The sequence below is a fragment of the Diplotaxodon limnothrissa genome, linkage group LG16 (assembly GCF_057381915.1).
Source record: "Diplotaxodon limnothrissa isolate DT_005_m linkage group LG16, D_limnothrissa_male_GT1.1, whole genome shotgun sequence".
NCBI lineage: Eukaryota > Metazoa > Chordata > Actinopteri > Cichliformes > Cichlidae > Diplotaxodon > Diplotaxodon limnothrissa.
Genome location: NC_140611.1, coordinates 32186711 through 32258642, shown reverse-complemented (window position 1 = coordinate 32258642; position 71932 = coordinate 32186711). Strand labels below are relative to the sequence as shown.

General features: G+C 41.8%; 2 protein-coding genes across 3 annotated transcripts; both read left to right on the top strand.

The window, feature by feature from the left end:
* Nucleotides 1-18674: 18674 nt before the first annotated feature.
* On the top strand, nt 18675-31749 carry LOC146616487 (arginine and glutamate-rich protein 1-A-like). Of its 2 annotated transcripts, XM_085374780.1 has the most exons (4): nt 18675-19196; nt 25086-25311; nt 28874-28957; nt 30466-31749. In XM_085374780.1, the coding sequence occupies exons 1-4, from the start codon at nt 18865-18867 to the stop codon at nt 30628-30630; spliced, it is 807 nt and encodes a 268-aa protein (XP_085230906.1). In that variant the 5' UTR covers nt 18675-18864; the 3' UTR covers nt 30631-31749. The 2 variants fall into 2 exon arrangements, with proteins under 2 accessions (XP_085230906.1, XP_085230905.1); XM_085374779.1 differs by lacking the exons at nt 28874-28957; nt 30466-31749 and having other exon boundaries at nt 25086-27075.
* A 5031-nt stretch (nt 31750-36780) lies between these two features.
* Nucleotides 36781-60225, top strand: efnb2a (ephrin-B2a). Its single transcript, XM_085373885.1, has 6 exons — nt 36781-36877; nt 37062-37616; nt 48438-48721; nt 55389-55481; nt 56683-56790; nt 58487-60225. Exons 2-6 carry the CDS (start codon nt 37504-37506, stop codon nt 58894-58896), a joined length of 1008 nt encoding a protein of 335 aa, XP_085230011.1. The 5' UTR covers nt 36781-36877; nt 37062-37503; the 3' UTR covers nt 58897-60225.
* The last annotated feature ends 11707 nt before the right edge of the window (nt 60226-71932 follow it).

The window sequence follows — 71932 nt, the reverse complement described above, 5'->3', positions numbered from 1 at the left end:
AATATTTTTCACAGTAAATTAAAATTTGGTAATTAGATATGACTGATGGTAATAAGCTTTAGCATATTTAAGGTAAATTTTAGTGGTGGTAACTACAACCGGTTATGTAATAGCTTGAGTTATATGTTTAGTTAGGTCACTCAAAGTTGTTACACAACATTTAAGTTAGCTTATCAGGAAATCGTAAAAGAGAAAAGGTTCTTATCTAGCTAAAAATGTTGTTTTATCATATCTAATGCAGTGTTACTAGCATGCTAGTAGTGGATTAATAGACCATAGCTAACTGAACCGCCCCTTTGTTTTCATTATTCAGGTTATACTTGATTAACTTTAGCTTAAATTTTAGTCAGTGTAGGTTAAACCAGCTTTCTGCTAACTAACATCAGTGTAAATATGACTTTAGTTACAATTAGCCTTTTGCTAATTTAGCCAACACTTGAAACATAAGTTATAACATCCATATTTTCCTCCATCTGCTAACAGGTAGCCCCCCTGTAAAACAAATGTCTAGCATAACATTTTTATAGCATCATGAAGGCTATCATTTGGATCAAAGTGATTAATATACAAACAGTTAACCAAATATATTGTGTCCTCTATTGTTTGTAGTTTCTGTGTCTTAATTTATCTGTATATCTCATACCTGTTCATAGACATCATTTCAAATTATTAAAGAGGAGTTCATTTATTATATTTATGTGCTAAACAAGTCAAGTCCATTTTCTCACCAAACTTTCATCAGCTGGGTCAGTGGTTTTTGTGATAAACTTGTGCTGCGTGGTAATACCTTTTAGCGTGGTTTTTCCGCGTGCAGGTTTTTTTTTTAAACACAAGCTGTGATGGCTGCTTTTGTCTCTTAAGCTCAAATGAAAGCAGAGGTCTTACAACTCCTCCTCCTCACTGACTGATTTTCCTGTCATCTGGTGTTTTCGAGGTTCATTTTAGACTAATGTTATAATAGCAGTAAATGTGAACGCACTGCAGAAAATACAGGGAGTACAGGGTTCGAGAAGAAGCCTGCAGGGGCGTCGTGAACAGGTTTTATTACCAGGCAGCACCTTTAAAGTGTTAATGAGAGAGAGCTTGTTAACTCTTGATTTACCCCAGGTCGGGGCAGATATGTTCTGTCTCCTGGAGGCTGTGGGTGGCACGCATTCCCCAGAGGCCGAGCAGCTAACCTGGGACAGGAAAGTGGCCGAAGGGTCAGCGATAGGTCGCATACCCTGCCATGCAACACGGATACTGACAAGCCGAGTTTAAAAAGGCATAACAGGTCTGAACGCACAAAGCCAGCAGCTGAAGTTTTGTTCTGTGTTGTAGAACTTTGTGAGGACTTCCTGATTGTAAAGGATGGCACTGCAGGGAAATGAAAGACAGAGACAGCTGTCCAATGCCTGGCATGCTGTTCCCACCTATCAGGAGGCTACCTCGGGTCACGGAGGAAACAGAGAGACGACAGTCACACAGTCCAGATGGTGAAAGTGTATTTACAGTAGCACTGCCTGGCATCCAGAGCGCCTGGAGACTCTCAGCCAGCTAATTAGATAACTTACAGTTTGTGTTTGCCAAGAGTGTTCAACGAAAGGAGCCAAATGTGCATTTTTGATCAAGGGCATGTAGTTAGTGTATATTTGATTAAGTTTTAAAGTGATAAATGGCCATATTTGCTGCAGGGAACGCTGGTATTTTTCAACATTATGCCGGTGCAGAGGAAGGATAATTGCAGGGCTGTCAGTGAGCTTGTGCACCTCTATCTGTGCATGGCGTATGGGTCACTTCTGCTGCATTCAATGGTATTTACAGTTTTTACCGAATGCCTAAACACTAACTGTGAATCCTGTAGCACAATTTCTAAAACTAGTCAGACTTATAGCAAAACCACTCACTGAGTGTGCAAAACTAAAAGCACAAAAACTGCTTTGCACTCAGTTTGCAATTTTGTAACACACACTTTGCAAGACTGTAGGCACAATTCACTGCACAACACTCAATTTCCAAATTTCCAACACACTCCTAGCAAAAGTATACACATGTATGGCTATCATTAACACTAATTTGCCAACTGTCTGGCACACTTTCACATGTGAAAACTTTCTTAGATAATTCGTTCACTTTGCAATCAGCCTAAGCACTATAATACAGGTAAGCTGTGTGTGCGGAGTACAATGGTGGGAGCAGAAAGAGTGAGAAGTAGAGGAGGCCGAGGAAGAGGACGTGGAGGTGAAGAAGTAGGATGAAGAGGACGACAAGGACAAGGAGGAGCAAGAGGAAGACGAGGAGGGGGCAGAGGAAGCATGTTCACTGCAGACCACGTAACCCATATAGTCATTATGGCGATTGCAAATAATCCTATACTTGGAAATAAACACTTGTGTTTGTTTTGATGTGTTTGACTAAACACCAGTACTTGAAGTTTGGATCCCTCCATGCTTATGGATCTATGACAGAAGTATGAGCTCAAACTGACATAGCCTACCTTGTGCACAGGGAAGGCAAACGCCAGATGTGTTTTGTATTCATACCATCGGTGTGCAGTTGGCGCATTGTGTGCTTAGGAGATGATGGCTTGTGTGTACTGTTTGATACGGAAACACCATTTTTACGAAGGTGTGAAGAGTTAATCTAGCTGTGTTTGCTTTTGCAAGAGAACTACAATGTTTTGATGATTGGGTGACAGGTTTTCTTATTTGTGTGAAGAGTTTTGCAAAATTAGCCAATAGTTACAAAAAATGTGCTTAAGCAATCAGAAAAAACTGTAAGTCAGCATAGCTTGAGCTCAATTAGCACACAATTAACCAGGTGGAAACACTAGGAGTCAAAATTTAGCACACACCAATCAGAACCTGCGATGGATAGATAAAAGGGCCAAAGTCAGCTCATTCAGGTTTGAAACAATGGATCCAAAGAGATGCAAAGGAGAGTGATTGAGGATGATCATCTTTTTCGAGGCATAAATGCCATCAGCCTCTCCACAATTGACCGCATCCTCCGAAAGAATCAATTCCGGATGAAACAGGCATACCGAGTCCCTTTCGAACGAAACTCTGACAGAGTGAAAAACCAACGTGTGGAATATGTTCAGGTATGAGTTTTGATACTGTATAAAGTATTGTGTACCATCACAGCATGGCAGTTTATGCTGCCATTTCAGTACTCTTGAACTGTGGTTCAGGGTACCGATTGACTCTACTGTGTTATGTGTTTTGCAGAGGATCTTTGAGATTGAAGGACGGCCTGTTCCCCATGAAATAATCTTTGTGGATGAGGCAAGTTTTAACCTGACCAAAAGAAGGAAAAGGGGGAGGAACATAATTGGCCATCGGGCTATTGTAAATGTCCCTGGTCAGCGTGGGGGGAATGTCACTATGTGCGCAGCCATCAGCCAACGAGGGGTACTCCACCGCCATGCCGTACTAGGACCCTATAACACTATGCTTCTCCTTGCTTTTCTTGATGGTTTAAGACAACATATGTTCCAGCTGCACTACAGGGAACCAGCACAGCCAGAGCAGCCTCACTACGTTGTTGTGTGGGATAACGTCAGCTTCCATCGCGCTGCTCTGGTTCGTGACTGGTTTACCAATAACCCAAGGTTTTCTAATATCTTTCTGCCTGCATACTCTCCCTTTCTAAACCCGATAGAGGAGTTATTTTCGGCATGGCGGTGGAAAGTGTATGACCGAGAACCTTATGTCCGTGTTCACCTCCTTCAGGCCATGGAAGAGGCCTGCCTAGACATATCAGTAGATGCATGCCAGGGGTGGATCAGGCATGCAAGAGGATTTTACCCCCACTGCCTGGCTGGGGCCAATATAGCCTGTGATGTGGATGAGATTCTCTGGCCTGACCCAGACCAAAGACAAGATGCTGAGGTGGGATAATGTTTCTGGTGTGTGTTGTACTGTATAGTACATGAATGACAATGTGCCACTGTACATACATTGGTTGCGTCTTTTGTGTTTATCATGTGACAAGGGTTTTGAAGGGGAGAACCATAAGCAACCTAATTGTTTTGGAACTATTGTTTTGAATTAATTGTACCAGTGTGCAAAACTCTGTTGTAGTGTGTGTGTTTTTGAGGGCTTGTGTTTGATGTCTGAGGGCAAATTTTGGTTTTTCAGCAGGAGTGAATAGTTTTGGGTGTGGAGCTTCATTTTGACCTGGAAATAGGATGTTTGGGAAATTGAGTGAGATGTTATGGATTTGTGTTTACTGTTGTGAGGATATGAGGCGTAGTTTCAAGAAATGTGTTTTAGCAATCGAGAAACTGTAAATGGACTACTTGGCATCATTTATTTGGCATGACAGTGCTAAAAACCTCTGCCTCGCCCACATTTCATCAGGTGTCATGAGGCCACTGGGCACGCCCCAATCAGCAGCTTAAAAAGCCGGAGTCACGGCGCTCATCCCGCTCCATACAGCCGTCAGTCACAGCAGAAAGAAAAGGCCCAAAGGAGCGACCCGACGTGGCTGTGAGGTCTTCGGGGAATGCTGACTAATCAAATTCCAACACCAAGAGGATACTAAATGAGTCAGGGGACGTCTGAGGGAGGCGAGGGAAAGAAATGATGAGTGCCAAGTGGGAGTGAAAGAGAAAAGGGCTGTGAAATGCACAAGAATTGATTAGTCACTGCCTTCAGATCTCTGGGGACTCAAACTCCTTTCTGCAGGAAGTGTGTCAGGATTGAGCTTTCACTGACTCACACGCCTCAAAAACCTCCTCAGACTGTCAGTGTTACAGACTTTATCAGAGCCTTTTTGTAACAGAGCAGAAACAGATGTTATCCATGCATCCATCCATCCTCTACCACTTATCTGATCAAGAGGCAGCCATGTAGGAAAGAGTGTCCTCCCTCACCTCCTCCAACTCCTCTGATGAGACACTTAGATATTCCCAAACCACCTGAGACATCACCTTTCCAGACTGGACATTCCTGAAGCACCTGGTTGGATACTGAAGCATCCCACCTAGTTCCTTTCATTGTGGAGGAGTAGCAGCTCTCCTCTCTAAGGCTGGGCCCAGACATCTTTTATTTTATCTTTTTCAGGAAATCTGTGACCTCCTTCGTTTTGGTCACCACCCAAAGCTCGAGGACACAGGTGAGGGTGGGAACACAGATCATCTTTAACATAATCTCCTGTTTCACTCTCAAACTTAAACTCCTTCACTGATGCAGAAACTCCTCCCTGTTCTGGATGAAACCCACAGCTTCAGATTTGGAGGTGCTGAATGAATGAAGCCAACAAGACTGGAACATCCATGAAAAGCAAAGAGTAAACTAGCAAACATGATACCCACTTTTTGTGCAACTGGAACTTCCCACAACAGGCCAGATATATCCATGCTCCCCCTACAGGGCATCCTGAGAGGTGCACCTAAATGACTTCAAGTCTTCAAGCACAGGCAAACACACCCTCAAGTATCCTGCTGAGGGTGGCATAACTCTTGTTCTAAAGGTGGATGTTCACATTAAACATTACTAAAGCTGTTTCCAATAATGTGGTCAGTATTTGTATAAGCTCAAAGCTTGGGCTTCAGACTGCTCTGAACACTTAGTTTCACAAAGTTTTTTCTACTCTTTGATCTGTGTGATGTCATAGAGAAGGATTATGCCTATACCTTCTCTTTGTGAGAAGTAGCTAATCACGAGAAAGTTGGTTTAAAGGTGGAAGAAGGCTGATAAACTTCCTTGTTTCAGATAGAGGTTGAACTGAAGACTGAGAACTAAACTAAAGAAGGATTATTTTGAACTGTGAATCATGCAAAGCTGCTGAAGTAGAGTCCAAAAATAAAACACAGAGCTGGAAAATGAACAGAATAGATCTGCTATTCAGGATGTTTAAGTTCAGCTGATATCTGCTGAAGGAGAACTTTTCAAACTCTGGGGGAAAAACATCAAGTTAAACATTGGGAGCGTTTTCATTGGCCCTGGGAGTGAGTTTTCCAACGCACCTGTCCCTCAAGGCTTTTATACGAGAGTGCACATGCACATCTTTGAAGCTTGGCAAACACCTGAATTAATTTACTGTCCTGAACATCAGCGTCTTTGGCTAACAGCTCTCCAGAGCACGGCTTTTACAGAGCTTCACTTTCCTGCCCTTTTCCACAGGAGCAGGTAAGCCTGCAGGGCTCAGAGGTTTGTCTTCGGAGGTGAGGGGGCCGCCCGAGTTTAGTTGCGCCCTGGAGAGGGAGCGAGTGTTTCAGCAGAGAGTCTGACAGCAGAGGCCTTCTCATGCAGGAGCAGCGAGCTCCATATTGAATATGAATCAGGGCGGGGGGCGTGCAGCCCCATTGTGTGGATAAGTGAATAGATTGTCTTTCATGTCCTAAAGTCTGCAGCCCTCTGGTTCTGCTGCTATCAGCCTGCTGATCTCAGAAAATGAAAATGCTTTTTTCTACCTGTCACTGATATGATAATTACAGATCTGTGCGAGCAAAGGCTTCCTGCTGCATCTCTGATGTGCAGCTTTATGCTTACAGGTACATGAAGACGCCTATCTGCACGTTTATTTACGGCTTTAAACTTTTTACTCGATTTCTTTTGCTTTATTTTACTTGCCTTTAGCTGTTTTTAGAATGCATAATTATTTAGAGGTGCAGGTGTGATCAGCTCTTTCACAGGTGTGCATAAAAACATTAGAGGAGAGACAAAAAAAGAATGAAGGAAAACGCTGCCATTGTTGTTCGCAGCGTGCTGGACACCGCTGACGGTGGGAAAAGTGACCCGGACGCTCCGGCTGGGTTTGATTAGAGCCACCATGGAGCGGTGACGGGACTGCTCGCTGGCTGTGGAAGCTTTCGGAAGCTACCATTTGGACCGGACTGTCCCGTGCTCTGATTGTTTCCCGGATTTGCTTTTTATTGTGTTCTAGTGTCTGTTGGACTATTTAGCCATGTTTTTGTCCTTCCCATGATTTTATTGCTTAGTTTAAACAACTTAATTCCCTGTAGTTTAAAATATCCTTCCCCCACGAGCCTTAGTCAGATTTAATTCAGGTTAGACTTCCTGGTTTGTCTCTATGGCGTCGGTGACGTTGAAGGTAAATCAGGATGAACTTTTAACTCATCCCTTTTTCTCCGTTTGTCCCTGTCCTCCTGAGCCTGGAACTCATTACCCACTTTCCCTCTCCACACAGCAGGGTCCCAAACCTTTTATCAAATTAGTCCTTACTGTTTTTGTGACCTGCTGAGATTCCCATGTAAGTGGGGGTAGAAAAATGTGTGTGTGTGTGTGTGTGGTCAGTGATTTTCAATTGTTTTCCTGTGATTGTCTCAATGCAGGGCACTTGTATTGTATTGTTTTTCCACTATCTCCACCCATCTGGCACTTTAGACAGGTTAAAACAAACAGAGAAATCTGCTCTCAGGTCTTTTTATTTGTTCTTTCCTCCTACAAACTGGCATTTAAGGCTGATGTCTCTGTTTTATTAGAGGTCATGTCGACTGTTTCAACCTTTTTGAAGAATTTCGCTCCAAATATCGGAGCGTATATAAAAATAAAACCTTATTCCATGGAATATCTCCCAATAACTTACAAATACACCAGCACACAAAAGAGAAAATTAAAAATTCATGGATGGAAACCCAAAGCGATCGCTTTAAAAACCAGAAGAACAATCAATCAATCGATGAGAGACAGGCATGACTAACATGAGAAGATTAATCATCTTCTATTGGCAGCAGTTAATACCAAAGTCTGCTTTCAAATCTCAGTCAATAAGCCTCATTAAGGTTCATCATCTGCAAGATGTAAAAATATACCCCTAAACATGGCTGTCTTGTTATCAAGGTGATGTGTCTTTTCCCCAAACACAAACTTCCGCAGTGGTGAAGTGACCTGAAGCAGCTGATGATGAAGTGTGATTTTATCCACTGACTGCAACAATCCAGACACGGAGAGATGACGACATCACCCAAAGGTTCTGCGTAGCTACAAGCTGCCGGGTTTGAACCCAGAAGAAGCAGCTTTGTGTCCAGATTCAAGTTTGTACTCACTGGTTTGGTTTAGAGCCAAAAGATCATGGATTAAAAACAAAACACAACAGATGAGTCTGATTATTGCTGTAACGCACAGGGGTCGAAGGATGAATCAGTGTCGATGTTAATGCTAATTTTATTCATGTAGCAAATGTCATTGCATGTAAACTCAGTGTACTTACTAAAAAAGCTGAAAACATAAAAACTTTGTGGCTCTATAATGTATTAATTCAATAAAAACAACAAAACAAAGATATAAAGTAAACTAACACACAGAGTTATTAACTGTGAGTCTGAAAACCAGTGACTAAAATAAAAATAAATAAAATTACATCACAAAAAATAAAATGAATTAAGTCCCGACAGGATGTGAGTCTCCGTCTCAACAACCTTACACAGAATTTTTGCACTTTCTACTTTTTGAATGCATTACATCAGGTTTTGACTCCCAGGAGAAAGTAATTTGTTACTCATTAAATTACTGCAAAAGTAATGTGATTACAGGCAGCTGCCACCCCTCCAGCCTCCTAATGCAGACTGTTAGGTCTCTGAAACTGGAACAATGGAGGACATCAGAGGCCACAGCCTCTGCCAGTGTGCATTACAGGTGGACATGTAAAACAGGCCGAGGTTGGTTTAATTAGCCTCAGTTGGCTCCAGCAGGTCCACAGATCCCTGCCATGTCTACCAGCAGCTAGTTTTTCCTCCTGTTCGTTTAAAAGACACTGTTTTGGTTTATGCCAAATCCAAACTTTTTAAAAAATAAAACAAGTGGAGGTGAAATTGCTCCTTTGGCAGCGCTCCGCTTGGATTTGTCGGATCATTTGTCTGAGTATCTCTTACACCTCTGGAAAATGTGAAGGGGCCGCAGATAGGTGTTAAACTATCCACCAGACAAATGGGTTTGGGACTCAGATCCACACTGAGGTCGACCCGGAGATGGTGGGGCGTCCTCAACAAGTTAACCCGGCTGTGAAGAGGCTTTCTCCTCCAGACAAGGCGTCCATACATGCAGGCGGGGCCTCCTGCTGCTCGCAGAGGGCCCGGCAGGAGAGCTCGGGGAGGCTACTGTTTCTGCCACTGTCAGTGAGATGGATGAGGGGGGAAACACAGGAAGAGGGAGAGGCTGTGACATCTTAGCCTGCTTTTGACACCTGAACACATCACACACACACACACACACACACACACACACACACACACACACACACACACACACACACACACACACAGTGAACATATGCTGCCCCCAACATTTAAAACACACATGCAGAAGGAATCAGATTTGAGCTGATGATGATGATTGAATTAGGTGTGTCACCCCCTCGCCGGGGAGCGCACACGTGTGCGGTACAAAGGTTTGAATTCTGCACAAAGGAGCAAAAGGACGACTCCATACTGAGCCAGAGGCAGGCGAATGATGGATATGATGGATCAATCACCCTCGCTGTTTAATCAGGACATCAGTCACCCAACTCGAAGGCAGGAGGGGAGGAGGGGAACTGCAGGCTCTTTATAACCACATTTAACCCCCGAACGAGGAGGCCGTAAATCTAAACAAGCAGAGAGAAGTCCTGTTAAATCCCAGGAAGAGGCGACAAAGAGAGAAAGCAGGAGGTCAACAAGCTCAAAACTGATAACACAAAACATAGTCAGAGTTTGAAAACTATCAATCTGAGTGCAGAGATGACAGCAGGGATACTTTAAATCTGACTTTCTAAGAACAGTCTGGATCAGGAAATCACAGATCGAAGGACTGAATGCTGCCACACGGGGATTTCTTTTTTTATTAACACAAATTCAGAGTCGTCGTCTGAAACAGCAACAATCCATCTTAGATAAGATGAGATAACTTTATTTATTTCAGTTATCTTCTTAAGTATAATGGCTGATTAAATAGAATAATATATACCTCATTAAATAAGATACCGAATGACTTTAAATAATGTAAACAAGTACGCAAAAAGCAAGTGAACTAAAGCAATTCAGAATCTAAATACATCGTTTAAAAAGCTGTATGGAGTAAGGAGCTCATTAATTTAGAATTTAAATAAAACTCAATAAAAGTGAAAATATACATAAAATAGTAAAAATGTATTTTAACAAATTAAAAGTTGAAGGAAATAAAATGTTGTATATCAGTCAATCAAGTAAAATACTGCAAAATGTGCTACACATAATAAAAACATAAAATATATTAAAATAAAATAAATTCAATCAAATAAGAAATATGAAAAAAAAAATTAATTCTAAAATGACATGTTTGTGTAACCTGTGGTGGATTACCCTGAAATATGTTAAAAGGACAGGTTCATCGATAAATGCATATTTTTTTTAAATGAAAAAACAAACAAATCAAACAGTTTGTACTTGACGAAAAGCTAAAATAATAATTTAAAAACTATAATTAATTGAAATTAGGTTTATTATTTATTGCTGCTGTCAGTGTGACCTTTGCAGAAACAACACAAAGGACTGAAGGATTAAATCCTCCCTTCACAAACCATCACTGAGCCACTTCAATATTTAATAAGAAGTAAACTCAAAATTCAACAGCAGAACATGCTGATGTTCAAATAAACGAATGAATGAATAAATAAATAAATACGCAGCAAACGCAGCTGTTTGATGATCGACCTGACAGCTCCTCTGCTTTCCTGTGGAGGTCATCTGATGTGTGGCCATCATCATCTCCACACCGGAAAGGAGGAAACTGCTCATTAGCTGAGATCAACAGCTGGCTTTTCAGCTGACAATGACTCGCTGCCTCTGCGGCGTGTTTCACAGCATCGTGGGCCGCAGCTCGGGGTCCATGTTTTCATGTAGAGTCATCAGCCCGTCACAGCAGCTGCAGAGCCAACAAGAGCGAACTGAACATTTCTTCAGTCGCCTTTTGGGGAGCACTAAAGTAGATGATCAGGCATGTCGCTGTTTTTGTGAAGCTTCCTATAAAATCTGATGCTCTCTGCAGAACAAGAAGCCATGCATGAGCTGTACTGCACAGCAACCTAGGGTATTTGTCAGATAAGTGCAGTAGAATTGCTCAAAAGGTTACAGTTTAGCTCTAACGTTTCTCTCTGGTGTGCTCAAGAAGCTCTGCGGGCTCAAAAATGATAGCGTGAAGGTAAAATTTTGCATAAATAAAGTTACTGTTCTGAGAAGGTCGAGGGAGCTGTTGTCAGAGGGGATGACCTGTATGGAGCGTATGGAACGAGGGGTTAAACTCATCTATTCATGTGAGCCATTGTGAGCTTTGTGAGGGTGACAGAGCAGCGCCTTTTCACTCAAAGCAAACTCGACAAAGACGCCAAGAAGGCTGCATTAAAGGCATCAGACTAATCAAAACGGGCTCCTGTGAGTCAGTCCCGATGAGGTGATTCCTGAACAGCAGCCAGAAAATCCACTTTTGAGAGTTTTAAGCTGTTCCGGCTCTGCGAGCAGATAGAGATCTGAGATCTGATTGAACCGAGACGTTTTGCATTGAGAAGCAGCAAAGCGGTGAGCTACAGCCGCTCCTGAAAGATGACGAGGAGGAAACGGGTGCAGAAATATGAAAGCAGTTCTCAGGAAAAAGTCCTCTGAGTGACGATTGGGTGTTGAGTAAGACCTTGGCTCCTTCTCGAGCGCTCAAAAACCGGCGACTCGCAACGTAACTGTGACCCGAGCCTGCAGGAAGCGGCCATTGTTACAGCGGCGAGCGTGAGTGTGCGTTTGGCTGTGATGGATGTGTGTCTCTTCCTGTTTGTAGTTTCTCAGGAGCGCACTTTCTTCTCATGCTGCGAGCACACACTCTGCAGCCGTGCTTTCTGAAAGAGAGGAGGGAGATGAAAGAGGCGCAGGAGTAAATCTCATCCCCTCGGACACCAAACACATACTCGGGAGGCCTGGGAAGTCTTTTAAGTCCAGTCCTTTTTCCCTCGCACGCTGCAGCTCATGTTCCTGTCAATCTTCTCGCCCTCGTCAGTTGAGCAAACACGGCCCTACCTCTCTGCATTCACTCGCAGTTTTTAATTTCACCTGATAATTGCCCCCAACCTTCAGGAAGTGAAGCAGACACTCGTCTCAGATGAAGAACCCGACCCCTGACCTCAGAGTCACAGTCACCTGTCCCTCCTTAAGAAAGATGATCCCAGGCGCTGTCCACCGCCAGTACAGCCGCCGCTGCCATCTATACGCGGCGGTGACAGGAGGGGTCATCTCTGAAGCTCCTCTAACACTTAATTATATCTCCTCAGAGGAAGGAGACAAGCAAACCGTCAGAGGGAGGACATCGGGCATATGGCAGTCGAAGGGAATGGAGAGCTCTTTTCAGGGCTTCTGAGTCTGAATGGAGCCGAACGTTTGTGAGAAATGGTCAGTCAGACCACGGACATCTGGTCAGTGGCTATATGGAGGCTTTCAGGGCGACTTGGACGTTATAAAGTACTTTTTGCAACATTTATCTGCAGAGTCTTCACCTCTACACTGTCCAGCAGGTCACCGGAGACCCATCTAGGGTCAGAGTTGGGCCTGATTCTCTTTGTATGAAACTTTTGGATATATGGATGGGTGGATTATCAGTAAAAGCTGTTTCAAGCTTGTTTAAATAGGCAAAAATTATAGAAAAAATAGGCCTAAAAGGTTAAGTTTAACCAAACAAATCTGTAATACTGGAAACCTGAAGCTCTTATAAGTTGGTAGTTTCATGAATATCATAAGAGAAGATTTCTAATTTTCACCTTTGGCCCCAAAATAGCCCACATCTGATATTTTCTTGGTCTCCATTGGGCCTTGGCTTACAGGGTTCCCTTTACACCTGGCCCACACAACATCTGTTAGTATTGTAACTGAGCCATAAGTGCCAAAGTAGCCCCGATCTGGTCTAATGTGGCTGCTCTCTGGAAATCCTGTTTTAGCTCAGTGGACTCACTTTATTTAGCTTGTTTTTGGTCCATTTAGTGCATCTGGTCTGTGTAGACCCACAATCAGCCTGGCACATGTGGGTTCACCTTATTAAGATCAACGGCTTCCACGTTTTAGCACCTATCCGCCACAGTGAGATGACACAAAGAGGGATCAATACTCAGCCAGAAAGAGTCTGCTTTGGCTTGCATTGGTTCACCTTTAATGTACTTCATTGTGGATTGCTTGAATGTTTGGTGTAGATTTTGCAGATTAATTTTGGTCACATTTGACCTGGATTGACAGTGTTCACCTTATATGAGTTAAATGTCCGGTGTGCTGTGATATTTAGGCCACATCCTGCCCACATGACATTTTCCACTGTTGTATTTTGTTGTTACAAAAGCAGGTGTTTTCTCGGATATCGTATTTTTGCACAAATAACATGAAAAACTATTAATAATCTGATCGTTCCATCCAACTTAAATCCTAAAAAAAACATTTTTTTTCCAAGAGAAAATGAAAAAGTAATGACTAAAACTGTGAAGCAAATCACAAACTGCACGGTTCAGATAGAAAAAAACTTCCTGCTGTTCTTTATTAAGCGATCATCACGTCGGTGCTGTTGTTTATTTGCTGTCTTCCTCTTTCAGGCTTCTCGTTATAGTTTAATCTGGTGTGAGTCACGCCTCCTAACGTGGACATTTTCACAGTCTGAGAATGAAAAATCTAAAAGTAAGTCTGGGAAATGATGGTTTTACTCACTGCTGTGAGACTGTGTTAGAATGGCAGGAAATTAAGCTGAAGGTAAATTTTTGTAGCGTGTTTGTTGCCTAAAGCCAGTCAAAGGTGGGCGTATAAAAAGAAAAATCCAGTCAGTGGGAATCAGGTGGACCAGAGAGGACTTACAATACAACACTGCCAACATTTAACCCAAAAGAAAACGGCTCTAATGAGTGAGTAACGATTGTTTCCTGGTATCACTGCTCAGTCCTCCCTCCTCAGTTCCTTCCCTTTCCTACAACCTCCACCTCCACCATCCTCCCCTTTTGTCTCCTTCTGCTCCTCACCTCTCCCATACCCAGCCCGAGGAGAAAGAGCTGCTCTCATTCAGGCCTTTCAGGCTCCCCTCCTCCTCCTCCTCATCCTCAATAGCTCTTTATGCTGGGACCCCTGGGCCATCAACATGACAATGTGACAATGTGGCGGGGCTTTTTAAAAGAGATCCTGTGTTTGTTAAGTGTTTCTGCCCCTGAAGAGCCACCACGGGGCAGGAGAGGGGAGCTGTGAAAGCAGAGGGTGAACTTTGATCACATGATGTGAAAGGACGGACTTTTTGATTAACTTGAGCCGAGCAGGCCGGGGAGGTTTTCTGATTTCCCGGATCAATGCTGAATTTATTTTAAAGAAACTCTTCAATCTGTACATTAAACAGGTCTGACACAGAACGGCTCACACTGGAAATTATTTGAAGGACATTTCATGTTAAATCCGCCAAATTAGAGGAATCATCCCACCATTTCAGAGACACGGTCTAAATGAGCTCATATTTTTTAAAGTAACTTTGCCAACATATATGAAGATGTCATGACTCACAGCCCTATGAATTCAGGAGACATCCACATTAAACTTTCTGGGCTAAAAAACACGTTTAAACTCTGCTAAAACTGAAACCAAAACAGTTTTATATCCACTCCAAGAGTCACAATATAATTTTTTTTCTATACTCAGCTTTGAGCATCAGTGTTGCTGAGGTTCATCTCAACACATGAATATCAATGGGATCAGCAGAGGTTTCCCCCCTGAAGCAACAGCATGCGCCATCTTTGAAAGCACTGTTTCCACTCATGCATGTAAACAGGAAGGGTTGTAATCAGGGGTTAACGTGGGATTTGCAGTACAGCGTGGGGGAAATGAATAAACTTAGAAATAAGTCAGATAATTTCAGTTGTTTTCTTTGTGGACGGGCTGTGATCAGCTTACCTGTGCTGTTGTTCTCTGTGGATTCATCCAACTACATTGAAAGTATACAGTACAAGCAGATGTCATGTGATTCATCACAGCTGCTTTCTAACCTCTATAAATGTGGAAAGAGCATCACTGGTTAAAATTCAAAGTGATGACAGTTGACCTTATATAATAATGATGATGATGATGATGGTGATGATAACAACATAGCTTGTACATGGTACCATTTACCTATTACAAACCACCCAGTTTAATTCTCACATAATCTTTGAATAACATTCAATTATCAGCTTTTAATTTATCAAAGACTTTTCTCAGTATGAAGTAACCGGTGACATCTTCACATCCTTAGTTTTGTCTGATCAGTAGTCCAAAATCTAACAAGATTAACTGGCCTGTCATGTTATTTCCTGCTGTATTGTTGTCTGTTGCTGGTAGTTTGAGTTTGGGTTATTAAAACTGGACATCATCTATATAAATGAAGATGGATCTATCTAAATACATATTATAATGGAAGCAGGCACAAAAAAAGAGGATTAAGAATAGAGCCCTGAGGGACGCCACAGGACAAGAAAGCAGGTGAGTCAATGGTGCTTTCAGGTGTGAAACCCATTTTTTTACGTATCATTTTATTCCCATCGTGGTGTGATGGACACTGAAGCCCATTGTTGAGATTTTAGTTGCCCACTTCAGTGGATATTTTGCTCTTCAAAGGAGTTGGTGACATTCCTGTATCACATACACCTTTAAGCCTTGACTGACGTTATTATCTGTGACTTATCCAAACTGCTTCTCCTGAGATTACCTCTGAACTCTTTCAAAAGAGGATTAGAGAAACATTAAACCAACTCTATTGCTTCTTCTTCTACTTTCACCTCAAACCACCCAGAAGCAAAGCAGACAAACTGAGGCAAAGTCTTTCATTTACACATCCTCTGCTTCTCCAATCTGACTCCTCCTCTCCCCCCGACCGGAGTCACACTGGAACTCCTTTCCTCTCCACCTCCATGAAGCATTTTCTATTATTCATCAAAAGGGGGCTTTAAGCACTTCTGCCTTTTCCAAGTGAAAAACAAGACATCTCTGGTGCTTTAATGCCAATTCCTCCCATCTGTGGGACAGAACGCCGCGGATCATTAAAATAAAAGTTAAAGAAAATCGATTATTTGGCTTCAAGCAGAGGCACGAGGAGCAGAGAGGGAGGGAGGAGATGCTGTTCCTGGACGGATCAACTGCGACTTGCCCTCAATTTGTGGCAGTAAAATCACCTCATTTCTGACTTTGCTTTAATTCAGAGGAAATTTGTATTTCTGAGGAAGTGCTCATACTCAATGTGACACCACAGGCTCACGGATGAATGCACAGCAGCTCAACACAAAGGCCCTTTTCCATCTGTGTGGGTATATAAGTGAGTCATCTGACAACTCAGTTCACAACAAGTAAAAGTGCTTTTGATGTGCAATCGAGGCAGCATGCAGTGTGACTCCCTGTGAACAAATTATTTCTTTCTACTAAAATTAGATGCCGCTGCAGGTAATTAGAAAAAACAAAAACAGAGAAAACCCTCTGAAGTAAGAACACTTTCATTTTGAGCTTGAGCGGTGTGACCTTTTTGAAGCTGGGCTGGTGAGTTATGTGTTTTTAAATATAGTAATGGCAGTTTATTTTGAGCGCAGCACTCCGGGGAGAGTTATCACAATGGCCTCATTTTGCCAGAGCGTGATGGCAAACGTTGCGTGCAGGATTGTGTCATTGTCAAGTTGGGTATTCCTTTTTCCTCCCTCGTTCTGTCTGTTATCTGATGTTCGTGTCTCTATATTTACAAGCTTGGATAAAAGCGTCATTTTCAGCTCTGATAGTGCATGAAAACAGCTTTTAAAAATGGACACGGCGACGTTAGAGATAGGTCAAACAGGGACAAAACTTCAAATCGCTGTCGAGCTCCTGCAGCAGAGCAACACGTCCAGTCAACTCTTTATAACTTTTACTGTTTAAACTTAATTTTTGTCAAAAATGAGATCACCTGCCAAGTTGGTCACATATGATGTGGTTTGGGATTTTGTGTCAACCCCATATTATAACAGTAGCTTCACAAAAGGTATTGAATGACATTTAAATTTACTAACCTAATAGAGATTAAAGGCCCTGAATGACAGTGAGGTGGTAACATTTATGGAAAAAACCTCACATAACCACATGAAGAAAATAAACTGAGGAGAAATGAGTGAAAAGTGCCTGGGTTGGGAGTTCAGCTGGACTGGGTCTTTAAAGGCCTTTATAATTCAGTTAATTATAAAAAAGAATGAAAACTAGTTTATCTCAAAAATTTAAAATGACTGAAAATCAACACTTGGAAATAACAACCTAGCTTATTAAAATAAACATAATATCACAGAACTAAATAGTTCAAAAAGCTAAAGGAGCTCAAGTAAACAGAAATTACAAAAAAGTGAAGAACTCAGAAAATTAGAGGCAAATATGACATGACAATGAGTTTCAAATGAATCTAAGTATTGTGTATGAGGTGATGAAAATTTGAAAATATGTTTTGAGCTAAGTGAGAAAGAGTTCAGCTGCATGTCCAGTAAATGATGCAGAAGATGGTCTGGTTCCATTGCTTCAGTTCAGTTGTATTTACATAGAGCCAAATCACAACAACAGTCAGCTCAGGGCACTCAATATTGTAAGGTAAACCCCCTAAAATACAGAGAGACCAAAACAATCAGATGACCCCTATTAGCAAGCACATGAGCGACAGTGGGAAGGAAAAACTCCCTGTTAACAGGAAGAAACCTGCAGCAGAACCAGGATCAGGGAGGAGCGGCCATCTGCTGTGAACGGTTGGGTTTGAGGGGAGGTAGGCAAAACAAGAGACATGCTGTGGAAGAGAGCCATAGATTTTTATCCATTCATTATAGTCTCAGTATTTTGGATTACCTCTCTGTCAGGCTGAAGAAACCAAGCAGCATGTTGATTCAGACTGGATTCAATCAACAGAAATAACAAATTCCTTCACAGAGTAATATGGATGCAATCCAGTCAATGTCCAGTAACATGTCAGAAATTACACCACTTTTTACTTTTCACAACTTATTTGTTAGGAGGAGCAAACTAAAGCTAACTTGGTGTCTAGCAACCTATCGATACACCTGCCCTAATCAAGAGATCACTGGAGCTGAAACAGGGGCAGGAAGAAAGCGACTGATAAGCGACATAAAAATGTATATGCATCTGACAATACAACCAGAACAACTGGAGACATACCAGATGGTACTCAGGCTGTTTTTTAAAAATACAAATACAGCTGTGTGTTGAAATGTCATCTTTATCGTTGGTGTGATGTTAAAACCACAGGCTAAATACAAATATAGATTTAACTGCCTTAACGTCACCCACTTGGTTCTAGACTCCCAGAATTGACCACACGTCAAATGTCATTAGTGAATAACAAACAAATACAAGTATACATGTTTTCATTAAGAGAAAAAAATAAAATCATGCGTTAGTTTAGAAAACTTTTTATTGAGTCTTCTAAAATCCAAAGTTCAAAATGGAATGCCAGAACTTTTCTTAAGCCTTCAATATGTGATTACTTCACTTGTGGAAAGATAAGTTTATGTATCCCAGTTATATATTTTATATAAAATGCATTTTACACTTTTTTAAAATGTATAAATTATATACAAATCATATATTCCCATTCATAAAGGACTTAAATTTGTTGAAATGTTTTGTCTGGTTTCTGGTCTTTTCAGTCTATTAGTTTGCTTTGAGCGGGAAATGCCGAAGAGCGACGGAAAATCCCGAAGCCCGCGGTGCCTGCTGGGAAAACTCATCAAACCGCCATCTTTCCTTAAAGCGAGTTAGTAGGGCAAAACAACAGCTAGTTTGAAGGGTTATTTCTCCAAAATTAACCCGCTGGAGCAGCGCAACATCAGCTGTTCGTGTGAATAAGAAGCTTAAAGAGGAGCGGGCGGAGTGGAGGGCCTGATTCGGTACACATATCAGCCGTAGAATCCAGCAGTCCGCAGGGCACCATGGGCCGCTCTCGGAGCCGCAGCTCGTCCCGGTCCAAGCACTCCAAAAGCAGCAAGCACAGTAAGAAACGGAGCCGGTCCCGGTCGCGATCTCGAGACAGGGAGCGCTCCAAGAAACGCTCCAAGTCCCGAGAGTCGAAGAGGAACCGGCGCAGAGAATCCCGGTCCCGATCCCGGTCCAACACAGCGTCGTCCCGCAGAGAGAGAGCAGCCTCACCGCCGGAGCGCATCGACATCTTCGGCCGGACACTGAGCAAGAGGAACGCGCTTGATGAGAAGCAAAGGAAGGAGGAGGAGGAGAGGAAGGTGGAGATGGAGCGACAGAGGAAGATGTGGGTATATTTAATACAGAAACCGGCACGTAAACTGTTACATAACGATACTGAACCCCAGCCCGTGTTCGGCTACAAGCTAAGCTAAATGCTAGGCTAGCTGCGGTCATTTGCATGGCGATCGTTAGCTCTCTGAGCTAGTTGGCTAACGCTAACAGGCTGCAAAGGCCGCAGCGCCTGTCAGAGGAAAGCTTTACCTGTTCAGGTGGATCACACCTCTAGTTCTACCGTCATTAATTCAGATAAACATAACTATAAACTCGTATTTTAAGCATCATGATAGAATTGTGAGGTTGTTCTCACTGACCTGCAGTTTTCACTTTGGAAAAAAAAACCCTAAAAAAAAACCCGGAATCGTGCTGGTAAAGTTGAACTAACGAAGTAATGCATGTTGGATTCTCTTTTAACGTTTAAATATGTCAAATGAGTGGCTATTGGTGTGCAGGTCTGTCAGTTAATCCTGCAGTCATAAACTTCCTGCAGCAGGCAGAGATTTGACTCTCTGACCTGCACTGAAGGTCAGATCAGTAGTGATGTTGATGCTTCAGGAGATGCTGATGCTCAGTTACCGACATGCCTAATGTTTCCATGCTGAGTGAAGAGAAAGCGATCTGTGTGGGTTTAGCTCCAGGTTCTCCACAGACATCAGGGCATCAATTTCAGTGCATAGATTCTTGAAAATCCTGCATTTAGAATGAGGATAAATCTGGCACAGTTAGTGATCTAATAACATTGAGCCCAATATTAAACCAGAGCTGAGGGTGTACTGACAACACCTGGAGTGCTCACTAATGAATGCATGCATACATACAAATGCAAATAAATAAATAAAAAACAAGGACATTGAAAGGACAAACAGCAGTGGAGTTGATGTAAATCCAGAAGAGCGAGGAGCATCACAGCCTCGTGTAAATAAAACAAAATCCCCACAATCTGCTCTAACTTGTATATAGGGCTGCTCGATTATGGCAAAAATGATAATCACCATTATTTTCACTGAAATTGAGATCTCGATTATTTGACGATATTTATTTAACCCTTTAAGACCTACCATAGAACCAAGTTCGCCAGAGCTTATATTATATTTTTACATGCTGTAGTGCCATTTTTGGGAGCATTTCAAGTTGCTATACATCAATACAACTGTTATAGCCCATATTTTAATAATATGTATGCATTAAGTCCATAGTAACTACATTAATTGCAAAAAAGTGTAATAAACTACAAAAAAAAATTGAAAATCGTTTTTGTTATTTTTTACATATATTTCTACTTGGAGAAATTTAAGAGGCTTATCCCTCAAAACTTTAAATACAAAAAAGTTGCAAAAAATAGTTTACACCAACAGGGAATTTATTTTGAGTTTCTTCACAGTTTTATTTTGGAGATACAGCAATTTTTATATACTGCAGGAAAACCAAAAAACAATCCTATGATGCAAATTTGCAAAGAAAACAGCAGGTGCATCAAAATAAACTATTTCCAGCAGTGCAATTCAAGTTCTAAGCATCCCAGAAACTATTCAGAAAAGTATCCGATTGTTAAGTGATGACGTGACGAATCCTACTTCCGGGCCGAAAGTAGTCTGCGTTTAATATGGCTTTTGTGTTGTTAACATGTTTAATAATAATAATAATAATAATGGATACTTTATTGATCCCCATGGGGAAATTACCTGTTTTTCTCTGCGTTTGACCCATTCACTCAGTGAAGCAGTGGGCAGCTCACTAAGCAGGCGCCCAGGGAGCAGTGTGTAGGGACGGTACCTTGCTCAGGGGTACCTCAGGGTAGCCGTTAAGTGGATTCGAACCGCCAACCTTCCGATCATGGGGCGACCACTTTACCTACTGAGCTATCCCTGCCCCAATGTTAATGTTTTGTATTTTCTTCTATTTAATCTCAAAAAGTGGCACGGTGGTTAGCACCGTTGCCGCACAGCAAGAGGGTCCTGAGTTCAATTCCACCATCAGGCCGGGGTCTTTCTGTGTGGAGTTTGGATGTTCTCCCCGTGTTTGCGTGGGTTCCCTCCGGGTACTCCGGCTTCCTCCCACCGTCTAAAGACATGCAGCTTGTGGGGATAGGTTAATTGGATAATCCAAATTGCCACTAGGTGTGAATGAATGTGAGTGCGAATGGTTGTCTGTCCCTGTGTGTTGGCTCTGTGACAGACTGGCGACCTGTCCAGAGCGTACCCCGCCTCTCGCCCTATGACAGCTGTGATGGGCTCCAGCGCCCCCCGCGACCCTGAAAAGGATAAGCGGAAGCGAATGGATGGATGGATGGAATCTCAAAAAGCTCCTAAAACAGTCAGTGATCACTGTTGACCTCCCTCAGCTTTTATTACCGCTAATCATTTATTTAAGCTCAGTTTTTAAAACCTTAGGATGTAACTACAGCCCAGCCCATGCAGCAGTATATGAATGACTAACCTCGTATTGTGGATGGATTATCTCAGTTGTTCTCCTGGCTGAAGTTTGGTCCTTTTACAGCATCCTGGCATGCGATTACATTTGTTCCTGACCACCGAGAACACTCACGATAACTTTTATCGAGTGGAAAAAAAGTTAGCTTGTTTATATTATGCTAACATAGCTGTGTCGCTAGCGGTCACGTAGCACATCGTTATATACCAGCTAGCCCAACTTCAGTAACCCTACAAACGTCACTGCTGTTTGGTTTTCTGTCTTCATTTATGCTGGAAGTGATAACAGAGCTGTACGTTTTAATTTGTTTCCAAAACCCCGCAGTCAGGACATGCTATATTGTATTTAGATAGAAGCTAGCGAGCTAACTTCCTGCTAACTTCTAACTCCGTTAAATTTCATAAATTCCATTTTCATGGATGCCTGGATGTTAAACTCAATTGTTACACCTGGTAGAGCAGAACGCTGATCATTTTATTAAAGATGAAAGACTTTAGACAGTTTTTCAAGTCTCAGTAATGCCATAGTGATCGTTTGATATATGGACCTGCAGCGGAGTTTAGACCCAGACACGGCTAGTGACGTCAGACTGAACAACCGGATAGAGTCAATCATGACTTATAAAAACACCAGTATAGGCTTTTAAGGCCTACAAGTAAAAAAAACTACATTTTCCGCGAAAATGACGTCACCTCCGGTTTCGGACAGGAAATGGCGGACATGCGATAGTTCGCGTTGACGTCTTTTTCAATGTGGGAAGTGTTACGAACAGCTGATCGGATCGGCAAAGCATGTTTCTGGAATATTATGTTTTTGTTCCTGCAAGCGCTTTTTATGCAATTTTTGCAAAGCTTCATGTGGAAGGAAACTGTGACCTAGGACAAGCTGATGGCATAAGATGTAAGTACATCTCCTCCGGTTTCATATGCAAAACAAATTATTGCGCTAGCTTACGCGGTTCCGGTTCTACAGGGATTTAAAGGGTTAACAATAACAATGTATTGAAAAATGACTTTAAAAAATAATATAAAATAGTGTGCAAATACTGATAACAGTGCAAATGTTTGCAATATAAGAAATAAATGAAAAATGTAAACATCTATGTTTAGTGAACTTTGCAGTGTTGCTCTGTGGTGGAGCTACGACACCGTAGCAAAGTTTACACACTATGTCTACTTGATCCAGTCTGACTCCGCGAACCCATAATGTTTCCACACCACTGAAGTTTTTTGTGTTTTTTTTTTACCTCTCTTTTCAACCAACGGCAGTCACTCTCCTCTCCAAATAACTTCTGCTTAGCTTTCCGAGCTTCCCTCGGGCCCTCTTAATTGTTGTGACGGGTTTGAAATGCAGAGAGGTGCGCTCGATTTGCCACACGGAGCAGCACGAGAGTAAAGCACGAGGGAGAGGCTAATAATCGGCTCAATCATTTTTAATGATCGTTGAAAGCCCAGAGCGTAATCGAGATTAAAATTCGATTAATTGAGCAGCCCTACTTGTATAGATGAGTCGCTTTATTTTATTTTAAAGCAAAGATGCTCAGAAAAAAGTTTAAAGGCAAATTTAAAAGTACTGTTCATACAATAATAAAGTTCCAGCAGTGGGGCTTTTAACTTTCCCCTCACAGGTGTATTTTGGGGTTGAATTGTTCTTGATGATGCTCTTGCATGATTTCTATGTTGAATGAGTGTTTTTCCTCCAATAAGCACTTTGATTTCTCCTCTGGAGAGATAATTGTATTAACATATAAACTGGAGAGTGAGACATTCAGTGAAAACCTCTTGATTTATTGAATATTAACTTTACTCATTGATTATTTTATCTCACTTCAGCTGTAGCTGTACTAGTAATGAGTGTTTTTGTAGACACAAACAGCTGGACAGCTGTAACTCTGAGCATTTGGAGAGAATGTGTTTCTCTTATAGAGAATAAATGCACAGATGTTGATGCCTGCAATTAAAACCATCTGGATTGTTTATTATTAGTTAAGGCGGGTTTCTGTTGTGCTGATTTTTATTTTTATTTTTTTGTGAGGGATTATATACAGGCATCTACACAGGGACTCAAACCAGAAACCTTCGATTTACAGTTTGGCTCATGGTGTTAGCAGGTATGCAGGTGCTGATTCCTGCTGTTCTTCAAACTCAGCTGCTACATCTCCATTGAAGCAGCTGGCCATCTTTTCTTTGGTCAAACACTCAGTACAAATACTGCTATAATCAGTAGTTCACAGTTGCAGTCGAAGCGAAATAAAAAGCTAAAAAACATCAACTGAAACCAAACTCAGTAAATGTCTCACCCTGTAGTCCACATGTGAACACAATGGTCCACTGAGAGGAAAAATCAAAGTTTTCATTAGTGAAAAAACAGCTATTCTTCATGTCATTAGTCTGCTCGATTAATGCAGTACTCCCACAAAAGTAAGTAATACAACTTGTTGAATTTAAGAAACACAAATGTGAGTGAAAAGTGGATACTTGGCTTTAACAGGAAGGCCTATTTTAAAGTCAAATTCTATTGATATTTAAAACTTATTTGGTTTAAACAGGATGCAGAGAGAATCAGGACGCATTGAACAACCACAAAACCTGCTGCAACAGCTAAACATCACAAACTGACTTAAACACACAGCTTAAAAAAAAAATTGAGTAACTGTGTTAACTTAATCCTCGTTACTGAAATAATCCTATTTCAGATTTTAATGAAACAGCTGTGACCGTAAATACATCCATGTTGACTGCAGCTTTTCAGGTGCGTGTCTGTGTGTGTGAGAGCCTCCAGGTAATATAACACACAGCCCACACCTGGCTTCCTGTCTGTCTGTCCCGTCTCCTTTCTCCTGCTGCCTAACAGCCACAGGGCCCATTAACCGGGCATACAAATGTAAATATAAAGGATGCTGGGCAGGGCTGGGTCCAGTTTCTGGTTTCCACAGCCTGACAGAGTGAAACCAGATCCCTGAGAGGGTGGAGAGTGTGTGTTTACATCGCTACTAATAAGTTCCTGTTCACACAAAAAGAACAGTTTAAAGAAAAGATAAACAGGAGGGCAGGTGACCTCCATCTAAATTCCACAAAGCACTCAGAAAAACAGTCTAAATTGCACCCAATCTCACATTTGAAATTAAAAATGTCCTCATTGTTGAATTATGTATATTTAAGAGCTGTTTAAAGCAGTTTAGTAAATTCTTAAATATCCATTTGAACAATAGCCTTTCTGTTAATTTTTTTTTTTACCTGATCAGCTGTGTTGTAATATTGGGTTTGGTATGGCTCGTAAAAACCACTCTCAGGTATGATGAATTAAAAACTGGTTGGTTAGCTTTGGGTAAATACAGACTAAGCTTTTATTTTGAGATATTTCAAAGCGGTTCGGTGTGGTTTATTTGATTAGCAATTAAATAGTTCTCCGTTTTAAAACCGAAACACGAATTAGCGACATGCTAACCTTTTGTTCTTTCCTTTAGCCGGCAGCAGGAGATTGAGGAGAAGCTGATCGAGGAGGAGACGGCGCGGCGAGTTGAGGAGCTCGTGGCCAAACGTGTGGAGGAGGAGCTCGAGAAGCGGAAAGACGAGATTGAGCGGGAAGTGCTGCGACGCGTCGAGGAGGCGAAGCGCATCATGGAGCGGCAGCTGCTGGAAGAGCTGGAGCGGCAGCGGCAAGCCGAGCTGGCGGCACAGAAGGCCAGAGAGGTAACGCTCGGTCGTTTGGAACGCAGCCCCTCCCTTACCCCTACACCACCCCGTACCCAAACCCCTTCAGCTCCCTTCACCTCTCAGTTTCCCACTCTGACTGGGTCTTTGGTCTTTTATTTTAACTGTTTAAAGTGTAACCCAGCCATGGCACAAGTTTCACACAGTTGGATGCAGCTGTGCTCAAGGGAAGTGGCAGCTTTCAGAATAAAAGGAAAAGGGAGTACCTTGGCTTCAGATACTAAAGCAAATCAATATATCCAAGGGTATAATGAATGTTCTTCATTGGTGTAAATTACTGAAGTAATAATAACAGCAGTGGCGAGAATAATAACGAAATTCCTGTCATTCACTTTTTTTTTTCTTTTTTTTTGCAGTAGTTGCATTTCAGCTCAGTGTGGGAGTCTTTCAGGCTGTTAGCTTAGTTTCTCTTTTCATTAGTCAGTGAGTGGACCTCTCATAGTGAAAAACCATCCAATGGGTTTTAAATCGAAACAAACTACCATGTTACCTCAACTCTCCAGCTGTTTATCCAAAAAATTTCACTTATTCCTGAAATCATGGGTAAGGTGATATGTTTTTACACATTCGAGTATTTGAAAAATTATATTGTTTATGTGTTTATCTTGTGTCTACCCTGAGTTTGGTAGGATGTAACGTGCTACAGTTAAAAGGTTAAAAGTTGACATTTTATTTCTGTTTAAAAAAAATTATAATTTAAAAGAGATTAGAGGATAGCAGTGCATTTCTAACTTGCTGGTGAGAGTTTTGCCATGGCGGGTTTCAAAACAATATTCATTTCTTTTCTGGTTTACTCAAATTTCTTAGTTTTGTATTTAAGGTATATATATATATATATATTTTCTTTTAAATTTAAAGATTAAACTTTACCAACTAGATTGCTGCCTGTCAGTGGTTATTTTAGGGTTTCTTTTGTTTTTTAAGGCTTTTTAAAAACATAAAAAATATACTATGCAATTATTACAAGTCTGACATTGTAACTGCCATTATTAGGGTGGATTTTTTTTTTTCTTTCCCGGGCCCCAAAACAAATTTTTCTGAATCTAACAATCGAAACCGTGATATAAAATATTCAAGGCGAAAACAAAACTTATAGAGGCAGTTACATAAGTCCTGTCTCACTGCTGGAATATTTATTAAACTGAAAGTTTTTTTTCTTCCGACTTTTATCAGAATAAGTGAACGTAAGATTTACAGACGTTCTATCTGCGAATCTTACGTTCAATTATTATCAGGGAAATCTTCAGTGGTGTGAAACGTGTTATTTAACTTGTTTCTGTGCATAGTCAAGGTATAGACCATGACTTTTTAATAAGTGGAAGAGAGACTTCTGGATTATTCACTTAATCAGCCAGGGATCTGAACTGATTTAGTTATTCATTTTAAAAAAAGCCCACAGGTTTCTAATTGAATAATGAATAGCTAATTTGTTTGAATACAGGTAATTAGTCTTTTGAATTCAGTATTTCACAGTGCAGTTTTTATTTATTTATATTATGTAATCTTTAGCTCTACAGATGTTTTTGTTAATTTAAGTGTGAGTATTTTTATTCCAAATTTTACCTTGTTGAGATGTTTGTCATTGTATTGCACTTTAGGCTATTAGGCTAGGCTGTGTTTAACTTCATTTAGCTGATAAAGCTGGATTTTTCCAACTCTTGGGATTAAGTGTATTATTTTAATACATACAGACTTATTTTAAATTACCTGAACTTAACTTGTCTTAACTTATCTGAACTTACCTCAAGTTAACTTATCCAAAGCTTAACTTCTAGAACACAGCTGAGCTGAACTTATTGCAACTTACTGCACAGTAACTTACTTTTACTCATTATACTTGATAATAATTTGTGTGAAACTACTTGAACTTAAGTTCAGATTAGTTAAATTGGCTTTAATTCTTAACTTAGCATAAGATGAGTTTAGATAGTTTCAGCTTATTAGTTGGAGCTTATCTTGATTTAGGCTAAACTAATCATTTCAGGTATCTGAACCACTACATGGTTGTTACTATATACACATACCAATTGTTTTGGTTGTTTTAGTTTGGTACTTGTGTGACATTGTTTGGTTCATTTGGTATTCCTGCTCATGTTTTAACTATCAAAATGTTTTGCTTTAAAACCTGATTTGTGCTGTGAATTTGTTGAATTTTGGAAGGTAATAAGCAGATTAATGTCGTTAGTCTTCAGTTGGTAATAGCCTGTATACCTGATGAAGGTCAGATGGACAAAAACATTGTAATTTAATTTGTTTTCCAGCAAAAAGTGAGAGTTTGCACAGGAAAGATGCTAGGACATCTGCTAAGTAAGGTCTTCTGGGGTCTTGCCTTTAACTTTATTCAAACTGATTTCTTTTCAGATGCTTAGTCGCCCTAAAGGTTCCTTTTTAAACTAAGAACAAACAACCCTGGCTCCCCTCCCTGGGCACTATTAAGAAAAATGGCGTTTGTTTACATCACAGTATTGTGAATGAGCGGTCCAGCTAAAGCGCAGCGGCCATTGACTCGGGACTAATAGGCTAAGAAATGTACCCCCCAACTCTTTGTTTACCCTCAGGACTAGGAAGAAAGGTCAGCGATGTGTAGAAATGTTCATCACGTCTGTTTTAATCCACCTCACCTGCTCTTTAACTCTTTGGGGGAGGGGAACATTACAGGGACGCTTCATTTCCTGTTTCCTGTCCTGACAGGTTAATCCCCTCTCACCTGTGTCACCTGTTGATGATTTTTGTGGAGCTTTTGGAACAAAATGTGTTGATTTATTTTTGTGCTGACAACTTGCTTCTCCTGTAGGCTCAGTTTGGAAATGTGTTTGTGCTGTTTTTTTTGTTAATTTTTTGGAAACACCACCTTCCTAACTAGCATTGACCTGCAACCTTTCAGCTCAGCCGTGACCCGCGTCCTGTACTGTAAGTGTACCGTGGGCGGGTCCACTTCGAACACACACACACTCTCTCTCTCTCACACACACACACACACTTACATACTTGCACAAACACACACCTGCACACAAACACAGACAAACATCTTTGTACTGCACTCCTTCACCGCGGCTGCAGGCTAAGCCGTAAACTGATCAGTAATAAAGAGGAATGGCGCCGTATGGCAGAAACCCCCATATCTACCTACCCACACCAGGAGCGCTCCTGTCTCTGCAGGGGCCACACAGTCCGGACGAGACAGTAAATATTCAACCGTTTAACGCTTTCACCAGTTGTGTAGGTACACAGGAAAATGGTATACGTGCATTGGTGAGCCAAAACTATTCCCTCCTTTATTTTTCTCTTGCTTATAAACATGTTAAAAAGCAGCAGCAGCTTTGATTGTCTGTCTTTTTTATATATGTCTTCTATTGATGAGTGTAATCATGCAGCACTAGGTGTGTGTTAGTCTTTAATTTTTCTCTAGGCAGCATTAGAGGGATTTTTAAAAATGTGTGAGAGGCTGAACAAACTTGTCGTGAGTGTGTGAGTGAGCGCGTGCGTGCGTGCCTTTTGTGGCCTGTTCGTGCGCTAACATATCATCGTGTTGCTTGTTTAGGAAGAAGAAAAATCGAAGCGGGAGGAGCTGGAAAAAATCCTGGAGGAGAATAACCGCAAGATCGCAGAGGCTCAGGCCAAACTGGTACGCCAAAATGGACACACAACTATCTGTCGTTAGCATCCACTGAGCAGTGTGTTCTCACCATCAGCAATAATTTTACATTATCAACACATAAAAGTTAACGCAACTTAAAAATAAGGCAAAACTATTTAGCTTACTATTTAGATTACTCATTTAGGGTTTGTGAATAAAATATTCAGCTCGCACTAGACACTGAAAACTGTTTGATTATCGTGATGAATCTTCTCTTATTCAGAGAGAGATCTCTTTGAGTTAAAATACAAAAATTTCCAATTTGTCATCAACATGCAAAATTCTGCAATTTGGAAAAACGTTTAACGTTCTAATTATGCTAACAAGAAAATGGCTTTCTTTGGCCACGATACTGGGCTGTATAAACAGGTATCGATAAAATAAATTGTGAAATTTCAAATCAAAGTAATGTTCAAAACCCCCCCAGAGAAGTGTATGTTCTAGAAATCCTTGCACTGTTGAGTCGTTGCATATTTACATGCAAGAACATAGGTTAAACATTATTTGGTTTTGATGAAGGGACCCCGGGTCAGAAAGAGGTCTAGTGGTTAATTCAAAGACTGAAGTTGGATTGAAAAATTGGATTGATTTGAGAAACTGACATTCATCAGCTTTTAATGTCGTGACTACATCTTTAATCCAAAAATCAGGACGGATTGAGACCTTAAGGCTTTTTGCTGTGACATTACTGGGTATGGCAACACTCCACTGGCAGGAAACGGTGTCTACGCAGTGGCTTTGAGTTGATGGTTATCAGCCATGGAAACGGATCTGCAAATAAGTGGGACAGGGAAAAAATAAATTCTGCAGTTTTGTTTATTTGAATCAGGGTCAAACTATAGAAAACCAGCATTCCTGTAATACTTCAAAAACCAAAATGAATGTTTAAGAAGAAAAAAAAAATTAGGACCAATCAAAATTGTGTATTGTGGTTTTTTGTTTGTTTTTTTTATTTTGCTTTTACAAGGGAGCCGTAGAACAAGTTACACAGTACAATAATGCTTCTATGATGGTGACGAGAAATAAATCTAATTACATAATCTAAAAGTAAAATCACGTGTTGTCTAAATCTCAGTCGTATTTACTATTTAAATTGAATGGAATCGATTTTAACAACTCAATCTAACGAGTACGTGTTTATTGTTTAATAAAATTGATACGGAATTAATTAATTAATTAATTTCATTGTTTAAGTGTAATAGAAAAATAAATAAATAATTTATTATTATATTATAGCAGAATAAATAAATAATCAGCTAAATCTAACAGAATAACTTTTATTGCCTAAATTTAATGAAGTAATTTTACTGCTACTTACTACTACTATTTGTTAGTATGGGGGGAAAAAATACAAACACCTGTTGTAGTTCCTTCAGCAGCAATATTCTGGGAAACACGGCACATTTAAGGAGCTTCATTTACTTGACCTGGCGGTAAGTGTAATCATGGCCTTACGTGACCCCGCCCCTGATTCCTTTTTTGTGTCTGTCCCGCAGGCTGAGGATCAGTTGCGTATTGTGGAAGAGCAGAGAAAGATCCACGAGGAGCGCATGAAGCTGGAGCAGGACCGGCAGAAGCAGCAGAAGGAGGAGCAGAAAATCATCCTCGGCAAGGGCAAGTCCAGGCCCAAGCTCTCCTTCACCCTGAAGGCCACAGAATAAGACTGCTCCCCCTTCGTCCGCAGGTCATCCCCCTCCCCCATCCAGCTCCTTTCTCCTCCTCCTCCTCATCATTCAGCCCCACTCCTCCTCCTCTGTGGAACGCTCGCTTCGTTTTGGAAGTGCTGAAAGAAGGGGGGGGCGCAACCAGCGTGTTAACTCGCTCCCTCCCAGCTTTGAAGAGGAGGCAGCTCTTCACCCTAGGACCATCGCCCCCTCCTCCTCATCCTCACCCTGCTGCACAGATGACTCTTGTGCTTCTGGGTTGTTTTTGTTTGTTTGTTTTGTTTTTTTTTTTTTTTTTTCTTTTTTTTAGAAAACTTGAACTTTTTTTGATGTAGATGCTCTAACGTGTCCCTCGCCCTGCCACCCGGTTAAGTCTTAACTCTCGTGCTCTTCTTACGGCCTGAAAGGCAGACCTGATAGGCATCTGACTGTCTAGCTCGGCTCGGCTCATGTGCAGCATGGGAGTCGGCCTGTGGGTTTCCTGTTTGCAGACTCTGTGGTTACCAAATCACAGACTTTAAAAAGCACAGCAAACTTCCCGTCCAGCTCGCCCTCCATTTTAAAAATCCTGCTCCTCTTCTTCTGTGGCTCTGCTTCAGCTCCGCCTGCCGTATGCATTTTGGCTTTTAAATGTTGTCCTAAGAGGAACAATTTAAAAAAAAGAAATAGAAATGAGGTGAACCCGCCGCTCGACTCCCAGACTGCCCATGATCGAACTGCCGGAACCTCCTGCAGGAAACTGAGGAGAGATGGCATTTTCCTGTCTGATGTAATATCATGTGCTGCATCTCCCTCCTCACTCCGAGTTAAAGATAAAAATGTGTAGGAGACAAAAAGCCACAGTCTGTGTTCTGTCCCTCAGTCATGTGCTAGTAAATTAACGGGCGAGGTAAGTGTTGATTCGTAGAGGACTGATTCGCACAAGTTCAGGTAAGACGAGGATTGAGGTCAGCGCGAGCGTGGATGTGTTTTAAGTGTGTGTGAATGTGAGTGTGTGTGCGTGTGGCTGACCTCAGGTGGGTATATAAAGACTTTTTGTTATGTTGTGGCATTTTGAATTTGTCATGTAATTTCCCCCCAATTGTCAAGGGACTGAACAGATCAATAAATCCATTGAATGCCTACACTGACCCGTGTGATGCTTTCCTGAGCTTCTATCTTATTTAATTCAGCCCTTCACAGTTTCATCTTTAATCAGGTAGCCCGATCAGTGACAAATTTTAATGGCGCCGTTGGCACCACTTTGGAAATTTATTTATTTTTTTCTCAGCGGTCCATTTTCTCCTCTCGAGTCAATACATCACTGTCAGGTTAACCAAATCCCTGTAACAACATTGCCTAATTAGTTGGCAGCTGCAATTTGAGATTTTTCTGCAGCTGCTGGTTTGTTTCCAGCTCGTAACGGCAAGTGAGGTCGCTGCAAGCCGACCGTTCGCTAGATTACAGAGGATGACAAATGACCTCGGCAAACCCGCATTTCAATGCAGCTCAAACCCAACTCTAATGAATCCAATCGAAACTGTCAACCTGCGTTTGAGGGTGTAAGTGAAGCGGTGACGGATGGTGATATTAATGTGGCGAGTTACTAAACTCGGGTCACCAGGCTGAGCTCTGCTAATCGGAGGAACAACCCAAAATGCTGCGGTCCATTTTAAAACGGGCAAACCCAAAGTGCTTTCTGCTGAATGGAGATGGACCAGCAATATAAGCATAAAACCAAAGAGCAAAGCTTTACTTAAAATAAATTTAAAAAAAAAAAAAAAACAGCTGAAGGAAAAATGTAACCCAAAACTTGACAGTATATACAAGAAGACCACATTTTTCTTTATTTTACTCTAGAAATGTTTAATATATTTGGAAATGTTTGGATTTCACATAGTACCATAAAACCAGAAAAACACCTGAACAATATAACATGCAAATAAAAAAAATTAAAAATAAATTAATAAAACTACTTTTTTTTATGATGAATGTCAGTTTAAAGCTTTAATATAATACTAAAATAGGTTTTATTTATTTATCTTTAATTATTATGGCACAGGAAAGCTGGGAGACCAAAAGCAATGGAGTAGACGGCAAATAACCCAGAGCAGATTCAAACTGCTTATCCTGGTGAACCTACTTGAATGTTTAATATTTTTAACAAGAAGCACTGAGATTTCACAGGATATAATAAACTTTTTCCGTGTTTAAGCTTAGTCTTGCTAGCTAACACAATCTGGAAAAAATGTTTGTTAGTAAATTATTTTTATATTATTTAATTCGTTTTGAATGTCTGGTTGGGTTTGGGCACTAAAGCTAATTACTAAGAAAAAGATGGTGGTTTGATTTTTTTTTTTTTTTTCAAGTGAAATAAGTTAGCTTTTGATAGCGTTCACTGTAGCTTAGCTAAAATGACCATTTTCCCTCTTTAAAAAAAAGATTCATTTTATTGCTGAAACAATTTTGTGATTCAGTTCTATATCGCATAAATGGTACTAAACAAAGAACGAAATATTGCTAAATTAGCTTAGTGAACAGTAACCTAGCCGACCTTAATTGCCTCTATTAGGAGTTTTACCTGATTTTACATAAATAATTTATTTATTATTTCCTTTGTGCCTGTCCTTGTGTTTGTGGGGTTTTTTTTGTTTTGTTTTTTTTAATGAGTACATGGGCTGTTATATTTATGTTCATTTTAATTTGGTTTATATGGCCGAGGATACTCTTTGGAAACAAATGTCGCATTGGTTGCTATTTTCTAAATAACTTGGCTAGGTTAGCTAGTAATAGCTGTAGCTATAGCCTTGTTGATTTTTTTCCCGCACTTTAAAAGTGCTGCTTCTGTGCTTTTTTTTTTTTTTTCAAAAAGAATAAAAATAAATGTTTTAAAGAAATTAGCACCAGTAGCTTAAGATGGCCTAGATTAGCTAAATTATCATTTAAACTTTAAATTGGGAGTTCATTTGTTTCAGTTTACCTCCTTTCAAACTAATAAAGCTCAAATCACAAGTCAGTCTGAGAATTAAATATGTAGGTTTAGTTTTAAATTAGTAAAAAAAAATTTTAAATGTTGAGGTTATGGACAGTTACATTGACTTGCTGTTTATTTACACATGTTATGCAGTTTGAATTATTTTAGCATGGTCAATGCACATTACATATATTTTGACAATAAGCGTTCATTTCTCAAAGTAAATCGGGAACTAGAAAAGGTGCTGTGAGTGTAAATGTCAGAGGTAAATAACTACTGTGTTTAAACATGTAAACCACCTTCAGACCTCACCCAAGTGTCTGCAGGCAGAACAAAGCAGCGCCATTAGGGCTCCACGGCTTTTATAGAGGCACTAAATAAAATTATTAAAACATGAATGGATGAAAGCTTAATTTAAGCCTTCAGTTTAAATGTAATAATATTTACAGAGCGGTGAGAATAGCTGATATGATTCAAACCGAAACCAAGCCTGCAGGTGCAGGTTACAACTTACTTTGTTATTTTTGTTAATGCTCTCCAAGCGGTGCACAGAACCGGAGCTAAATAAAATATTGGTTCATTTATTCATACTGTGACTTCCTGCCGGAGTCAGGCGGTCCCTCTGAGTCTGGAGCCACACGTCGGTGAGACTGTCACAGAAGCTGCGAAAACATCCACCGCCCGACCCGGGTGCCCGGCGGACCCACAGCCCGCGGCGGTGCGCTCCTCTGCGGGCTGAGCGCTGCTGCGTGTCCCGCTGCAGCTGACCGGAGCCCGGACCTGCTGGAGCAAGTTTAGGGTGTAAAAACACAACTGAGCCTTAGTAGAGTTCCTTAAAACACAGTGAAACGAGGGAGTTTTTAAACGACAGTGTGTTTTCATAGTTTTTGGATAAGAGACACATCCCGCACTGTTTCCTTTTACCTGGAATGAACTTATTTCCTCTTCCTCCTCACCTGTCTGCAAGAAAGTAAAGGTGTGCAAGAAAAAAAAGGTGTTTTTAAACTTGAATTTCTCTTGAACCGAACTTACACGAAACTTAAAACCACTTTTATTTCCACAAACTTGAATGAAATTAAGTTTCCACGCAACTCCCTACATCTTTTAACTGCTGAAAAAAACAGAGGTGAGTTTAAATCCTGTGCAGACTGACCTCCTGTTTCTAAGTGTCAGACAGTCACTGGTAAGTGCGTGCGTGTGTTTTACGCTTGTTTTGGCTGATCTTTGCGCACAGACGCTTTCGTGGCCCGACGGCTTCAGGAAGAGCTTTTAAGACTGGCAGAAGCTTCCTCTGTCCTGATTCAAACAGAAACAATTAGAAACATCAATAAAAACAAATAGTGGGGATTAAAGGCTGCTCATGAGGACTTTCAGGTGAGAAAAGGATATTTTTTTTCCCTGTAGGTTTGTCACAGACTAGAGGTGCAGCAGCAATAATACAGTAAAGCATATTTAGAGCTGTGCCCATCCGGCATCTAAATTCAATTAAAGTGAAGCTCTGACAATAAACATCCAGCTTCGAATGCAGCTCTGTGTGTTGATTCCGGGCCGGCAGAGGAGAGGGGAGGACGGGGGGACTCCTCAATTATCTCCCGGGTGAAGATCCGCAAAACAAACACCCGCAATCCACTTTAAAACCGCAGATAGCGTGAAGTGTGAGAGAGTGTGAAAACTTCACAGAGCGGAGTGCTCATTAAATTAGAAGCTGTTTACCAAAAGTCAGCAGGTGTGACTGTTTCATTTCAATAAACAGATAAAACAGTAATAATAATGTTTGTAGAGTTAATTGAACGAAGGCTGAGCATGTTTGACGGCGGGAAAATATTATTTATTACAGGAAAGGAGTCCTAGGACACAGCAGAACTAATTTTTATCCCCTGAAAATGTTTATTTAAAGGTGTGAATGTGTGTAAATTTAATTTACTGGGCAACACACAGGCGGGAAATAATGTTTTTAGAAGTAATTATGCAAAGTCTGAGCATATTAAATATTTTTATTAAAGGGGGAAGTCCTGAAACAGAGAAATAAACTGGTTTGGGGCCTCTAAAGACGTTTCAAAATGGTTAAATGTTTGTAATCTCAATAAAAGGGGAATAAACGGGTAAAAAGTCTCGTTTTTATTATTTAAACCAACTGTGAGAATGTCAGAAGGCTGGAATTTTTATTTATTAAAGGGGAAAAACTTTAATCCTGTAAAACCCTTTTTTTTCATAAAAGTGCGAATGTGTTTCATGTCAATATACAGGTATGAGATAAAATATAAAAAGTGAATTAGACAAAGTGTGGGCATGTTAACAGTCTCTAAAATGTCTCCATTGGAGGGACCGAGTCCTGAAACGTCATTCCGAGCCTTTAAAAAACGTTTTAAAGGTGTGAACGTGTTTAATGACAGCTAAGAGTGAACATGCAGGTCATGACTCATGTTAATCAGTCTGAGTTTCTAGAAAAGTGGAAAACGTTTATTAAAGGGCAAAAAAACTGCACATAGAAAAACTCCCTTTTAACCTTTAAGAGTGTTTAAATTCCTCCTTTAAATCCATTAAACTCTGTCCCGAGTCACTCCTTCTTAATTAAAACTATATATTTTATCCTTTTTTTTCCTTTTTAAACTTTAATTTAGAAGTAAGATAAACCTAAATCTTTTTCTTCGGCTGTCTCTGATGCAGATTTTCCGCTAGTGGGCGCTCTTGGCTTGCGGAAAAACTCGACCTGCTGAGTTCGAGTGTGTGTGAGTGTGTACGTGTGTGAGCTCCTGCAGCAAACACACATACAGTCCCGTGTACGAGCCTGATGGGAGCAAATGTTTTCATGATGTTTCTTTTGCAATGAACGCGCTGCGGAGCAAAAACGCACTTTATTTACATGGACTCCGGTGCGCTGCGTAAACCTTTAAAAAGGTGAGATGAGGAGCTTTACGCTCGCACTCCCTCGTTTTTCGGTTTATACCTGATGCTAAAATGTGGGTGAATTTGCACGGACTCCGGCTGGACTGTGAGTCGGTGGGTTTTCGGCTCCCATTTCTGCGCACAGTCGCCCCTCTGAACTGAACCAGTTGCCCTCTTTGAGTGACAGCCCGGCTCCAATTGACTTCCCCAACCAAACGAGGACCAATCAGCGGCCGCTGGGGGCGGGGCCTATGCTCAGCAAATATTCCCAGTAGCCGTCCCTTGCAGTTACTTTCCATCCAGGTTTCGGAGCAGCCGCTGAGGCTTCATCCTCCCTGCGCTCTTTGGTTTATTTTGCGGGAGGACGGATCTGCAGGATTGCGCCGCAGCAGCAGAAACACTTTGGTGTGTGTGTATGTGTGTGTTTATATCCGTGAATGTGTGCGTTTTTTGGAGGGGTGTATAGTATGAGAAGTTCCATCCCAGCTCCTTTTATTTCTTTCATTCTCACATGTGATCATTTTCTTCATTTTGACCACCCGACCTCATTGTTTCGCCCTCCTCATTTCTCTGCTGCTGTCACCCACAGTTTGTTGCTCACCAGCTGAAAGAAAGAGGGAATATCTCACCACCACCACCACCAACAACAGCCACCACCAACCACCACCACCAGCCATCTCTCCTTTTCTGTGCTGCTGCTGGATTTTGCTGGACTATAACGCAGAGGGATTTATATTGGTATTGATTTGCTCTCTGATGGGATGTATTCCAGCCTTTACGCGCTGAGCGGGGAGAATACAAACGCACTGTGCGCCGAATGAACTGCTGCCGTTTGGTTTTTGGTGCATCTGGAGATGCTCTGATCGGGGTTTGTGGTCCGTGCGCATCCCCCCTGGATCGGGATATAAGCTGAAAACACTTTCCTCAGCCTTCTCTGTCTCTCTGGAGCCTTTTTTTGTTGTTGTTGTTTATTTTTCCCATTCTCCTCCCAGTGTGGACGTTTGGCTGGTTTGAAGGCGCACAGGCTCACCATGGGGGACTCGATGTGGAGATATTATTTTGGAGTTTTGTTTATTGCCTTGAAAGTGGACCTGTGCCGGGCGCTCATCCTGGAGTCCATCTACTGGAACACAACAAACACCAAGTAAGTGCCGCTCAGAAACCCCCCCAGACGCAGTAGTAGTAGTAATAATAATAATAATGATAATGATTAAATAAAAATTATAATAGTAATAACTAGACTGAAATCCATCCCATGAGCGCGCAGAGGAGCGGAACAAAGAGCCTCGGATTTTAATCCTGGGCTGGTATTCTCAGGGTCTATTTGACTGGGTTTCTGTCTCGTGTCGAGCGAGAAAAGCTGGGGTTTTTTTTCGGAGTTAACCCTTCGTGTCAGCTCGCCTTCGAGCTTCACGTTAATGGTTGGTTAGAAAATAGCCCGCTTGTGTGCTCTCGCACTCCTCCGGCGCAGTTTCTCAGAGGTTAAACTCTGATCCGTGTCAGATTTGCGGCTCGTCGGGGCGTCTTTACGCGCAGCGTTCGGCTCGGGCCCGCTCGGCCGTGCGTCACGGCGGCGTGTTTGGGGCAGATTTCTGCGGATGAAGTTAAATTTTCACGCTTTGTTGTGATAATAATCTGCTGCCACGCGTGTTTGTGGTGACAGGGGAGAGGACAGGAGCTGTTTCAGTGGCTGAAATGTTAATGTTTCGTTTTACCGAGAAGCGGGGAGTCTCCGCGGGGGCAGCCGGGACGCTCCGCCGGGCCTCAGATGCTCTGCTGCGGGTTGTGTGTGTGTAGGAGAGTGCGTGTGGGGGGTAAATATAAAACAGTGAATTCAACCCCCTGAGCAATGAGGTGGATTTTTAGTTTGTGGGGTAAATGTGTTTAGGACGTGAAAAGTTTTTCTGGAAGTTGGAGTGAACCGGCGGCTCCCCAAACGCTTCCAGCCGCTCCTCGCTGCTGCCAGACGGACAGAAAAGGCCTCAGAGGGGTTGAACTCTGCTCTGGTGAATATTCAGAGAGGCGGTTAAACTCTTCTAATGGAAATTAAAAAATAAAAATAAAAGAGGAGAGAGAGGAGGTGGTACTCCTGCGTGCAGCCCGGCGGGGGGCGCCCGTCTTTGTGGCCGTTTGGTCACGGGCGAACTCCTGCAGCTAAAAGGCTCCAGAGCGGGAACGTTTTCTGGTTGGTGGTCGCACTAGAACAGGTGTAAGTCATGGAAATGTGCGCCTTTAACCTGACTGGCGCTGTGTTCCTTTGTGACGCAGAAAATCAGCGCAATTTCAGAAAAGACGCGCAAAAAATGCGCTTTTTAAAAATTTATTAAGGCGAGTGTTGGTGCAGGGCGCAGTTTAGATGCTGGTTCAGTCTGGACCTTTAGAGGCTAATCTTGATCAAAAATATTATTTTATGTGTGTGCGCACTTTAAATAATTTAATTTATTTTTATTTATCTTCGGGTTATTTCAGAGATTGCTGTGATTAATCTTTAAATTAAATCTTTAAGTATTTGAAGTTTGCACACCTGAGACAGTGTTTAGTAAAAATACTTTCAGTTCAGTTTTATTTATGTAGTTATTTTAAAAAGACGTAGGAGCACCCTCACCTGCAGGAACTGGATTAGTTTGTTTTATTTATTTATTTATTCTTATTATTTTTAAAAAGTCAGTTTTTATGACATTTGACTGAAAATGTCAAACGTTTCCTTCTAAAAACTCCCTGATTTGGATCTAGATTAGCTCTGGAAGATCATCACGTCTAAGTTAAACTCAGTTCTTCAGATTTTTATGCAGACCTTTAAGAATAATCCTTCTGATAAGCAGACAAACAGGAGGGGGGGAGAAAGCAAAAGTATTCCTGTGTCTGAGTGGAGAGGTCAGAGGTCACACAATGATCTCATTGGCTGATTTTTCTTTTTCTTTCTTTTTTTTGGTAGTTTTTAAACTCTCCGTCTTTTGCTTGGGTTAAATAACACCCTGAAAGTCCTTAGTGTCTTCATCAACAGGTCGAGCTCCCCCTGCCTCCTCTTCCTCCTCTTTGACTATTCAACTGAGGATGGATGTTGGAAATCTGAAGGATTAAGCCTCATTGTTGTAGCTTTACTACTTTACTGTCCTCAAAAAACAACACCAACCCCCCCCCCAAAAAAAACAAGAGAATGACCCCCTCCTCCTCACCACCTCCTCCTCCTTCGTGTGGTAATCCATTTTGTAGTTGGGAGGGAGAAACAAAAGCGAGGCCTGCTTTACATGGTTTTATGTAAAAGAAGCGCTCCCTCTCCTCCTCTGCACTTCATTAAGAGATTACACAGCAGCCCCCGAAGGCCCTTTGTGACCGGGCAGCGACAGGGGCACCTCTCAGGGTCCTTTTGTGAATGTGGAGGGATGCAGGGAGGGACGGAGGGAGGGGGCGCAGAGATGCAGAAACCTCCTGAATGAGTGACGAGGAGTCCGATTCTAGTGTTTTTGTGTCTGTTTTGTTAGAGCAACTGAAATATAACTATACTACAGTAGAAAATAATTTTAAAAAATTGTTAGTAGTAGTATTTTTGCTAACTTATTTTATCCTTAACTGATCCTAAATAACACAACTGCTTTTTGGTAAACTGAACCATGATAATTCAAAGATTAGCAAACCTTGCTGATCCTAGTTAACTGATCCTGGCTAACTTAGCTGGTCCAAGCCAGCTGATACCAGTCAACTTAACCTCTTCTAGCTAACTTAACCTATTTTAGCTAACTTAAGTAATTTTAGCTAACTTTCATTATCCTAAACCTAGCTTATCCTAGCTAACTTAATCTGTCTTAGCTAACTGATACTAGTATCAGTTAGCTAAGATAGCCAGTTTTAATTAAGTGATCTTGGCTAACTTAACAGATCCTAGATAACTGAAATAGTAGCAAACTTAACTGAGTGAGCCAAACCTAGCTGATCCTAGGTAACTTAACCAGTCCAGGCTAACTGATACTGTCTGACTGGTAAGCTAATTGAGATGACTAAAGTTAGTGTTACTTCCTTGAGGGCAGTGGTGTAAAATAATTCATGTTTTATTTGTCATTAGTTATGTTAGTTGGTTAAGTGTTAGAGGTGTTTAATAAAACCACGAATGATTACATATACAGTGTAAGTAAAAATAAAATGCATGTGTTTGATGAATATTCAGTTTTTAAGACATTAGAAAATAAATAAATACTGGCCTGACATATTTACAGAGGAGGTTTATGTGTTGCCTCAACGTTGTTTGTCAGAGAAACAGATGCTCAACCAATCACAATTACAGCAGCTATAAATCAATGTTATTCCAGCGTCAGTGTCAGCATACTGGCTGGATTCCTCTGCGTTTTAACGCCAACCCAATGTTTATTTAGCATTTCAGTCTCAGGCATAAAGATGATTCAGATGAAAAGTTGGAGAAGCAGTTCGTGATTGCCTCTATATAATGAAAGAACAGGGAGAGAAGAAGAAGACGAAAATCTCTCTGGGTGATTACGATGGTTATGTTTAGCTGCCTAGGGTCAGATGAAAGATACGAGGCCACTACGTCTCGTCCGACAGAGGGCGATTAACCCTCGCTGCAGCTAAACATCCAGCTCCCCTCGCCGTTTGCTCATGACTTAAGGGCCGCAGGAAGAGGTCAGCGGCTCCATTTGGTCACACAAATCCACCAGAAAGTCTGAAAATAGAGGGAGTGGAGGGACAAACAGGATGCTCCTCTTTCTGTTTGTTTTTCTTCTTTTACCATTGAGCTCCTTTTGTTACCCTGCCCTCCACAAACACTAAAAACACTTAGAAGATAAACGAGAAAACAGATGTAAGCCTTTGAAGACTCACTCAAGTGTCGCCTACCTGTGAGCCTGATTTATGTCACTTTCATCACAGCAAAGTTAAACCTTTAAAAATCTTGAACTCCTTTTTGCTGCTGTAGAGATGAACCCCGTCTGTCCTCGCCTCCTCTCTGCGCCGTCACAGAGGCCCCGTGAGGCCCGGGGTCTCCATCCAGCTCCTCTCCCTGTGATTTTCTGCCTGTTCACTAACAGTTGTTGGGGAAAAACTTTTAATAGTTAAGTATTTTAACAGATAAGTATGTGAAGTAGTAAAAAAGTTGGCAGTTTGTCACAACAGAAGTGTAAAGTAAACTAAGTGTGTCGGGGAGGAGTGAAAATCATTAATTTATGCCTTATGTGCATATTTTTAAACTAACTCCATTCTGATTTTATATTTATTTACATAGATTTAATGAATTTTAACATTTAAGTGCCTCAAACAATAGAAACTGCAAAAACTCTGACACATAAATGAAAGAAATCCTTTTCAGCTGTAGCTTTCAATGTCTTCAGTGTGATTTTGTTGAACTAAATATAAAATATGCAAGTGTTATTTTTCTTCCCGCTGTTTTAAAAACCCACCTTGTCCACCTACGTGTTTGTGGTTTATTGTTTTGTGTTATTTGTTTTTACCTGCGCTTTACTCCAATCTGACTGTGTATCCAGTTATAACAGGAACAAAAGAAAAGTTGGCTCTTTGACTTTGATCTTTTTTTACCTTCTGAATATGAATTTGTAAAGCTGTATGTGTGATAGTAATGATTATTGCTGTATGGATTAGAATTTTTGATTATTTTATTTAAACCGGTTTCTCTGGTCAGGTTTTGTTGCCCCGTAGGAAACTTTTACTGTCGTTTAACGGCTTCCTAACACCCTCGGTCCTTTTACACACAGCAAGTATTTGACTTTAACAGGTTTAAATTGTTGGTGTGAGGGTGACACAAAGCTTTTCTGTAAACTTTGAAATTACTGACAGAAATCTAGCTGCTTTTTGCTGAATAATCAAACAAATAAACGTAAATATAGAAGATTTTCCACAGTTTTCTGGAGGGTTAAAGGCTGAGACGTTGTGTTTCAGTGGCGCAGGCAGTGTTGGGATGTTTATTTTTAGATTTTTATTTTCATTTTACCAGGAAGTCGCAGTAAGATTAACAGACAGAGACGGGGCCAAGTTAGTAGTGTTATGAACTCCATTACATGCCCTTTAAGAACTTTTCTTTTCACACCTTTACTTTTGTTCTTTGCACTTTTAAATTCACGTAACTCCTCTGACAGCTTCAGCTTACAATGAAAATTCAGATTTCCACAAAGAAGACATGAAGACGTTGTTCTCTTAAATAATTTCACTATGAACAGCATTCACTTGTTTACAGACAAGTCGGTTAATAGAGGATCTAATCAGCTCATTTGTTAACAATAAAATCTATGTAAAATTCAAAATGTGCTCCAGTGGTGCAAAACTGGGAACTCCTGTTTTATTATGAATCCGATATGAAAAATCAGTCATTTGAGTCACAGGGACATTTTTCTTTTGATCAGTTTCAGTTTTTCTTGTCAAACTCGTGTAAAGTGCGTTTAGAGTGATTCCTGAGAAGGCACGGTTATTGTTCAGTTCCTGTTCGTGGGTTCAGCAGGTACGTGTAAGGATTTTCAGGTTCTTTTACTTCATCTTTTAATTTTGGCTGTTGCCTGATACTTTAACATGTTTTCTCCACCGCTTCATGACTGAAGTGCTGTAGTTTGTTGTGCTCCAGTACATCACCAACACAGGAAAATACTGAATTTTTACTACAGTACGTTTTTCTGAGCGATTTTCACACACAAACATGTGAAGATCATTGAGTATAGCATATAACAAAGGAGGGGATTAGTGATCTGACAGAAAATTGGCACGTTAAGGGCTCTTACCACAGTGTTTTTCACAGTTTCAAACATTTTAATGAATCGTAACTAAAATTCGTTGATTCGATAAATCATAATCGAAGTCGTCATTAGTTGCAGTTTCAAATCCTGTTTTTAAAATGAATACGCAAGTGGGAAAAATGCAGTCATGTCATCATCTGTCTTTTAGTACTTTAACTGATGTTTTTGAGATTATACCTACATGTTTTTACTGCCGTAACATGTTGAATGCGGGGTGTTTTGAGGCAAGTTTATTACAGTTTCAAACTCAAAATGCTAGTTAGATATATTTGAAAAATAAGATTTTTGCACACAGACTGAAGGGCGAAAACAACATTTGGATTAGTGATTTTACAGTAAATTGATTATTTTAATGTGCTTTTGATGTCAGAGTTTTCAACCCTTTAATGAACCATAAAATCCAGTTTTTTATGGGTTAATGTGAGATAATAATCTAGTCATAGCTTCATGTATCTTTTAATACTTTAATGTGTTATTCTGGATAATAGTTAACTGCTTTTACTTACGTAACATGTTGAATTCAGGGCTTTCACTCTGCGTTAACAGTACTTAGCTTCTCCCTCCCGTCATAGAAAAGGCATTTCTGTTTTTATTCCATGTCAGTGACTAAAATGGAGGCAGTAGATTAAAACACACTTTACATAACAAATTTCCAGTTGATCAAATGACATAAACTAAAATAATGTGAAGTAAAGGTCCTGTTTAACCACCGTGGTCAAAAAGAAACAGACTTGTTTAGCATCATGTGACTTTTTACTGCAGAAACAACAGCAGTCCATTAAAGGTCAAAGGTCATCTTTTTAATGAGGAAATCAGCACCCTATAAGCTGGTAAACATGTTGTGGAAGTTCTTTTCTTTTATTCTGAAGAATGCGTGCCAGAATACTTGGGGCTCTTTTGGTTCAGGAATATTTATGATGGCACTATAGACGGGGTGAGGGGCCTTATAGCACGGTGGGGGTCAAATGCATTTACAATCATGAGGTGGAGGGGCAGGCTTGTTTTTGTGTGTCCCCATTTGGCATTGTCATCAGCCTCTCTGTATTCGGCCTTACCTGCCCACCGGGGGGCCAGGTATCCGGTAACACCGTGTTGTTGTCCTTTTGTGTTTCTTTTTCAGCCCCTTTTAAGCAGCTACTGGTTTTCTTTTTTGCTGAACTCTCTCTTTATGAGCACTTTATCTGAAATATGATGGATGATTGTGTTTTTACCTCCGGCTAACGCATAAAGTGGTGACAAGGATCCCGCTGGACTGAAAATGACTCAAGTTTCTCGTTAACTCACTGTAGGCATTGCATTTGTTGATGGTGTGTTTAAGAGAAAGTAAGATTAATTATTTGAGTTTTTTATCCCTTAATTATTATTTTATTTTGAGATATAGTTGTTTTTCTGTGAGTACATGCATGTAACTAGTTGTTTTATTTTTTTTTTACAGATTAAGGGAAATAAAAGCAATGTAACAGCAATGCCACCTCCAAAATTCAAACTAGGCTTTTGTAAAACACTAAAAATATAAAACCTTCCTGATGTCAAAGGTCATTTTAGATCTACAGTCCAAAATCTCCTAAAAAGATTCACTTTACTGTCACTTTACTGTGGCAAATAAAAGCATCAGATAATGTCTGTTACATGGACTGTAATATGCTCTTTTGACAATTGCTGGGTTCTGTTTTTATTTTGTTGTCTTAAACAGGATTGCTTGTGATTTTTAAAACTGTACAGTAGCCCTGGGTGTTGCTATTTGTTTAAATTATGGGGCTGAAGTCATACTAAAGTGGGTGTTTGAGGCATAAAAGGAGGAGCCGGCGAGGTCTAATAACTGCTTAATGTTGGCGTTGCAGTGTATTCATGTGGCTCTTAAATATCTGAGTCATGCTTGATTTCTTGCTAGTAGCTAGCTTCCTGTAGAGATAGCACTGATGGCAGCAGAGCAGGAGTTCCTACACCCTGCTTGATAATATTGTTACAGAGGTTTTGATCAAATTTGCTATCGGAAAAACATCGGAAATTATTAACTCGCTTCATCTGTGTATGTGTGTTCAGGAGGCGTGTGCCTGTGTGTGGCAAAACACACGTTTTTAAAATATTTTATGTGAATTTAAAGTCGTGTTTCAGGTTTGTAGCTAGAATCAGGGTGGGTTTAGTCTGATCTAGCATAAAGGAGGTTTAATTGTTGTTTTTGAAGCCTTGATTTTGATCTTCTGGCCATCATTATCTGCCTTAAATAATGCCCTGTTAACGGGGAGCTTTTGTGCTCTCAGATACATACACAAAACAACCGTGTCCGTGCCTTTCAGCTGCTAACGTCACTGCAGCTCTTTAATAAATCCCAAAGTCGGTTTTCCACGGGTGCAGGCCTGTTAGTAAATCTGCCCTATAGACGTTTAAAATGAGCACATGCATGCCTGCCTGCTTTTACCCCTGTACAAACACACATGTCCACTTGCACGCATGAATGAACACTTCCAGTCACACACACATATACACGTCCATGTTTTTAAAGCGCACAGCTCTACAGTATTTGTGTTCGAGTGAAGCCCCGAGGCTCTTCAGAGGACCTTCCCTCCCTCCACATCCTCCCTCACATCCACACACGAGATGATGATGCCAGATGGTGCTGCATACCCTTCCTCTCTCCCTCTCCTCTTCTTCACTGTCTGTCCACCACTGGTCGTACTGTATCTTCACAGAGTGTGTCTCTGGAGGGGGGCGGGGGGCATAGAAAATATTCGCTCGGCCTAGTTATCCACTGCATGTGTGTGTGCTTGTACTGGAAGCGGGGAAGATGATGCAGAGGAATAGTGTATGTGTGTGTGCATGTGGACGTTTCAAAGACAAAGAGAGAGCGATAGAGACAGGCAGAAGAAGAGAAGCAGCCACTGTATATGATATGACATACTGTACAGTAACAGCAGATATCTTTCAAGCCTTGACAGATTTGCAAATTTCTATATTTTTTTAAGCCTAAGAGAAAAGATGTCATTCTCCATACTGAAGATGTTTTATTACCAGCAGTCTCATGGAAATTCGTGAAATAGTCATAAACTCTAAACTACTGAATAACGTTTCTGGACACAGATATTACGGGTTTTTCATGTTGCTGCAGTTATTGTTCTTTCTAGTCTAAAATGTTCCTGATTGGTGTTTGTGTACATTAAATTAATATGTTCCCTGTTTAAAAGGTCAAAGAAGTCCACATTCAGAGATAGAGAGGACGTGGCTCACACCTGAGACCATGTTTTTAGTCCTGGATGTTGTTTTAGCATGAAAAACAGGGAAAATCGATTATGTTTTCGTGACTACAGGACTTTACGAGAACTGATCATTGCTGTGGCAAAGATCATGGAAAGTTGTATGGAAGTACATTTTTGTTTTTTAACATTGTTTTTTTTTTCCCACTTAAACGTGATGGCTAACAGACCAAAGTTGCAGGATTAAAGCGTATAATAAAGCGTAGAAGTCGTGGAGGATGGGAAAAACAGCTCGACTATAACGATTCGTTTTGATGATGCTCCTTTTTGAAAGTCATATTTATGCGCATTAGAAAATGTAATAATATTTGCAATAGAGAAAGGAACCAGTATACTTATGAGAAAAGAAACAGAGCCATTAAAACACGTATTCCTGTGTAAAATATGTTAATTATGAATCAGGTCTCCTGTGTAAAGGTTCTGCAGCTGCCCTGCGGTGCCTGTCTTTGTAGTCAGCTTTAAAGAAAAAAAAACAAAAAACTGAAATCCTGGAGCTCAGAGGACTGTTTTCCATCTCAGTGCTTCAGAAATGAGCCGACCCTTCAGGCAGAGGTCAGAGTTCACTCAGAGATGCTATGTTTACTGTAAATATGTATGAAGGGATGCAGGTTTGTGAGGGGAAAAACATGATGAGAATGAACGTTAACAAAGCAATTTCTCAAATAATATTGTTTTTAAAATCTTTTTGTTAATAATTTGTTGATAGTTTAGGGTTAAGAATTATTAAAATATTACCGTGTCCGTTACAGTATTGGTACTTTATCCAAACCCAATCATTTTTTTTATCCTACCTTTACTTTATTGCTATATACCATTATCACCATCCCAACTCTACCGTTTTGCTGGTTCATGCAACTTTTTCTATATCAATAATTCATTCCACATTTTCTTTATTGCTATTTTATACCATGTGTGCCTTAAATTATTTTATTCCATCTTCAACAAAAGCAAAAGAAAGATGCAGTAAATGATCAAGTAGCTTTTGTATCATTTGTTTATTTTTTTGATAGGAACTGTGCATATTAATGGTCAAAAATAAAATAATTTAAGAAGGAAACTTGCTGCACTTACACCCTTAGGCAAATTATACAAAATACATTAGAGAGACACATTATATACATGACAAGCAGAGAATACATGTAATGAGTCATGTCAAGTAAGACTCTCTGTTCAGCTCCATTTCTTTGGGGTAAAGACCCATTTTCCTGGTCGTAAACCCAGAGTACATTTCATTATTTGCTTTGCCTTCGTGTGTGTTTACGTGCACCGGTATTCGCAGCACACCGTAAAAAGCCTCCAGGGTGTCCGTGGTTAGCGCTCCAAATTGTGTTCGAGCATGGGGGAAAATTTGTTTAGCAGATAAATACGAGGCTTCACCTCTGAGTGTGTGTCTGTGTGTGTGTGTGTGTGTGTGTGTAGTCACTGGAATGCTGCAGGGGCTCTCATCACTCGGAAACTAAATGACAACATTATTTTACTTTGGGAAGAAATTTAGGGAAATTCAGCTGCAACCCTCCAGGCTCTCTGCCTCTCTGTGACAGTATTGTTGTGGATTTGCTGAAACTCCGAGATGAGCTTTTACAGTTTTCTTTTTTTTTTTTAAATTTCCTGTTTTGTATTCTAGCGATGTTCCACCATTTTCTCAACCGTGCCGCCTTCTCCTCATTTATCCAGTTAATTATTCGCTCTTTCCAGAAAAGCTCAGTGATTTTTATCTGCAGATACTGGGGTCACTTTGTACCACACACACACACACACACTCACACACAGCTCCCATTCCTCCATTATCCTTCATCATCCAAAATTAATGGACACAATCAGTAATTACCACATCAATTATTAAACCGACTTTTCTTTTTTTTTGTGAGTATGGAGAGGCTCAATGGCAAACACTCCAATCCACAGTGCACAATGAATGACTTCTCATCAGTTCTTCGGTGCCTCACTAACATCCCTCTCTCCTTTCAGATTCGTGCCAGGCCAAGGCGTGGTATTATACCCCCAGATTGGGGATAAGTTGGACATTGTGTGCCCACGTGTGGACGGCGGGGTTGGCGAGGGTGTGGAGTACTACAAGGTGTACATGGTGCCCAGGGAGCAGCTGGAGAGCTGCACCATCACCAAGGCCGACACGCCGCTGCTCAACTGCGTCAAGCCCGACCAGGACGTCAAGTTTACTCTGAAGTTTCAGGAGTTCAGCCCCAACCTGTGGGGACTGGAGTTCTTCAGGGGAAGGGACTACTACATCATCTGTAAGTATCCACAGAGGGGTAGATTATAGCTTACATAAATTAAAGGGGGAGTTAACCTTAAACAGATATATACCTTAAATTTCAGAGTCTAGTTTGATCTCTGTAGATTCTTCAAATTCAGCGCAAAGACGGTGAAGAAGACTGTGGCTGATTGGTCCCAAATAGCCAATCGTGTTGTTGCACAGTACAGGTTCATGAAATTGTATCAAGGCTTAAAGTTTGCAACATTAAAGGTGTGGCAGTTTTTTATTTCCATGTTACTTGTTAGATAATCACTTCTGGCTCAAAATCAACAACATGCTAGTTGCCAAAATGTTAATGTTTAAGCTTGAATCCAGTCAGTGATGATGTTGTTCGTTTTTATACAAAGTCAGCAAACTTTTTAAGTCTGGGTTACCATAGAGTTAAACCTGTGGCTTTATCCTCATTCATTCATCGTTTTAAAATAACTGCCCTGAGGTGTTGCCAAGATGGCCATCGAAACAGAAATGCTTCCAGGAGAAGTTAGGGAAAATCCAAAGTTCCAAGAAAAATCCAACTATTAAATAAACATATTGGATCCGTTTAAATTTAAAGTTGGGTGTTGTTTCCCGTGACTGTAAAATCATCTTTGATTATCTTGATGGTTGTAGTCCTGTGGGTGCAGGTGTGGCTGCTGACTGCTGGCGATGTGCAGCATTAACACCATCCTGGGAGGAAGCTGGTATGGGGCTTAGCGAGGGCCCCCTGGTTTGAAACACGGGAGGTGGACTGAACCATCTGTGTGGCGCTGACGGAGGGTGGAGGGTGGGGGGACCATCTGTGAGTCTCTGCCACTGCCATCTGTGAGCTGTCACAGAAGGGGAAGGCCATATTTCTGAGTGAAGGAAGGGGAAGAAAGCAGGGAGAAGAGGGGATGAAAGGAGAGCAGGAAATACTGCTTTTTATCCAGGAGGCCGAATGTTTGCAAAACAAACGTGCAGGTAACAGGTTTGCAGGTACAACACCCTCCTCTTAACTTCAAGCAAACATGTAAGAGTAGCTGCTCTAACAGGTCATAGCTGCAGGTTATTTGCATGGTGGGGCATGCCTGACAGGTACTTGAACTGTGTTGCAGGTGAGGTTTGTATTCAGGTAAATATAGCAGGTTAGATGTTTCTTTTAGCTTCTGTATGCTCACTTTGGTGTTAGAGGAGGTGCACATGGACTACAAAGGCTTCTGACTGACGCGATGTCTCTTCCTCGGCTCCCTCCACCTCAAAAGCTGATGTTAATTATTGATGAGCTGGTGTTTACACAGCGCGGAGCCCGAGGTTGCGTCCGCTGTGCGTCCTTCTCGCTCTCTAAATCCTTCAGTTTCACGCTAAAGAAACTCAGCGTCCTGCCGAGTCGACAAGTTGGAAGAGAAAGGGGCGGTGGAAAAGTTCAATTCTTAAAAAAGATGGTCGGAAAATCCAATTTTGCAGTTCTTGCAGATTCATCCTCGCTCCTCCCTTCACAGCTCCCCTCAAAATGCTAATACATAGCCCGAAGAGGGGAGAGAGGGAGAGTTTTACTTTTAATTGCCTCACTTTTCTCCTCTGTTAGCTCTGGTCCCACTTCTGCAGCTTTAACAGCTGCATGGTGGTGCTTTGCACGAGTAAACATCAACAACAACAAAAAAAGAAAAGAAAAAAGATGCGTGCAGTTGCCATTACCTTGCAGCGCTAAAGCGAGCCAGCACCTGAGACAGTGCTAAGTGCTTTTCCCGCATTTGGCCTTAAATGACGGCGCTGACTCAGGGCACGTTTGGCAGCCGCACCTGAGCCACAGATCCGCCTCATATGAGCCAGATGTCAGGTGTGGTGTGACATCTGTGTTCGTTATTTGATATGTAGCATGATTTAGCCCATGTAGGTCCACAATATGTGTGGTTCCACATTTGGCCCACATGTCAGCCTTGACTTTTGGGAGCATTTTAGCGCACATTAGCCACCATGTGGGGTTGACACTTAACCCTAATCAACACCATTCCAGATACAAATTAATGTTTGGCCCAGATCCACCTTACGTGGATCAAATGTCAGGTGTGGTGTGGCCCACAAAACACTTCCTGTAAACCTTAACCCCCGCTTGAACTGAAGGTTGCCCGGATTTGGCTGAGTAGGTCTGCATCTGGGTAATCTTGATAAAACCGATTCAGGTCCACATTTAGCCTGTGTAGGTCCACGTTTGGGGTGAATCTAGGATAATACTTCCAAACATCCTTCTTCTACTTTTAGGAACGCTATAGGTCGTTTAGTCCACCTCTGGACCAACTTTGGACTTGGAATTGGTCCAAATGGACTGAATGTTAGGGCCAAATGTGGCCCATACTTGCAGTTTTCTTGGAGTCATGCCTGACAAGTGCCATAGCTGGGCCTAAAGTAGCCCTGCAGTCTGGCTTGTTTAAACTGAAAGCTCCTGTGTGTGTGTTTGTCAACTGATATACAGACTTCCATCGAAGTGTGACACAGCTTCGGGAAAGTTCACGCCGAGCATTTCATTAGTGTTTTGGAAAGCAGCGCTTGATACGTAATTAATTAAGCGCTGTTTAATCCTCCATTTCTTCTCACAATTGCCGAGGCCCCCGCACCAATGCCACAGATTTGGAGTCTCAACCAATTGGATTAGCTAGCGCTGCCTCGCGTTGAGTATTGTGCCAAAGCTCGGCCGAAATTAGACAGGCACGTTCGACCTCCCTGCTCGCCGCTCTTTACGTTCGGGGCTTTCTGGTCGGATACGTTTAAAGATGCAGCTGTGTGTCCTGTATCGGCCTGCGTGCCTCTTTGAAGCAGCCGCACACAATGCTGCTGCAGTTGGGAGCAGATGAGTTTGATGTGATTGTTTGCGGCAGCGTGGCCTGCAGCCGAGAAGCTTGCGAGCGAGATGATTACATGAGCCGAAGAGGAAGAAGAAAGGGAGAGAGAGATGAATGTGGAGGGAAAGGGGGCAGAAAGGGAGCTAACGAGGGAGAAAGGGAGGATAGCAGCAGACAGAGTAAGGGAAAGATGAGCTAAAGAGGGCAGGAGGAGCAGGAGGAGCCAAAACTCCACCGTCACCCTTCTCCTCCTCTTTCTCGTGAGAAAGACTTTCCTCGTTAAATGTCTGATCGAAAGAATTTGAATGCATGCGTCAAAACGTGGATTCTTTTCTTTTTCGTGTCACTCTGCTTTTAAAATCGTATTTGTGAGCGAGCGTTGATATTCACGATGACCCGGCTCTGCCGCGACCTCTTTCCGAGGGTCACTGCCGACCCTTCCTGTCACGATCCATTAGGACACGCTGCTGTGACGGGCGCCAACCAGCCCGTGACCTGCACGACGGCTGGTAATCACATCTTCTATCCATCCATCCATCCATCGTTTTTTTCCTTACTTTCCTCTCCGTCTGCCGCCATGTCTCTGTTCTACTATTTATGGGCGGCCCAGCTTTGTCTTTCGGCAGTGCATTGTGTATTAATTATACTCAGGGAATCTGGCAGCATGAGCGGGACAGTTTTACAAAGCTGAAATACAAATAATTAATCTTTTTGCTGAGAGTTACGTAAAACCAGATCAGGGGAAAGGCTCAAATCGGGACTCGGAAATGTCAAAAGAGTGGTAAATCCGGAATTAGAGGAACATTTTTGTTTTGAATGATCTTCAAGACCTCATAGTGCCACATTATCCCAGTCTGCATTTTGAGTGATGACATATCGACCGTGTTTCCGGATCTGAGGGTCTCTTCATCGTTTTTCCAGGAGTCATTCTCAGACAGCTTTTTTTATTTATTTATTTTAATTTTTTTTTAAATGAGGCCATTCATTGTGCAGCACATCTTTAGAAACTCATGGTGTCGTTTCAGAGAAGAATCTCACTCGGGCAGACTGAGATTATGATCATGTTGTAGATGGATCATCTTAGACGTTCTCTTTTCTGAAGTTAGGTCTGTTTTCAGCATCTTCTTCCTGCCATGTCACACGTTTGTCTCAACCCACTGGGGAGAGGTGAACATGAACTATTTTACCCTCTTTCGCCATCCTTCCCTGTGCTAATGTGTTCATATTAGTCAAACCACAGCGGCTCTGAACCAGCAGAATCCAGGTAGTTATCTTCTGTCCCTCCTCTGCTGTAGTTTGTTCTTCGTGGTCTCTCTAAAGCATCACATGCTTATCATAGAGTCAGCTGAGAAATCTGGAGCCCTCAAGGTTTCCTTATTTTTGTTCCTGCTGTTCGCTGTTTAGGAGAAAAGAAATTAAAACCAGCTGAGAGCTGCTCTCACAGTCTTTATCTGGATTGCAGCTCAGCTCACAATTGACTGTCTCGTTAAACACGGGGTGATTTTCCACCCTCTTGATTTGATAAACAGGAGAAAATGAAGTTAGGAGGGTGAGGATGGGGGATTTGCTTGAGGCTGATTTCACTGAGTGAGGACTCTTTTCGACTCCCATTTGTTGTGAAGGTGTGTGACTTTACGAGCTGTCACAGTCTGGCCTTTCTTTTGCCAATTCTGAAGGAAAATCTGACCTTTTCCGCTCTTTTTCTCTCTCCCCGTGCTTCCCGAAGGTCACGCACCTCCTCTTTCTAGTGGTAGTTGGTGACTAAATTAATTTTCTGAGGGGTCTGTCCCATTCACCCCCCCTTCCTTCTTTCCACCAAGCAAACCCCCAGCAGGATGGATTAGCTGGTTAATGCTAGCCAGATAGTGGGAAAAAGTGGCCAATTGCCGGGCTGGCCGAGGAGGGCCTGGTCATTCAGCCAGCCTGAGCCGATTCAACAATCACATTCTGTTTAAATCCAAGTCAGGCTCGCCTGGACTGCAGCCTTGGCACACGGAGAGTGTGTGTTTTCACATTTAAAGGGGAAGAAGAAGAATTTAAAAGTTTAAAATGACTCCAGATTGAATTGTGTTTTTATTTGGTGCAGCCGTGTTTGAGAGGGATTAGATTACAAAGGGGTTTATTTTAAAAAAGAGAGGTGTTTCAGCTACCGATGGGTTAAATGGTGATATGGGGCAAAAAGGGGAGAAGAAGAAGAGGAGGTGACAGTAGTTAATGCCTCACGGTGGTTGAAGATACTAAAACTCAAGCGTGTTGAACTAACAGGTTTATAAAATCAGCGCTCACACTCTCACGAGGAGCCTATAAGGAGCTTTGTCTGTAATGTGCTTTTTGGACTCTCCTGGAAAGCCATAGGTCAGCCAGAGAGGAGGAGGAGGAGGAGGGAGTCCTTGTTAACATGCTCTTTGTGTCCGCTCTCATCACCGTCTTATTGAATCCAGTGGATTTGGATCAAAATGATTGGTGCCTGGGCAAGGGAGGAAAAGAAAAGAGAGGAAGGACGAGGAGGAGGCACAGTTAAAATTTCAGACCTGTTTCGATCGGGATGTGATGATGTTTTTCAGGGAGTAAGTGGCGCTGAATGCGGGCCACTGAGCGCTGGCCGAAAGCCAAGCTACTAAGCCCCGGCAGCTCGTTAGCTCTCTGTGTTACTGACCTGATAGACCACAAGCTCCACTAACCCCTCCTCTTCATCCTCCTCTCTGTGTTTGCCTGTTCTCTGTTGTGATTCAGCGGCAACTCTGCCAGCGTCCTCCAGAGGCAGCGGAGAGGTGAAGCAGTGGGCCATATTTGTGCATGTCCACCTTTCCAGAGTTCCTGTTTCCTCGTATCTAAACATTTTTTTAAGATCTCGTAATTCATTTCATTTGAGAGCCATCCAAATATTTACTGCCATTAGCTATATAAAAATCAGGAGGTACTCGCTCTGAAGGTCAGTCTTACTGTGAGGGAGCCAGAAGTCATTTTTGGCCAGAATATACCTTTTAGCAAATCTGTAGGTAGGCTTGCCTTAGGGGTGTAGCCACTTGGAGTTGCACTAAAAAACTACTTCATGCCTTAATTAATATAATTTTTCTGGAGGTTACCCGAACTCCCTTTTATGGTTAAAAGGGAGTTCTGAATCCCCACCCTCACCAGGTGTTGCTCTCACGGACGACCGGTCCACGTATAGTTACGCCTGTTAGCTAGATAGAAGCCTGTTCTTCTTATTTCTTGGTATTTAATAAACAGCATTGTATTTCAACCTGGAGTAAATTAAAACCCACCCCACAGTCCTGGTGATGTTCCTTTGGAAGAAGGTCAGAACCTATTTGGTGGGTGCCGAAATATTTTTATATGTAGGAAAAGCCGAGCTTTACTTCTGGGACTGGGACTTTGGTTTCTAATTTCAGTTTTTGTTTTTTAAAATATAAATATTTAATTGTACTTGTGAACAAATCATTTAATTGTCTTTAATTTAGTTCAGTATTTTATCATACATTGAAGCATTTAATGTCTTTCACTATCTAAAAACTGTGTTCGTCTTTAATAAAGGGCTTACGGCTTACAATATTCCTGCCTCCGAATTTTCAGCATGGGCCCTCTCATCCCAGTCCTCTTCTAACTGCCTCCGTGTCAGCACAGTTAGAGACATTACTGTCGCATTTACTTGAGCTAATACAGTTTGTAGGAGGTGATGAACGGCAAATTGTGATTTTTATTAACGGGGGTGTGAGTCGTGTCTTGCCGCCGAGCTGCTGCTGTTGTCTTTGGCTGTTTTTGTGAGATAGCTTTAAGGCGTTCATGGCTACAGATTTTTCCCTGGCGCTGGTGGCTAATTCAGACCTTTCTCTTTTTCTCTTTCTGCAGCAACATCTAACGGCACCATGGAGGGCATTGACAACCAGGAGGGTGGCGTGTGCAAGACCAAGTCCATGAAGATTGTCATGAAAGTGGGACAAAGTGAGTATTTCATAGTTGGATTGCAGGCTCGTGTGTTAAAGCATCGTCTCCATGACACCTGGGGCTGTGATGGGCCAGGAAATGTAATCTAGCAGAAGTTAATTCAACCAAACAGACACACGTAATCCCGTATGCTTCCATGCACTGGTAGCATCTGCTCCTATACGCTCTGGTCGAAGGCTTTCCAGTTTTCTGATCTGTGAGCCTCTGCATGCAACACCTCAGACATATTGGACCAATAATTATTCACCAGTCTGTCACCAGAGAGGTAATTTCCCGGGGTCGACCCTCTCTATTGAGGGTCAGGAGGAATTAATCGAAGGAAAGACAGAACAGACGGTGAAAATGGTTTTCTTATAAATGTTGATGCGAGCTCCGCATAAATCACTGCATTTATTGAAAGCGATGTTCGACAGAGAGCGGTTCCGGCACAGAGTTCAGCCCGGAGATTATAACAGCAGATGCTCGGCGAATGACTCCGTCATTTAGTGTGTGTTCGGCGTTTAAACCAGAAAACACGTACGCTGACAGACACTTTATCAGCATTTAAAACCATATGGGTTCATTGTGGAAGCTAAAACTCAACCATTAGCAGCTCTTTATGGTTGATTACAGTCATATCAGAGTCATGAAGGGAAAACAGCTTGCCTTTATGTGGAATCAGTGGAAAAGATTTGGCTGTACCACCATGAGAAATAAAAAACTCTTTATAGCCTAGCATTACTCCTTCTGTTAGTTTTACCACCTTGTTTAAACCAACACAGTCTCACGAATGTTCGTGAAATAATCTCAGCTTTCAAAAGTTGAACTTTTTGATGTCTTTTGTGTTCCAGTCTCAAATCTGCTAATTTATATGAATGCACTTTTACATTTTTACTTTTAAGGAACATCTTGCTTCTCACACCAGAGAGCAGTGCAATGAATCTTGCATTTCTCCATTAAAAGTATTACGAAAAGTATTATAAATGGCACTATTTAGGTAATAAAAACCACGCGGTACGGTAAAAAATATACATACTGTTTAATACTGGTAATAAAAAAAATTTGGTTAGGTTTAAGTATTAATACGTTTAGACAGTAAAAACTATCCTGTTAGATTTAGAAAAATATTAGGATTTGAGTTAAAATTCATGTTTTCTCATGAGATTTGGATTATAACAGCCCTGGTTTAATCCTTGTGCTTCTTATCTGCATTTTTCAGATCCTTCTGACCCCGTCTCACCCAAAGACCCTACCAGAGTACCCTCCTCCCCCAAGCACCCAGATAACAAGGAGCCCTACAACCCCAACGACGTGCTGGAGAAATCAAGTAAGAATTACTCTAAATACAGAGACAGGGAGGTAATCGAGGGGAGGATTTATCGAAACAATTTGGCATTTGGGGCGCATGATTGTTCGCCCATCTCAGAGCAGATAGTGCTGAGTTAGTGTGTGTTTGTGTGAAGGAATGAAAGGTCAGCTAGTAATTGAATGTTGCCCATAAAACTGATAGGCATCTCCGGCCCCTTCAAGGACTTGCACAGTATCTCCAGACTGGCCCCGCTCCAGCACCAACCCGGGACATTAAGAGACATTTTTCGAGAAAATGATCTGATTGCTGTTTGCCGTGTCTTAATGACCCATTCTGACTCGGTTCTTGCAAGTTTCTACAGCTCTTATCTCTATTACAGCACAATCTCCCCATGTAAAAAATAAAAAAATGATACATTAAAAAATCAGGACTGGGCAATCAGGCAATTTCTGCAGTGAAGTAACAAAAAAACCAGGAAGGAGTTAAGAACAAAAACAAGCTGACCTACATAAGCAGTCGTGGTTCAGTGAGGGCGTGGCCTTGCTCAGCTTCTGCTCTCTGTGGACGTCAGCATCTCGCTCTCGTTTCTCATTTTCTTTTTTTAATATCAAATCCTTCCATCCTATCGGAGCATATGGGCGTCAGGGTGCTACAGGCTGAGGCAGCATAATCCTCTTGTAAAACAACCGAAGGGTCCTTGCTTTGGGCTGCCTGCCATCCCATATCCACCTCCCTCTTGTTACCACAGCACTTTGAGGCCCTATGGGAAGTAGCCACAGACGAGGGGACACGATTATTCTGGCCTGCCCACGAACAAACTCCCATCTCGAGAACAGGATCTCTTGGGAGCACGCTCACCTTAGAGTTCTATTCCCTAGGAGTAAGAGCAGCTTGGCTTTCATAACTGATGTGCCATGATGATAACCTCAAATATTTCTTTATGATTTTCTTCCTTCGAGGGCAATTAGTCTGGAAAATTAAGTTGTTGTTTTTTTCTTTCTAAATGCTATTTGTCTAAGTGCCGTTTTTGCCTGCGTCTCCCCAACCGTTGTTTGTCCCATCGGGCTGCGTTTGCCCTACTTCCAAGGTTGCTGCTTTCACTTGCTGAATCTGAATGGCCACCAATCGAATGTGACCTTTACAGAAACGCCTTCAGTGTATAGGCTTCACTCTCAGCTGCTCATGGCAGCAGCATGGTGAAGAGAAACACCTTATCAGCTTCGATTTTAACATTGAGCTATTCTGCTTTTCCTTATTTTCCCTCATATGCGTGATGGGAATTCTTATTACTGACGGCCAAAAAGCTCTCAGTTTAGAGACTGCAGTTTTTTTTCTATTCTTGGATCTGTATGATGTCATAGGCACGGAAGCCCCACCCACCTGCTGTTGAAACCTACTGTTTATAAGGGCCAGCCAATCAGAAATGTGTCATGTTAGAGTTGGATGCATTGTAATAGCTTTTGGATTTTTGTCATTAGGTTATAAGAAGTATTACTAATAATGCTTTATTTGACTATTTCTTTGCTTTTCCTGGGATCTGGCAGACTATAATATGTTTAAAAAAATTTGTAGTCATAGTTACGGTTTTGGGAGGGCTAATGAAAATGATCTTAATATGCTGTTTTACCGCTTCTGTGTTTTTGAGAAAAAAAAGCGTGCACGACAAATAATCTGACATCATCTTAATCATTCCTTCCTCTCTCTCTTCTTTCAGGTCCAGCATCCAGAGAAAGCAACGAAAACAACGGGAGCGACGGCAAGTCCTCAAACGTCATGCCTTCCGAGGTGGCCATCTTTGTGGCCATTGCCTCTGGCAGCGTCATCTTAATCATCATCATCGTCGTGCTGGTCCTGCTGCTACTAAAGTACCGGCGGCGGCACCGCAAGCACTCACCACAACACGCAACGACGCTGTCTCTAAGCACCCTGGCAACTCCGAAGCGGAGCGGAGGCGGCGGGAACAATAACGGCTCGGAGCCCAGCGACATCATCATCCCGCTCAGGACTGCTGACAGCGTCTTCTGCCCGCACTACGAGAAGGTCAGCGGTGACTACGGACACCCGGTCTACATAGTTCAGGAGATGCCGCCTCAGAGTCCGGCTAACATCTACTACAAAGTCTGAGGCGGAAGCAGGAACTGGAACAATTCACGAAGCAGAGCGGGTTTTTGGCTTCGGCAGGCGCGGCCGGCACACCCTGCTAATGAACACTCTTTTTCTCTCTCACTCTGTCAACTCCTCCTCTCCTCTGATGTTTTGTCACTACTTTATTTTTCTTTCTGGGAGTTTTGCTGACACCTTGTCGCTCTGATTTGGCATGGACGGGAACGCGTGGCGGCCCTGTAGTGAAGCCCACCGCTGCTGCTGCTGTTGCTGCCGCCGCCACTGCTGCTGCTCTCCGGGAAGCAGAGAAGACGTTCTCTTCTTTCCCTAGTGTTGTCTTGTGTTGTGCACTGCGGCAGCCGGCATTCCTGTGGGAGTGTTTGTGGGATCGGGAAGGTTTTTTTTCTTTTTGGAGATGGACAGACAGGTGTGAAGGTTTTCTGAGGAGGATGAGATAAGGAATTATTTTCTCCTCGCGTAAAAAGAGAGACTTCTGCTTGGAAAGCGAGAAGGAGAAGAGATGGAATAAAATGAGGAGGTGAAGAATTAAAAGAGGATATGGTCTGACCGTGGACTCACCAAACGGCGGCCTCCTCGCCCCTTGACACTCACTGGCCGGAAAAAGACTCTGTGGAGCTTCTCGCACCCATCAATCCTCTCTGGGACTTTTTCCTGAGTGACTCACGGACATCACCCCATTAATCCTGCCACCCACCATCACACACACACATCCACCCTCGGGCACAGACACACTGTCTCACCTCTCGATGTGAACTGTTTGGGTGTTAGTGTGGATCGCCTCATTCCCACATTTTGTCACTTCTCTTACTTGAAGGTTTTAAGAGAAAAATAGACCCCGCCCACACTCCTTTTACGGTTTACTGTTTTTCATATCCTGGTATAGTTCAGGTGACTCGGAATGGCAAGAGTGTCCAAAAAAGAAATAAACCCAGGTGGCTTCTGGGAAGAGTGGAGGACTTTCACATTATAGTGCAGCACTTTTAACCCCCTATTTTTTATTTCTTTGGCCCCTCCACTCTTCGCAGTCCACAGAGAGGTTCGCAGTGACGGATGGAGATGGGAGAGCAGCTGTATCCCGGCAGATTTAGTCACCTCTGATCTGGGCCTTGACACGGAGAAGTGATGGAATTAAAAGTCCAAGAGGCCCGAGATCTTGCAGAAGTTAGCTGGCTGAAACAGCTCTAGGTACTGTAACGTTTACCCCAAGGGGTCCAGTGATGAATAAAAGGGCCCCCTTAAAATAAATGGCCCCAAATCAGTGTGAACGGTGCTCTCCTTTAAAAAAAAAAAAAACATGTAAAAAAAAAAAAAAGCACAGGGACATCTACTTACATCGTTACTGTTCCTTCATTAGCATTTCCATATTGTGAGTTTTCGATTTATTTCCTTTTTTTATTAAATAGATGTACATTTAAAAAAATAACATTAAAAGATGAAAAATTACAAAAAAATAAAAAGCAGAATTTATTTATGATAAACACATACAGAGCACAGGTGTGGTCAGGCGGTAAGGAGAAGAAGTAATGTTAATATATTAATGGTATAAGTGCACAATATGCAATCTAGGTTTTTGATTATCTAATATCTCGGAATCCTGCTGAGGTCCGGAAAAGAATACGGGAGTCCTGTGTTGTTTCCCGCAAGTCAGCCGCTAAGTCCTGTATTCTTTCCACAAGTTAGCTGTTGAGTCCGTTATTTTTCTTTTTCTTACCCGGTTAAAAGTATAGTATTTTTTCCAGAATAGAGGTGTCTCTTTCCCAGGAGTTGGCTACCGGATCCCATATTTTATTTTTACCAAAAAAATCCTGGATTTTTTTCCCCCACTTAGTAAAATAAACCAGGAGCTGGCCACTGGCCCTTGAACTGGCTACCAAGTCTCAGATTTTTACCCACTTGATAAAAAAAAAAAATCTGTTGTCAGCCACAGACCACCACAGTTTTTCAACTCAGTCAGCTACGAATTAACAGATTATTAGCAAGTTGACTGCGAAGATGGAAAGAATGGAAAGAATACAGGAATCAGCCGCTAAGTCCCATATTTTTCCGGCTCAGTTTACGGTTGTCGGCCGTTATATGCGTATATTTTTGGTGATAGTTAAAGGAATACCAAGAGTAAACGGTTTTAATCTGAGTCCCGTATTCTTTCTGGCTCGGTCCTGGGAAGGAGGACCAGGGGAGGAGAGTTAACCTGACCCTAAATAGCTCACATTGGTGTACACAAGGGCAGAGTAGCTGTGTCTCCCACGCTCACTCAGTGTAGCATCTCCCAAAGGATAACTCCCATGAACACCCAGTGCGCCCGAATCTCCTCATACACACCCCTCATGTTCTCCGTGTGATTGTGCGAGTGTGTGCGTGTGCATTTCAGTGACTTCACATTCATGAATATCTTTGGCGTAGGCCTGCCCCCGAGCATATATCATCCTCATTCGTACATGATCAAATTTCACCGAAAAAGCCAAGCCTTGTATGATCTGAGGTTTGTGCCTCTGAGAGGCTACAAAATCTGCAAATATGCAATTCTTATTTATTTTTTTAAATCGATTCTGAGGAAAAAAAAAAAAAAACACCTATGGAAAGTGTTCTTAACCACTGAAAGATGTAACAACAAACCAACACCACAAAACACAAGCCTGCTGTTAGCTTTGAGTTCCTGCATCGTTTCTAGTATTATTTGAACCTCTTCTGTTCTGACCGTGTGCCGTAGTACAAAGGTAAACTGTGAAAAATGAAACAATTAAAAAGCATATGTATCACACCCAAACAGGTATTTAAGAAAAGAGAAATGGCTGTTTAGTTGCTGTCTGTCTGCGGCAGAATATGACAATCTTATTAGTTTCTTTGAATCTGGCGTCCTTTTCTTAGCTTTGCTAACGCTTTCCCAGCGTCGACAGGTGTGCTCCGACCTGCTTGGAAATATCGTAGCAACGCCGTGAGAGTCTCAGCACGCAAGCTAAGAGAAGCACCTCAGGCTACTGTAAAATGCCTTGCTCGTATGGTCAGCCCTTGGTCACTTGACTCAGTAATTTTGCACCGTACTTCTGTAGGTAAGAAACTGTAAATACATTAATGTTTGTATTGTATATGGATCCTGGGTTGTTACAATAGCCTTATTCACCTTTTTAGGAACGTAAATGGAAGCGAAAAGTACAGAAAAATGGAATTCACTTCAGTAAAACAGAGCATACTACTTTTTTGGTAAATAGCTTATGTAAATATTGACCAGAACCCAATAAAATCATTTTTATAAACTCTTAAAGTAAGATGTTTTGTATAAAATTTGAATTTTTTGCTATGTATTTTAGCTAGCGCTCGATGGAAAGCCCGTGTCCTCCCCACTCCCTCCCCTTTTGCACTGTTTCCATTGTAATTTGGTTTAAAAAAAATAAGAAAAGAGAGAAAAGTTGCCAAACTGACTGCTGCATATTTGTGCCATAAGTGTGTACCATAAATATTTATTGAATTAGTTTCTTTTTGTTTCTTTCTTCTTTTTCTTCTGTTCTGTTGATAATTTGAGTTCAGTCCGGTTTGTCAGTAACACAGTATTATATTTGCATTGTTTGTTCGTCCCCCCTAGTTTTCTTTAGTCATGTCATGGTTCTCCCCTTTTCCTCGCAGTATGAGATGGCCAGGCTGTGAAAAATGGTTTTAACATTCAAAACTTTAAAACAAGTTCAACGTGAGGATAAATGACACACATTCCACCAGTCTGTTACAAACTGAAAATGTTTTTCAATAAAATGTTTTTCCTATGGATGCGCTGCTGCCTGCTTTGTGTTTCTTACTGCATGAATAAATAATGTCTGTTTTTGACTGTTTCACGCGGCGACTTTATTACAGTTTCACTGGCTTCTTTTAGATGTTTATCACTGCGGAGTTGCTCTAGAGGACAAACTTCATCGCTCTTTGTTCGTTCTGTCGTTTACGTTTTTATTTATACAGTATATCTTCCTGCCAAATATTGGTGGGAAGTGACTGCAGATAAACGCTTAAAAGATGTTGGATTCCTGCAGGGATATGCTCCCATTCTGCCACAGGAGCATTACTTATGTCCGGGTGTTTAGATAAGGTCTTACTCAGAGTGTGTGTTCCAGTTTATTAAAGCGGTCCTGAATGGGTTTGAAGTTAGGAATATTGTGTAGGCTACTCAAGGTCAAATTAAAATATTATCTACAGTGCTGTTCAAAAGTCTTGAGTCACCCCTCATTCCTTTAATATTTTGCAAGAAAAATAGGAAATACATGAGGTGATTTACTGAAACGTGCATGGAAACACAGTATATGAAAGCTATTCTGTTCTAGCAAGCTGGTATTGCATGGTGGATCAAAATATGACAGTAGTTTTTAATTTTTCATCGGTTTTTATAAGATCCTCAACACTGGCTGAAACTCAGTGCCAAACCGTGACAGAGCCTCCACCGTGCTCCATACATGACGACTCGCTCCATCAGACCTGTTGTCACTGATTTTCAGTTAGTTCTTGTGTAATTTGGAACTTATTTTTTTTAGGGCAAGTACTTCTAACACTTATCAGATACAAGATATGGCTTGAATATGAGTGAAAAAGTAGTCAGTTTTGAAAGAAAGACCTTCAGAAAGCCTGGAGAACCATTACTTAAGACTACTTTAAAAAGTTGTAAGAAAGTCTGGCTCTTTAGAAGCAAAATCCAAAGAAACGAGGGGTAGCTCAAGGCAAATAATTTTTTTCAGAAAAGTTGGAGCCAGTCACTAAAAATAGTGGGTAAAGGGCTTAAATTTTAAGTTAGCAGCTATAAGCTATAACTAAGAAATATTAAGGTCAAAGTTGACTTGATCTTGTTTTTATAACGAGAGTACAATTAATGTTGCAGTTGTAGGATTTATATTCCACTACCTGACCTAAAGGTGATGTTCACGGGGGTACAGCTGTATGGTCCTACGTCAGTAATGGAAAGAAACCCATGTATCAGCACATGACAGACTAGCAGCATCCTGTTTCATTTATGTAACTACATCCTGGCGCCATTTGTGATATGAGTATAAGCAGTTCTTACACGTCTCCTCTGTGAATGGGCCCAGGTTGGGTTTTGGTTGTTTTGTTGCGACACATGGAGCAGGGTTAATCTGTTATAAATGAAACAGAGAAGGGTGGTGCAGTACTTAGTCGCCTTTCTGGGTTGGAACCTGCCAGCTGGGTTTCCTCCAGGTGATCAGTTGTCCTCCCACAGTCCAAAGACCTGGAGCTAAAAGGCTGACTGGCTCATCTGAAATACCTGTGAACATCATGAATGCTTCCAATGCTGAATATGAAACGGTGTGAAAACAGCTAACAAATCTAAGTTTCAACATGACCACTGCACCAAAACATGAGCTTATTTGTTAACATGGCCTGAATAAAATGGTGAAATTGAGACCTGCTGGCTTTTTTTCAACACTGGAACTGCATGACTTTGGTTTATCTCCAGAAAGATGCATGTTTTTCAAAGATTTTACTAGCATGAATGGTGGCTGGTCTCTGTGTCAGACCTGTGGGTTGTTGGTTTGCCTCACTGGCTCAAAGAGTTGGCAGGTGTAGTTAATGGTTTGACAAACAAAACAAAGCAACACAAAGATTTGACATGTTGTGTAAACTTCAGGGTTTTCATTTGAGAATTACCAGATTTTGTTTTGTTTTTTACCTGATTTATGTTTCTGAGAAAATGAGATCCACATATGAGGACATTTGTTTTAAATTTCGATAGAACAGTGGCAGTATAATGTCCTCGTGAGTGGATATCAGGCCCTTGTAGAGCAAAATGCTGTATTTTGGTCTAGACAACCCAAAATGTGATGTTCACATATGTGGACGCCAGGTCCTAGGAGGTTAAAGACAAATTTCATGTTGGTATAGTTGATATGTCAAGCAATATATTGTATTTTCTGAAACTAGACTTCATTAGCATGTGGCTGAAATGCCTCCTTAAGCCTAAATCTTGGATTATACTCTTGTTGCAAACATTGACAGCTGGGGACCCGGTGGCCGAGTAATCATTGCTGTTATACTTGTTTGAAATTTGTTGCCTGGGCACATCCCTAGCTAGTCAATTGTAATATACATTCTCTGTAGAACAGTCTGCGCGGTCACAAAAAACAGGCAGCTACACGGACATTTGTGCAAAGCCTTGATGATGAAATTTATGTCGTTGGGACCCAAGCAGACACAGACACGGAAAGTATAAAACCTGGTCAAGTGGTTCTCTGTTTACCAAGTGGATATAACAATGGACAAACAAGGAGATGTCTGCAACAATGGGATTATCATTGCTTTTGGTGATGCCACGTCCAGGAGGAAGGTCCCAGATAATCACCTGCTGTACTCTCACATAGACACAACTGGACATCAGAGGAGTCTGTACTAAGAAGGTAGTAGATTCTCAAGATCACTGTCCGAATGTGAATCCAAATGGAAAAGGTTTTTAGCAAAAATGCCAAGGTCACTGTGAAAGGCTTAATCTGAAAAGTACTTCTACTTTCTGAAAACCTGCCCATTTAGCATGTGGCGAAAACAAACCCCAACCCTACCCTTAATCCAAGATGAGTTGATGAAGACCTGGTGAATTGTGAGAAGTTAAAGACCACCATGAAGACATCTGATTCCAATGAACATGACATTTATATTCTCACACGAAACCACCATCTGAAAAGTTCAAGGCTGTAGTGAAACCAGCTTTTCAGCTTAAGGCACAAAGATGCCCCGGAAGACATTAAACAAACCCAAACCCCAGATCAGTCGCCCATAATCTGGCAGCTTCCCCATACTGAGTTTCACCAAGCTGCAACTTGTATTTATTCAGACATATGACAACCAATGGACTTGAAACAGGATCTATATCTTTCTCTTGTATTTCCTGCACCATCTTATTTCCTTTCAGCTCTGTAACATAAGAGATATGACGGTGGAATGGTTTTGGTTGCAGGTTAATGCACTGTTAAGACTCACAGTATACTGCACAACATAGCAGACGAACGCAGTCTGTATGAAGGTGAGGGTGTGTCGGCTGGGTAGGTTGGCCCACTCTGTTGATGTAATGTGGACACAGTGATTAAGGAATCCTGTTTTCTATCAGCGGGATGATGTTACTCTGTGAAACAGCACCAGCACAGGGCCAAATTGTCGCTAAGCCGGTGAGTCAGTCTTGTTTTGTCGTCCAAGATATCCAGGCATCTAGCCCGTATAACCAGCCGCGCTGCCAGTGAGTCAGGACAAGGACCTGCCAGAACACAGCCGCAGAAAGCCAGGCATCACTTCCACTATAGCTGGCTAGAAACCGCTCACCAAATCAGCCGTCAACTCGCCACCATAACTCTCTGTTCCGCCAAAGCTTGCAAGGAGGGGTATCAAGCAACAGGCAAGATTACTGCTGTGACAGCCAGGCATCCAGCAGGCCAGCATTTATGGCCAAATCTAGATTAGGGCAGTCAGATTCTTGGCTTTACTCTTGTATCAACACTAAGTCACAGAGTCTCTGTTTGCTTTCTGATAAATGATGAAGCACAGAATTTCAGATTAAAACCTTGTTACAGGGTTGGAAGCATCAAGCATAAAGTTCTAAATGCAGCCCTGAAGCCATACCTTTTGCTCTGGTCTCTGCTCATGTGGCTGTAATCAGCCACTGGATGATTAGGATAAGAAGACCATTACAATTTCCACGATTTCAGGAACCAACAAAATAACAAACATCCGACTGTGTAATGTAAACCACACAATAGACCTCCAACACATAACACCTGTGCAAAACAACCCCAGAGTGCAAATGGTGACTACACAGGAAGTTTCTGCTACGTTACGCTCCACAGCAAGTCATGAATACATCCTGTCACTCCTGTATCGGCCTGTTCAACCGTGCCCAGTGCTGTACCAGAACCAGAACCACCACCCAGAGCACAGTTCAAGTTTCTAACACTGAGGTCTGTTTTAAGTTCATCCTCGTCTCATAGTAGAAAGTTCACTAGTCAGGAAAAGTCATTTGTTTGATACAAATTTTCCGAGGACTTTAAAAAAATGTGGTTTCAGTTGGAAGTAGAATGCTTAACAACTATTACAACTCCACCCAAGGTTTATGTCACAGCTTCCTTAAATTAACAGTGTTAGTAATTACCTAAAAAAATTAACCAATATACCAGTATTCCCAAGCTTTTTAATCAAAACAATATTTTTAATGCTAATTTTCAAATTTACTGTTTTACAAAAAAGCAGAAATATGTAGTAAAGCATATTATTATTTAAATAAGATGCCAAATTACACTTACTTTTGTTCCTAAACAGAAAAAAAAAATGTTTTAGTTGTTGGTGTTACGCTTGAATTATTTCTGAATTCTCAGAGGAGCCCAATGTGCCGCCTTAAATTTGGGTACAAAACATGAATTCAGTCTTGGCAGTCTTGGCAGCCGGGGGTCAGTCCGCCAGGGCCTCCGCTCCTGGCCGCCACCCGGCACACAATGCACCCGACCCCTATGGCGCCTCCTGCTGGTGGTGGGCCTGCGGGAGGATGGGCCCATGTCTCCTCTTTGGGCTGTGCCCGGCCGGGCCCCATGGACTAAGGCCCGGCCACCAGACGCTCGCCCTCGGGCACCCTCCCCGGGCCTGGCTCCAGGGCGGGGTCCCGGTAACCCTATCCCGGGCAGGGTAAACTGTTCCCTCGATGTCCTTTTTATAAGGGTCTTATGAATCGCTCTTTGTCTGGTCCCTCACCCAGGGCCAATTTGCCATGGGAGACCCTACCAGGGGGCAAAAGCCCCCAGACAACATAGCCCCTGGGATCCCTGTGACACACAAACCCCTCCACCACGATAAGGTAGCGATTCAAGGAGGGGCCATGGTTCTCAGCCGGAAAAGGGTGGAGTGCCCACTCCGGGTCGGGGATGAGTTCCTGCCCCAAGTGGAGGAGTTCAAGTATCTCGGGGTCTTGTTCGCGAGTGATGGGAGAAGGGAGCCGGAGATCGACAGACGGATTGGGGCTGCAGCTGCAGTAATGCGGACGCTGCACCAGTCCGTCGTGGTGAAGAGGGAGCTGAGTGTAAAAGCGAAGCTCTCAATTTACTGGTCGATCTACGTCCCTACCCTCACCTATGGCCACGAGCTGTGGGTAGTGACCGAAAGAACGAGATCGCGGATACAAGCGGCAGAAATGAGCTTCCTCCGAAGGGTGGCTGGCCTCTCCCTTAGAGATAGGGTGAGAAGTTCGGCCATCCGGGAGGGGCTCAGAGTAGAGCAGCTGCTGCTCCACATCGAAAGGAGCCAGCTGAGGTGGTTCGGGCATCTGACAAGGATGCCCCCTGGGTGCCTCCTGGGTGAGGTGTTCCAGGCATGTCCCACCGGGAGGAGGCCCCGGGGCAGACCCAGGACACGCTGGAGAGATTATATCTCTCGGCTGGCCTGGGAACGCCTTGGTATTCCCCCGGATAAGCTGGAGGAGGTGGCTGGGGAGAGGGAGGTCTGGGCCTCTTTGCTTAGGCTGCTGCCCCCGCGACCCGGCCCCGGACAAAGCGGATGAAAATGGATGGATGGGATGGATGGACATGAATTCAGTAAGTTTTGGTTTTAGACAAGTTTGTGATAGATTTCTAAAATATTTTTCTGATCGTCACTAATAAAGGAGTTTCAAAAGTTTAAGTCTGAAAGTGAGTTCAATGGACTAGTGCCATAGACATATCATGATTTCACTATTTAAAAGTGAAAGATATTAATTTCTTTATACGTGAACACATTTAAGTAGATAGTCAGATGAAAGGAAGCATGAAAAGTCACGACCAGTTCATGATTTCTGTGCAATGACTTATGGGACTTGAGTTTGATTAACATCCACCTCATTTTGTAGAATTCTCACGTGTAAACCTGAATGGAACTGCTTAACATTCTAGACCCGTACTAGTTTCCCAGATAGCAAACAATAACTCAAAGTATGTTAAATCGGTGTTATTCCAATGTAATTACTCTTACACTTACACTTATCCAACATTTCTTTAGCACTGAGATTTCAATCTTTACCATAATGATGATTCGGATTAAAAATCATCATTAATTCATCATATCATGTTGCTGTCTGAGTCCAGATTCCTGAGAATTCTCAGAAGAAAGTGGAAATCTGAACAATCTAAACAACTGAGTATAGGTAAAAAAGAAAAAGAAAAGGTAAACATTGATCTGACGACCTGCACTCACTATAATAATGGTGACCACAAGGTTTGAGTTAACATAAAATATCAAGAAATATTTAATTGTCACCCTTTTTGTCATGATTTACTGCTAAATGTTAATGTTATAAAAAATGCCACAAATATACAAAAACACTTTTGTACACAAACAGTAGTACATGCATCTTGGCCCATCACGGCCATTATGGGGTGCAGGGGGTTAACTAAAAACAACAAGAAGGATTATTAAGACAAAATGAATAATTCACACTTAATTTGAAAGTTTGAAATTTTTAATTTCTGAAAAATTATTGAATACCTTTATTCCAGGTGTTCCTGTTATTTTGGCTTCACCCTGTATTAAGCCTGCTAACGGTAAAAAGCCACCTTGTTATTTCGGGGTGAAGCATTACAGGCTACAAGAAAAGTCCCTGAGGAGCACAAAGCTCTGAGCTGATGGACTCGCCATCTTTTTTCTTCTTTTTCATCATTATCCAATACACCCCTCCATGCTCTGCCACATCGGCGGCGAGCATTAAAGATATTAAAGCCACAGGCTACATATTCATCATTTCTAACCACATTGTCTTCACAGCCCTCTGTTTATGAGGCGGCAGCTGAAAATGAAAATACCTTCATGACGGCCGCAGAGCTCAACTCCTGTTTATCGGAAGAAAAAGAAGGAGAAGAAAAAAGAGGAAACAAAAAGAGAAAACAAATTGTGAGCCTCAAATCATGGCGGTCTGTCATCTCCTAGCATCTCGTGCTTTGATGAGGAAGAGGGGTGCTTTCTGATGTTTTTCCTATTTAACTTTTCCTTTTTATCTCCCTCGCCTTCATGGCTTGGACCGCCGAGCGCTGCAGAGAGGCGACGAGGCGTTGCGGGTGTTTAATGGGTTTTTCGTTTTGAGGAGTCTGAAGAGTTTATCATCAGGGAGTAGTCAGATTTTTAGGCGCTAACCTCCCTCCACATGTCTGTAATTGAACATTGTTGAGAACAGAGGGCCACAGTCTTAAAGCCCAGGAGGCTCCAGTGTCAGCGCTGATTACGAGCTCGGTGGGAAATGAAAGTTTGAGCCTGAGTGGGATGAAATCTCTCTGGAGGCCATTGAGAACGCAGACCTGTGCTTGCGTTGGCTTGCTGTACATTTCTTGCTTTTTCGAGCGCTCTCTTTGCATACCAAACACAGTAACTTCAAAATGCTGCGCTCGGAGGGAAACTCCTGTATGATCCGAGATGCGTTTGATTTTCAGCGTTCTCCTTTGCAACGTTCGTGGGTAGATACAAACCGGACTCGGCTGCAGCTGAGTGAGATAATTGCTCAGTCATGCATGCGGCTGTGTCGTGTGTAAACAAGTAAGTAAGTCATCAGGGTGCATCTCCGTCGCACAATAAGAAGATAATCCACACAGAAACTCTTGATTCCTGTCGTGTGACTCATCCAGGAATACGGATTCCAATCATGGGTGAGCCCACGTGGGAGATATTCATCATGTCAACGAGCGCCGAATGCGAAGAAGCAGACTGTTTGTGGTCCTACGCAAAAATCAATCCATTGTTGCACACTGCTGTAGCTTTGCAGAAGAGCTTTTCAAACACATGTAGACATTTTGCCTCAACATACACACAATGGTCACTGCCGAGTTAAACCACTGTTCTGCTGTGTAGCTCAGGGTAAACGGTTCTCTGTTGGTCACACGAGATAAGCCTAGATTAACAGATTTATTTATTTAAGTGCAGCTTTGAAATGAACTATATCCTTCCTGGTAAGGTGAAGACCAATCAGCAGCCTCAGTCCAAAAGTTGCAGTTCCTCTAATGTCCACTTGAGGCTCCAGCAGTGAATCAGATCCGATGTTACAATGTCCAACTTTTTTTTCCCCATGTACTGGCTTTTTGTCATGCTGTATTTGGAATATCAAACCTGCTGTGATGCTGTCTTAACTCACATGATTTTAACCTCTAAAAGACAAAATTTATAAGGGATTCAGACTGTAGACGATGTTGCATTTACAATAGAAAAAGCAAGAATTTGTAGCCTAGCCTAGCCTCTGAAAAGTTAAAATACTCCTGCATAGGGATGGGTACCGGTGTCCGGTGCCATGATGGCACCGGTTCTGACATAAACGGTAGTAACCAGACCGAAAAGCAGCGCACATTTCGGTGCTTTATTTCGGTGCTTTTTTTTTCCTGAGCTGTGCACTTCTAGCCAATAATTTTACGTTTCCGAGGATAGTAGGCGGGTCCAGGTACGTGCTTTCTTTTAGAGCAGAGCTACAGATTAAAATGTCCAAGGCGAAGCGGTCAAAAGTCTGGCTGTACTTCACAGCAAAATATGCAAACTCAGCAGCCTGCAACAAGTGCTTTAAGGTGATACTGTCAAAGGAGGTAACACCTCAAATCCGATGAAACACCTGGCGACGCATAGCGTTTTTTTTAAAAGCCCAGAAATGCGCCGTATGATAGCTTGCTGCGAGACCTCACACCGAGCGCATCTACTGTGCGTGGGTTGCCTGTTATCTGACCCGGAGTTAGCAATATCCCCCAAAAACCCCGAAGAGGAGAGTCCTGGCCCCTAGCCCTGCCAGTGTAGCAGAAATGATGAGGATGATGATGCAGCAGCAGCCGTTCTTCTCTGCGTGAGTAGCTTAATGTTCGTGTGTAATTTACGTTGAGTAGGCTAACCACGTTATTACATTAATGCATGTAAAGTGAACTAACAAACCTCATCATAGCTACATGCGTCTGTCTTCTTGTTTGATGGCAGATACTCCCTTCACCCTGGCCAAAAAGGCTAAAATGACCAAAGAAAAAGTGGAAAACAGCTAAACATGAGAGGTTTTGGATAAAGTTTGTGTTTTTTCCATTGATTAAGCACTGCTTCC

Bases quoted from the DNA above. Each gene is read 5' to 3' on its own strand.
- efnb2a (XM_085373885.1), top strand. From the start codon at position 37,504: ATGGGGGACTCGATGTGGAGATATTATTTTGGAGTTTTGTTTATTGCC. The intron at 48,722-55,388 runs GTAAGTATCCAC...CTCTTTCTGCAG, and splicing joins AAGGGACTACTACATCATCT to CAACATCTAACGGCACCATG. The intron at 55,482-56,682 runs GTGAGTATTTCA...TGCATTTTTCAG, and splicing joins TGTCATGAAAGTGGGACAAA to ATCCTTCTGACCCCGTCTCA.
- LOC146616487 (XM_085374779.1), top strand. From the start codon at position 18,865: ATGGGCCGCTCTCGGAGCCGCAGCTCGTCCCGGTCCAAGCACTCCAAA. The intron at 19,197-25,085 runs GTGGGTATATTT...TCTTTCCTTTAG, and splicing joins ATGGAGCGACAGAGGAAGAT to CCGGCAGCAGGAGATTGAGG.